Source organism: Brachyhypopomus gauderio, chromosome 10 (assembly GCF_052324685.1).
Source record: "Brachyhypopomus gauderio isolate BG-103 chromosome 10, BGAUD_0.2, whole genome shotgun sequence".
In the NCBI taxonomy this organism is placed as follows: domain Eukaryota; kingdom Metazoa; phylum Chordata; class Actinopteri; order Gymnotiformes; family Hypopomidae; genus Brachyhypopomus; species Brachyhypopomus gauderio.
In genome coordinates, this window is record NC_135220.1 from 11,015,386 (window position 1) to 11,087,238 (window position 71,853).

The 71,853-nt window shown below is 44.6% G+C and overlaps 3 protein-coding genes across 10 annotated transcripts; 2 read left to right on the forward strand and 1 right to left on the reverse strand.

Annotated features, from left to right (window-relative positions):
• Positions 1-10,767: 10,767 nt before the first annotated feature.
• On the forward strand, positions 10,768-24,396 carry LOC143525429 (uncharacterized). 5 transcript variants are annotated; one of them, XM_077019399.1, is made up of 6 exons: positions 10,768-10,903; positions 11,232-11,475; positions 11,632-12,327; positions 14,443-18,068; positions 18,402-18,476; positions 18,701-24,396. In XM_077019399.1, the coding sequence occupies exons 4-6, from the start codon at positions 14,509-14,511 to the stop codon at positions 18,948-18,950; spliced, it is 3,885 nt and encodes a 1,294-aa protein (XP_076875514.1). In that variant the 5' UTR covers positions 10,768-10,903; positions 11,232-11,475; positions 11,632-12,327; positions 14,443-14,508; the 3' UTR covers positions 18,951-24,396. The 5 variants fall into 5 exon arrangements, with proteins under 5 accessions (XP_076875514.1, XP_076875515.1, XP_076875516.1 ...); XM_077019400.1 differs by lacking the exon at positions 11,232-11,475; XM_077019401.1 differs by lacking the exon at positions 11,232-11,475 and having other exon boundaries at positions 11,695-12,327.
• Positions 24,397-32,854: 8,458 nt separating this feature from the next.
• hrh2b (histamine receptor H2b) lies at positions 32,855-42,967 on the forward strand. Its single transcript, XM_077020812.1, has 3 exons — positions 32,855-33,047; positions 41,257-41,953; positions 42,494-42,967. Exons 2-3 carry the CDS (start codon positions 41,342-41,344, stop codon positions 42,965-42,967), a joined length of 1,086 nt encoding a protein of 361 aa, XP_076876927.1. The 5' UTR covers positions 32,855-33,047; positions 41,257-41,341.
• A 1,622-nt stretch (positions 42,968-44,589) lies between these two features.
• On the reverse strand, positions 44,590-57,467 carry LOC143525430 (protein mono-ADP-ribosyltransferase PARP14). 4 transcript variants are annotated; one of them, XM_077019404.1, is made up of 20 exons: positions 57,360-57,467; positions 56,874-57,227; positions 56,583-56,695; positions 56,129-56,183; positions 55,732-55,902; positions 54,841-54,909; positions 54,507-54,737; positions 53,961-54,191; positions 51,182-53,652; positions 50,832-51,077; positions 50,337-50,558; positions 50,136-50,253; positions 49,703-49,852; positions 49,293-49,355; positions 49,000-49,185; positions 48,662-48,868; positions 47,882-48,505; positions 47,574-47,719; positions 46,894-47,068; positions 44,590-45,211 (listed from the first exon to the last, which is right to left on the reverse strand). In XM_077019404.1, exons 2-20 carry the CDS (start codon positions 57,052-57,054, stop codon positions 44,931-44,933), a joined length of 5,940 nt encoding a protein of 1,979 aa, XP_076875519.1. In that variant the 5' UTR covers positions 57,055-57,227; positions 57,360-57,467; the 3' UTR covers positions 44,590-44,930. The 4 variants fall into 4 exon arrangements, with proteins under 4 accessions (XP_076875519.1, XP_076875522.1, XP_076875520.1 ...); XM_077019407.1 differs by having other exon boundaries at positions 57,417-57,447; XM_077019405.1 differs by having other exon boundaries at positions 57,330-57,445.
• Between the last annotated feature and the right edge of the window lie 14,386 nt (positions 57,468-71,853).

Below are 71,853 nucleotides of genomic sequence, written 5' to 3' on the forward strand. Positions count from 1 at the left end.
ACAATAAAACAGGGGCATTGGAAAGCCGTTTGCCCCAAATCCCACACACATGCCTAACATTGTATTGTATCTTCTAGGAGGTCAGGCAGTGTTCTTCTTCTTCTTTCTGCTATTCCCGTTTAGGGGTCGCCACAGCGGATCAAACTCCTCCATCTGGCCCTGTCTTGAGTGTCCTCCACTGACACACCAGCCACTCTCATATCCTCTTCCACTGCATCCATAAACCTCCTCTTAGGTCTACCTCTCCTCCTCTTGCCTGGAAGTTCCATCCTCAAGACCCTCCTACCAATATACCTCTCCTCCCTCCTCTGTACATGTCCAAACCACCTCAATCTCGCTTCTCTAACTTTATCTCCAAAACATGCTACATGTGCTGATCCTCTAATAAACTCATTTCTAATCCTATCCTTCCTCGTCACTCCAAATGAGAATCTCAACATCTTCATCTCAGACACCTCCATCTCCCTCACCTGTCTCTTTGTCAGTGCCACTGTCTCCAGTCCATACAACATAGCAGGTCTCACTACTGTCCTATAGATCTTTCCTTTCATTCTTGCTGACACCCTTCTATCACAGATCACCCCAGACACTTTATGCCATCCACCCCAGCCTGCCTGCACTCTCTTCTTTACCTCTCTTTCACTTCCTCCATTACTCTGTACCCTTGACCCTAAGTAGGTAAACTCGTCAACCTTCACCAAATCAACTCCTTGTAACTGGACCTGTCCACCGTCTGCCCTCTCATTCACACACATGTACTCTGTTTTACTCCTGCTCACTTTCTCCAAAGCATATCTCCATCTTTCCAAGCTCACCTCCACCTGCTCCCTACTCTCACTACAGATCACAATGTCATCAGCAAACATCATAGTCCAAGGGGACTCCTGCCTAACGTGCCTAACCTCGTCGTCTGCCCATGACAATTGCAAACAGGTGTCATATTCTGCCCTGCTTCATTCTTGTCTTTCTGTCTTTGTTTTCATTGTCCTGTCTGCCCTGCTTCATTCTTGTCTTTCTGTCTTTGTTTTCATTGTCCTGTCAGTGCCATGTGCCTGTGTTTACATTTCTGCCATGTGCTCCTAGTGTCCGCCCACTGTCACCGCACCTCACACGCTCATGAATGAATGAATGAATGAATGTTCAATTTATATAGCGCCTTTCAGGATACCCAAGGCGCTTTACAATTTTAACACTGGCAAACTCCCTTATCCAGAGCGACTTACATTTTTAGCTCTTTTTTTTAACATACAAGTGAGCAATTGAGGGTTAAGGGCCTTGCTCAGGGGCACCTCAGTCATGGCCTCAGGTCTGGGAATCGAACCTACGACCCTCCGGTCACAAGACCAGTTCCCTAACCACCAGGCTTCAGAGGTTCCAAACTTCAGAGGTTCCTGCCCTTTGTTTCTAATTGGGATTATGTGGCTGAACACATTAAGCTACCGGGGATGACAAGTCTCACACAACCAATCACACACAACGGCAAGAAGCAGCAGCCAACTGCGCACTCTCTACCAGGATCCACAGCCCCCTGTGGGACTGAATGGGGTGCAGGAAGGGGAGAGAGGACAGACCCTAGTGACAGAGCACCATCCACCACTGGACATACAAGCATAGACACTCAGACAACAGACACAGATACACACTCAGGGAGAATTTGTCTGGGACTGCCAATTTACCTAACTTCCATGTCTTCGGACTGTGGGAGGGAACCGGAGACCCCGGAGGAAACCCATGCAAACACGGGGAGAACATGGAAACTCCACTCAGATAGGGACTTGAACCCAAGACCCCAGTGCAGAGAAGCAAACATGCTTTCAGTTGCTCTGGTTGTCTCCCTCTTGTTAGCCCCAGCTGTTTGTCATTTGTGCCTGTATATATCCCTGGTTGTTTGCCTTATATTTGCTTGGAGTTTTTTATTATTTTATTGATTTGCCAATAAGTCAGTATTTCTACTTTAATTTTGTCTTTGTTCTCTTGGTTTGTTTGTTTCTTGCACTTGCATCCTGCCTCCTCAGATCACCTGATGTGATAGAAGGTAACTCAGGATAACAGGTGGGCAATGATGTCATTAAATGAGATACATTTATTGATAATGATAGACAGACTGTGACGGGCAGGTGTGAGCAACGAAAAGGAAGCGATCACGCCAAGTCTCAGGGAAAAAGGATGGTTTAATAGAAAGTGTGCAAACCAAAACCCGTGCAATAGATCCAAATTAAGGATATAATGACCAGCGGTCAACTGGTACAAAGACAAGACCTATATAGACAGACAAACGACCATCAGGTGGGAACGGATCACGGGCTCCGCCCACCTGAGGGGCGTACACGACATCACAAAACAACAACAACACAGCCGCTGTGGACGGAGGCGACCGGTAGGGGGCCGCCTCACCGTGACACAGACTACTTAGAGTAGTCTCTCTATATATAAAGAGTCCATATGAAAGAAAGTCTGGAATACAATAAGGGATGTTATTGGTTCAGTAAATTGTTATTATTATTATTATTTAATATTATAAAATATTAAAAATATTTTACATATACACTTTATTTTGAAATGGCACATAACATCTGCTTGATCTTGACAGAGTGACACCATTAGGTGGTATTCTACCATTCTGTAGTGAAATTATTCTGTGCAATCAGTGGGATTCCTTTTAATAACAGTGTAAATGCAGAGTAAAATTGATCAAAATGATAATTTAGTGGGCCTTTATTTTGAAATGGCACATCACATCTGCTTGATCTTGACAGAGTGACACCTTTAGTTGGTATTCTATCATTCTGTAGTGAAATTATTCTGAGCAATCAGAAGGATTCTTTTTAATGACACTAAATGTAGAGTAAAATTGATCAAATCTGGTCATTTGATGGACCTTTATTTTGAATTGACACATCAGATCTTCTTGATCTTACATAAGTGACACCTGTAGGTGGTATTCTACCATGCTGTAGTGAAATTATTCTGTGCAATCAGGAGGATTCTTTTTAATGACACTGTAAATATAGAGTAAAATTGATCAAATCTGGTCATTTGATGGACCTTTATTTTGAAATAATGCATCAGATCTTTTTGATCTTGACTGAGAGACACATTTAGGTGGTATTCTACCATTCTGTAGTGAAATTATTCTGTGCAATCAGGAGGATTCCTTTTAATAACAATGTAAACAGAGTAAGATGTATCAAATCTGATAATGTGGAGTGCCTTATTTTGAAATGATACATCAGATCTTCTTGATCTTGACTGAGTGACATCTCTAGGTGGTGTTCTACCATACTGTAGTGAAATTATTGAGTGCAATCAGGAGGATTTTTTTTAATGACCCTGTAAACATAGAAAAAAAAAGATCAAATATGGAAATTTGAGGGACCTTTACTTTGAAATGCCACATCAGATCTTCTTGATCTTGACTGAGTGACATCTATAGGTGGTGTTCTACCATTCTGTAGTGAAATTATCCTGTGCAATCAGGAGGATTTTTATTTATGACACTGTAAACATAGAATAAAGTTGATCAAATATGGTAATTTGAGGGACCTTTACTTTGAAATGCCACATCAGATCTTCTTGATCTTGACTGAGTGACATCTCTAGGTGGTGTTCTACCATACTGTAGTGAAATTATTGAGTGCAATCAGGAGGATTTTTTTTTAATGACCCTGTAAACATAGAAAAAAAAGATCAAATATGGAAATTTGAGGGACCTTTACTTTGAAATGCCACATCAGATCTTCTTGATCTTGACTGAGTGACATCTCTAGGTGGTGTTCTACCATTCTGTAGTGAAATTATCCTGTGCAATCAGGAGGATTTTTATTTATGACACTGTAAACATAGAATAAAGTTTATCAAATATGGAAATTTGAGGGACCTTTACTTTGAAATGCCACATCAGATCTTCTTGATCTTGACTGCGTGACATCTCTAGGTGGTGTTCTACCATACTGTAGTGAAATTATTGAGTGCAATCAGGAGGATTTTTTTTAATGACCCTGTAAACATAGAATAAAGTTAATCAAATATGGTAATTTGAGGGACCTTTACTTTGAAATGCCACATCAGATCTTCTTGATCTTGACTGAGTGACATCTCTAGGTGGTGTTCTACCATACTGTAGTGAAATTATCCTGTGTAATCAGGAGGATTTTTTTTATGACCCTGTAAACATAGAATAAAGGTAATCAAATATGGTAATTTGAGGGACCTTTACTTTGAAATGCCACATCAGATCTTCTTGATCTTGACTGAGTGACATCTCTAGGTGGTGTTCTACCATACTGTAGTGAAATTATTGAGTGCAATCAGGAGGATTTTTTTTAATGACCCTGTAAACATAGAATAAAGTTAATCAAATATGGTAATTTGAGGGACCTTTACTTTGAAATGCCACATCAGATCTTCTTGATCTTGACTGAGTGACATCTGTAGGTGGTGTTCTACCATTCTGTAGTGAAATTATCCTGTGCAATCAGGAGGATTTTTATTTATGACACTGTAAACATAGAATAAAGTTTATCAAATATGGAAATTTGAGGGACCTTTACTTTGAAATGCCACATCAGATCTTCTTGATCTTGACTGCGTGACATCTCTAGGTGGTGTTCTACCATACTGTAGTGAAATTATTGAGTGCAATCAGGAGGATTTTTTTTAATGACCCTGTAAACATAGAATAAAGTTAATCAAATATGGTAATTTGAGGGACCTTTACTTTGAAATGCCACATCAGATCTTCTTGATCTTGACTGAGTGACATCTCTAGGTGGTGTTCTACCATACTGTAGTGAAATTATCCTGTGTAATCAGGAGGATTTTTTTTATGACCCTGTAAACATAGAATAAAGGTAATCAAATATGGTAATTTGAGGGACCTTTACTTTGAAATGCCACATCAGATCTTCTTGATCTTGACTGAGTGACATCTCTAGGTGGTGTTCTACCATACTGTAGTGAAATTATTGAGTGCAATCAGGAGGATTTTTTTTAATGACCCTGTAAACATAGAATAAAGTTAATCAAATATGGTAATTTGAGGGACCTTTACTTTGAAATGCCACATCAGATCTTCTTGATCTTGACTGAGTGACATCTGTAGGTGGTGTTCTACCATTCTGTAGTGAAATTATCCTGTGCAATCAGGAGGATTTTTATTTATGACACTGTAAACATAGAATAAAGTTTATCAAATATGGAAATTTGAGGGACCTTTACTTTGAAATGCCACATCAGATCTTCTTGATCTTGACTGAGTGACATCTGTAGGTGGTGTTCTACCATTCTGTAGTGAAATTATCCTGTGCAATCAGGAGGATTTTTATTTATGACACTGTAAACATAGAATAAAGTTTATCAAATATGGAAATTTGAGGGACCTTTACTTTGAAATGCCACATCAGATCTTCTTGATCTTGACTGCGTGACATCTCTAGGTGGTGTTCTACCATACTGTAGTGAAATTATTGAGTGCAATCAGGAGGATTTTTTTTAATGACCCTGTAAACATAGAATAAAGTTAATCAAATATGGAAATTTGAGGGACCTTTACTTTGAAATGCCACATCAGATCTTCTTGATCTTACATGAGTGACATCTGTAGGTGGTGTTCTACCATTCTATAGTGAAATTATTCAGTGCAATCAGGAGGATTTTTTTTAATGACACTGTAAATATAAAACGGTGTAAAAGTAACAAAATGTAATAATTTACTTTTTACTCATTCTGTTCACCATTTAGATTTAAATGTGGAATCACAGGCCACATCACCCTTTACCGTAATCTATGAAATACGCGCAACTTCGCAATTTTTTTGGGGGCTGGCTTGACCAAGATTTTTTAAGTGAGGGCTGGCTTGACCGCAGTCAGACACTGGGCATCATTGTTTTGCATGACATGTACCAGCTGCCTCTCTCTTATGGAGCTGGTGTAGAATTGCTTTAAATATCAACCACAGTGCGTAAAACAAATAAAGAAAAACTCCATAGCGCCCCGTACTGATCACTATGCAGAGAGCAGATACCCCTGCGAGAAAATAACGTTCACCCCACGCACGTGCCACCACAAAAGCTATGAAGGAATTCAGGAAAACCGTGTAAATCAGTGTAGCACACGTGCTGCCACAGAAAACCACACTAGACCATTAAAGTGGAAAGTGAGGATTATGTTTCTGCTTGAACCTGTTTACACACACTGTTTTAATCCAGCAGGAATGTTCATGTCGAGAAAGGTGCTTTTCATTTATCCAATGACAATCCTGTGTTTTCGAGACGTGGTTTTGGAGAATTAATGTTATTACTTTTTAAACACTCTACACGTTTTGCGTGTGGGCTTGCCTAGCAAATCCTTTTAAACTTTAAAACTCCAAACAAAAGTCCGTCATTTTAAACTTTAAAACCCCAAACAAAACTCTCTAGGGGCGAAGACACCACGTGCTCCTTTGGGCTATAATAAAGAGTCGTGTTGACCGGCCGCTGAGCTGCTGGTTGCCAATAGCGACAGCACAATGAGGAGGGGGTCAATGGGCTCCTTTCATCCTGTTTGCTGCAGAAAGGAAGAAAAAAAAACTGGGAAGGCAGCAGCTGGAAAGCAGGAAACGGCGCCTCAGTGGCAGATGGCCGGGTGGGGCCGCGGAAAGGGGGAGAAGAGAGGAGGAGTTTGGGCAGGAAGTGGGAGGACGAGAGCAGGGGGGAGGGCTAAGGGGAGGGGTTTAGTGGTGGCTCACTTGCGCACATCTGGTGTTTGAAAAGTGTAACTACAAGTAAAATCATTTATTATTTGCTTACTTTTTATTTGCTTGCTTAAATAGTTTAATTAGCATGCCAGTATGCGAAAAAAAGTGTTTTAATTTATTTTAGATGTGTTCCAACTTTTTTCCAACAAGAGAAAATCTAAAGAGTATGGTATATCAATAAACAGACATGTACAAGTCAGAAAATATATTTTTTTCAATTTGATGTGCAAATAATCCTTTTAAATAATATTAATATAATGAAGCTAAAAGAAATGCCCTGATGCTAAACTACTCAACTGAAGAATGGTATAATGGAGAGGATTATAAAAATATCTACAAGCTGTCCTTCAGGTAAAAAGTCAGCTGGCAACGTCTTTCAATATATAAAGACAAAAACAGAGCAAACTCATTAGATAAAGGGAGGTCATCATAGATATAATATTTACAGGTAATTTCCACATGTTGTAATCACATGCATGGTTTAATTACATCAGGAAATGTACTGAGTCACACATCTGAATCATTCCATTCAGGAACTACATATCCCAGGTCAGCAGTAACAGTGTCTTCCTCCCCTATCAGTATATTACAATGTTTCAACACAAGGGCACTTCTTGACAGAGAACACATAAATTGCATCTTCAGTTACTTTTTAATTATGTTTATTTATTTTCCGTGATGGGGGTATTATGGTGACACACTGCCTATTGGTCTCCTAGTGCAATATTATAGCATCACATCATTTAACCACAATGACCAGTGAGGTTAAAAACGTGGTGAAAATCATAAAATAATAATACAAGTCACATAGATGTCAATGCATTATTTTGTTTTCCTTTTTATAGAAAAATTAACATGGCTATTGATTATCTAAAGATATCAAAGACTACCTGCCAAACTCTCTAAATTAAGTTTAACAGTTGAATTTGTTCAGATCCGCGTGAAATTCATGAAGGTAAAGAAAACCTCCAGACTGCCATGATCACGGGGCTCTTCATCCAGTTCTCAGGAGTGTGAGCTGCAGGAACCACATATCTTCTACCACGGACAAACATGAACATTCATCCAGTGATGGCCAGAGCACTAGGACGTTTCACCACTGGTGTGACTTCACCATGCACACTGATGTGCGCAGGGCCCAAGATGTTATGCCTGAGCTACACACTGCACAAATGACATCACTGTTCACCGTTGTTTACTTTTCTGAGGAATCTCAAAGCAGTTTAATGTGCCAATATATGCTTTGGGGGGATCTTAATGTATAATTTCATAACTATTCCTGTTGGATTGAGAGCAGATCTCATCTTCCTGTTTCAGCAGCAGGCAGCTGTGGTGACATACTCACAAGCTCCATTTAGAAAGTCATACAACACAAAAAGTTTCTCTTAAAGAACTTCACACCAGTCCAGTTTGGTGTGCCCAGTCCAAACAAGCTGAGTGTAAATTGGTGGGCAGGCGCTTTGAAGCAACAGAAAACGTCACATTTTGTCTACCTGTGACAAGAAACTCAGTCCCTCAGTGTGTGTGGAAGTCAAGCCTGCTGTCAGCACATCATCTACTGCTGGGAGATTTTAAAATGCAGGTCTAAATAAAGTTCTGGTTTTTATCTGGTTCTGGTGTATATAGTATAACAAAACGTTTTGACAGCCTCATGTGTACAGAGGTACTGAGCAATTAAAAAACACTGCAGCATTATATTTTCTCAGACCAGTCTCTACTTAATATGTTCCAGAGTTAATATGTTAATGTTAATATGTGTATAATATTTTACATCATACCTAAGCCTACTAGTCAATTTTAGTGAAGATTGTGTATTATTGAATACTGGATATATTCAAATATGCACAATGACTTCCCGGGTTACACTAACATGGATATTAAGACTCTAAACGACATACACACACATTATTTAATTCATGTTAGCATTTGCAGTTTCTGCCAAGCATCTGATTATGCACATATGCACTATGGGATTCTGGTCACACTGCTGCAGGCTTGTCCTGGGAACAGAGCCAGAGAGCTTCTCTGCACCAGGAGGTGCACCTGCAGAGGAAGGACCACTGACGTCCACCAGCCCTACAGCCCTGCGCCTCTCCACAAGAACCACAATCACTTCTTAATGTGTATGTGTGCAAAATACGAGAAGTTGTCCCCCCTCCGGGGCCCAAAGCGGACTCGTGAATGTCATGAGTGGAGACGTGGAGATTAACATTCATGAACATGGATGACGATGACTGATGATAAAGGTCTTTTGCTGCAGGGCAGCCACCACTCAGGTTGTCAGGGCAACAGGCTGGCACATGCTGGTGGAGATGGCATGTGTGCAGTGGGCACACGTGAGACTGGTGGAGATGGCAGCCGTGTACAGTGGGGACATGTGAGACTGGTGGAGATGGCATCCGTGTGCAGTGGGCACACGTGAGACTGGTGGATATGGCATCCGTGGACAGTGGGCACATGTGAGACTGGTGGAGATGGCATCTGTGCACAGTGGGCACACGTGAGACTGGTGGAGATGGCATCCGTGTACAGTGGGCACACGTGAGACTGGCCAAACCGTCACACTGACCAGCAGTCTGCTCTTCCTAGTATTACATATTTGTACAGTGTTGGTAAAGGCTGAAAATATTTAAGCTTGGATGAGTGTGCACTAAAGTCTTGAAAACACCTGAATTCTTGATGCATATATACAGTATATATAAATGTATAGTTCCCACTGGGATGATTTGGTAGTCCAAATTCACCAATCAGAGCCATCCAGTGCTCACCTCACCTTTTGCCTGCACACCACATCCTTACAGCTTGACACCTAGTATTAGATCTTAGGGTTTATAATTGACAAATTAAAAAACGCGCAATAAAAGCTGCGTGAAAGAGCCCTGAGTGTCTTTGGTGTGTGACTGAATGCTGTGTGTGTCTGTTATGCGTGTCTGACGTGTGTGTGAACACTGAGTCTGATGTGTGTGTGTCATTGGTGTGCTTGTCTGATGTGTCTGTCCAAGAGTGAAAACAGAACACTTCACAGGCGGGAATGGTGGACTTGGGAACCAGTTCAGGCCCAGTTCAGACCCAGTTCAGGCCCAGTTCAGACCCAGTTCAGGCCCAGTTCAGGCCCAGTTGAGGACCAGTTCAGGCCCAGTTCAGGACCAGTTCAGGCCCAGTTCAGGATCAGTTCAGACCCAGTTCAGACCCAGTTCAGGCCTAGTTCATGAGAGTAAGGAGGGGGAGCAGACTACAGCAGTGTCACCTCCAGGTGGAGGAGCAAAAGAAAGTGATTGTGGGTAAATAAACAGGAATGAACATCCCAGTGCCAGTACCTCCACCCCAACAACCTCCACCCCAAAAACCTCCACCTCAACAACCTCCACCCCAACAATCACGTTCTGAATACAGATGAGAGGATTACCATCATCAGAAATATTACAGAATGTCAAATGCAAGGTCAAATATAAACGTTTACAAATGTAATTCTTCACAGTTTTACACTGTTTCACATTTCTTCATATCATTTCGTATTGTTTAATGTTGTTTTGTTTTCAATTTTGTATTGTTTCACATTCTCATGTTTTTAAGACACGAGTCTCAGACTGCAGGATGGATACAGCTAGAAACACTGGGAGAAATCAGAGCAGTGGATGATGACAGCTCATTTGCATATGCTGCTTTTCAGGAATGCAAATTAAGACTGGAATTAAACACACGGGCTCCGCTGCATTACAATGCAATTCACACATTCATATTCATTAGCAAGCAGTATTTATGAAATTGATTATTCTTTACTTCTACACTTTTTGTGCAGAGTGCAGCTCACATGAGATTAAGAATGCGATTGCTTTGCAGTCCCTGAAAAAAAGAGTGAAAGAGTGAGTGAGTGAGTGCCCCCCCCCCCCCCCCCCCCCCCTAAACGCGAGCATGTTTAATGTAGATTTAGCCCTAGTACGATATCTATCACACATCCAGGCCACTAGATGTCAGTATAATAACTGTTTCATAATTTGGAGAAGAATCACTGGACAAATGACGTATTGCTCCTTTACAGCCCCAACCAAGATCTAGCAGAAGTGTCCCTGATGTTCCAAAGACAGCAGGTTAAGGGACGAGGAGCAAAACCTCCATTCCACATTCTCAGGATTCATGATTACCAAGATACGGGAACAACGGCGAAACAAGGTGAACTATTTCCATTATTAACCCGAACTGCCTGAGACAAATGAGATTATTCAAAATGACACAAAGAAAGTGTCCATCAGGTGGCAGCAAAGAGTTAATGTACATGATTGGTGAAAGCTCATCTTACATATAAACTCTTATGTCATGGTAAACAGCACTAATTTGGAGTCAGTTATTTAGCCCTCACAGCCTGAAACATGCATCATGTTTACTAGGTTACTAACATACAGAATTTCACAAACCTCACAAATGCACAAATGTCTTCATAGTCATAGTAGACATACTATTCCATATAATTTTTTCTATCGCCATATTGTAAATGATATAGAAGATCTGGAAGATGGTCTGCGGTTTGGTACCCATTCCAGATGGATGCGGCGTGTGTCCAGAGATCTCACGTCCTGCTACCATCACTGCTGTCCATCACATCGATTAAAAAACCCCACACCACTGCCAAAACTGGGTTCAAGCTGTCACTGTGCCACTGAAAAACATCCACGTGACTGAGGACATGCAGAATGCAAGGAAACCGTTAGACTGAAAAATGGCAGTCTGATAAACGTGCACCTAAGGTAGCAAGGAGAGAAATGAACTGTTTGTATGTACAGTGAAGAGAAAATGTTGCTTGGTTTTGATGCTCCGTTTTTCTTTGCTGTTGGTTCTTTTCACATGGTCCCTTCTCTGCCTCTTGCTTTCTCTGTCTGTCTCTCTCTATATCTATCTCTCAGTTTCTCTCTCTCTTTCTCTCTCTTTCTCTCTCTCTCTTTCTCTGCCCTCTTTCAAACACCCAGTGCTGGGTCAGAGACATCCTAAATTCAGCTGAAATGAGGGAATAAAAGAGAGAGAGAGGAAGAGAGAGAAAGAGAGGGAGAGCGAGAGCAAGTGAGAGTGAGACAGAGAGGGAACGCGTGTGTGTGTGTGTGCGTGCGTGTGTGTGCGTGCGTGTGTGTGTGTGTGTGTGAGAGAGAGAGAGAGAGAGAGAGAGAGAGGGTGTAAGACAGAATAGACTGCTGGCCTTTGCTGCTTCAGCATGGGAAGGTGAGAGCGAATCAAATCATACGAGCAGCAGGCAGAGAACAAACGACAGGAGGAGAGAAGAGAGGAGGGGAGGGGAGAGGCGGAGAGAGGAGAGAGGAGAGGCGGAGAGAGGAGAGGGGACGACTGCTCAGAACCCTCTCCGCCTCCATCAGCATGGCTGCAGCCTGCCTCCCTGCCCGTCGCTGGAGGAGTGTGTGTGAGACAGGACAGGTAGCGCGCCTCTACACGCAGTCCACGTCTTCCTGTGACTCATCTCCCACGAGCGGCTGGCGCGCTCCCCACACCTAGAGCACCGCAGAGCCCCGGAGCTGCAGTGGGCCGGACGGGACGGCGTGGGGCGGGCGGCGGGATGCCCCTCTCCCTGCTCCCAGCCTCGGCACACGCGGGTAAGTTCTGGAACAGCGCCCCCCTTCTCCTGCACACGATTAAAGTCCGGCTTTTATTTTATTTTTTTGGTGCAAAGTTTCTTGCGTCTTAATCCGTGCGGGATCTGTAGAACGCTGGCGCTGCGCTTGGCAGGTACGCGCAGCTCAGCCACTGCACACAGAGAGTTGGGAGCTGGGGGCATTTCTGCCGACCGCAGCCCACCAGCGTCCAGAGGGGTCATCCTGACATCTACGCCTGGCGCAACTGTGCATGTTGACACCCAGCTGCAGGCTGTGTGTGTGTGTGTGTGTGTGTGTGTGTGTGTGTGTGTGTGTGTGTGTGTGTGTGTGTGTGTGTGTGTGTGTGTGGGGGGGGTCTGCAGGTGGGGGAAGGGCTGGGCACCTCAGTTATTGCTGAAACAGAATAAATGTGATGAGGCTTTTCCCACTGCAGCCATAGTGTTTAATATATTCCTTACAAATATCCCCCACCCCCATGGTACATAGCCTTAATGCATCTCTCTCTCTCTCTCTCTCTCTCCCCCCTCTTTCTCTCCTCCTTTCTCTTGCTTATTCTCACACTTTGTACTCTCTTGCTTTCTCTGTCTCTCTTCATTTCTCCCTCTCTGTTCTTTGATTAAAGTTTCTCTCTCCTCCATTTCTTTCCTCTCAAGAAACACTGACCACTGTCAGTTTATCAGTGGTCATTGATTCATCTGCTCTTTAAGATTTAATGAAGTCGTTTGTGTTAATGTATACATGATCTACATGCCTAAGGTGGCCTGCATTAAAGAGAGTGAGAGGAACCCTGGATTAGAGTGAGAGGGTGAGAGGGACCCTGTGTTAGAGTGAGAGAGTGAGAGGGACCCTGGGTTAGAGTGAGTGAGAGGGTGAGAGGGACCTTGTGTTAGAGTGAGAGGGTGAGAGGGACCCTGGTTTAGAGTGAGAGGGTGAGAGGGACCCTGTGTTAGAGTGAGAGGGTGAGAGGGACCCTGGATTAGAGTGAGAGGGTGAGAGAGACCCTGTGTTAGGGTGAGAGGGTGAGAGGGACCCTGGGTTAGAGTGAGAGGGTGAGAGGGACCCTGTGTTAGAGTAAGAGGGTGAGAGGGATCCTGGATTAGAGTGAGAGGGTGAGAGGGAGCCTGTGTTAGAGTGAGAGGGTGAGAGAGACCCTGTGTTAGGGTGAGAGGGTGAGAGGGACCCTGGATTAGAGTGAGAGGGTGAGAGAGACCCTGTGTTAGGGTGAGAGGGTGAGAGGGACCCTGTGTTAGGGTGAGAGGGTGAGAGGGACCCTGGTTTAGAGTGAGAGGGTGAGAGGGACCCTGTGTTAGAGTAAGAGGGTGAGAGAGACCCTGTGTTAGGGTGAGAGAGTGAGAGAGACCCTGTGTTAGGGTGAGAGGGTGAGAGGGACCCTGTGTTAGAGTGAGAGGGTGAGAGAGACCTTGTGTTAGGGTGAGAGGGTGAGAGGCAAGATTGTTTGGCCCAGTGGTGGCGGCAGATACAGATATCTGAACCCATGACATAAAGACACTTAGAGATGACCAAGAATCATCTTTTCTCTCCCCCTCCTGTCTCACATTCTCTCTCTCTCTCTCTCTCTCTCTCTCTCTCTCTCTCTCTCTCTCTCTCTCTCTCTCTCTCTCTCTCTCTCCCTCTCTCTCTCACTCTCTCTCTGCACTACCTTCTCTGCACACTTTCTCTTAGCTTATCCTTCTGAATCATCTATATTTGTGCAGAGTGCACAGTTTCAGTTACAACTGAATTTCTACCAATTCACTTTTTTGTACAATTGCCTGATTTCATATTTCACTATTCATATCAGGGTTTCCTCCCCCTAGGAAGTAGGAAGGTTTGACTCCATTGTAATTATCAATCCTATATTGGCATCTGTATCAGTCACCTCATTTATAATGGCACATTTACTTTGCCTGTTTCCACAAGGGAGGTCTGATAATAATTTATCTGATTATTATGCTACAATGATTTTTCATTCTGAAGGGAAACTTGCTCATCAGTATTCACACGTACAGCTAGGTGCAGCACAGACCGAGCTGTTGGCTCGCACTCCAAACGTGTGTGCCACGCCGGTGCCCTTCAGGTGTACCCATCAGACCTCACTTCTTCCTTTCTCCGCAGATGTAACAGTGTGGCCCATCAACCCGATGTCTCTCCTGTTGTCCTGCTGAGCCAGTTGCCCTGGAGATGGGAAGACGGGCAGCCGATCCGACCACTCCCGTGCCGGTGCTGGGTGTGCCGGCCCTGGGAGGTGTGCGCGGTTGGCGGAGTTCTGGTGGAGGGGCGGGCGGTGTGGCCGCTCTCACGTGGACTCACCAGTGTAACGTCGCCGTGCAGACGTCTCCGGCTATGCGCAGCTGTCAGTCATACGCGGAGACCTCACAGACAGACAGCTCAACCAGCCATTTAGAGAAGAGAGTGAGCACTACAGCCAATGGGCACGTCCCTGATGAACGGGGGACGGATGCAGAGGACAAGAAAGGACCAAAAAAGAGTGTTTTTGTTAAAGGAAGGAGGCTGGAGAGAAAGATTAAGAAGGGGGTGACGTTTCAGGGTCTTGATAAGGAGTTCAGTGAGGATGTGTGTGAAGATATCAAAGGTCACTGCTGCACTCGGACAATCAGAACCCACCCTCACCCGCACCAGGGAATGGCCAATGGCAAGCCGCAAGGGAGGAAGGACTTCCGCTTCACCAATGGGAGCGTGGTTGACTCTGAGGTTATGGGCGGGATCAGCAGTGACATCAGCGAGGGGGAGGAGTCAGCACAGGGGCGGGATAAATGCCGCCCCAAGCCTGCTGCGCACTCTGGGAAGAAGAGTATCTCTCCATGTTCACCGCTCCACAGACTTCCAGTGAGGATCTGCAGAACTTGTGGGGGCAGGCAGAACAGAGCGTCCGCAACTCCATACACGACCACCAGGGGCACAACTTCCCCCAACTCCACTTGTGCCAAGGGTCTTAAATCTCACCCAGCAGCCTCCGTCCTCCCAGGAAAGGACACGGGACCGCCGCTCTGTCCACTCGCCACCCCCACGGAGACATGCACCAGCCACAGAGCTACGGAAACACGCAGCAGGCCTGCAGACGTTCAGCCTCCTACCATCACCAACAACCACCAGCCCACGTCGTCTGCGCAGGAGATGGTAACGTTCTCTAGGCACCAGTCGGCCAGGACACGTGCTGACGTCACCTTTCCGCACGCAAACACACACGTGCGAGTCAGCCACGCCTCCGACACCTCGTGCCCACACATATACACGGCTGTTGTCAGTGGGTCCGAGGAGATGGGCGTGCACACACATTCGGACCTTTGTCCGGCTTCTTTTTCACACACACTCGACGCACCCAGACACCATTTGGTCACTGTCTCCACACACACAAACAGCACAGCTTTGACCCATACAACAACACTGCTTAACATACAGTCTAATCCATCTGGCATCCAACCCACGTACATACACCCAATGCCTAATTTAGCTGTTATCGAACACACGTACACACACTTAGAGTCTCATCTAACAGGGATTGAACCCACATACACACACTCAAAGCCAAATCTTACCAGCACTGAACCAACGTATACACACTTAAAGCCAAATCTAACCAGTATCAAACCAACATACACACATTCAAAGCCCAATCTAACTAATCTAACAACTGAACCCATATATACCCACTCAAAGTCAAATCTAACTAATCTAACTACTGAACCCATATATACCCACTCAAAGTTTAATCCAACTAATCTAACTACTGAACCCATATATACCCACTCAAAGTCAAATCTAACTAATCTAACTACTGAACCCATATATACCCACTCAAAGTCAAATCTGGCAGGTGTCGAACCCGCACACATACATTCAAAGTCTAATCTAGCATGCACTGAACCCACATACACACACATAAAGCCTGATCAAGTCAATATAAAACCTACAAACACACAGTCAAAGCCTGATCTTGACAGGACTGAACCCATATACACACACCCGAAACCTAATCTAACCTGTAATGAACCCTCAAACACACGCTCCAAACCTTTTATGCATCTTCACACCAATGTGGACTCACTTCAGTCTTCTAACCCAGTCCAGCAATACAGCCGCCATAAAACTGCTTGCAAATCCATGAACACGTCAGACCCAAATGAGCACTCTACACCAAAGACACGTAGCAGGGGACACCCCAGAAGCCCTGAGTCACGGCACACGGGCCCCGGGGCCAGGCAGGGAGGCCCTCGACATCCACCCGCGAGCGCTAAAGATCAAAGCTTTGTGTGCACTCATCTGAATTCAGGTGTCAAACATCTGAGCTCCTTACATCCCAACCCAGACGTCAAACTCTCAAGTGGTTTAGAAACCCGGCATAACGCTCATCGGAAATCTTCATTCTTCTCTCATGCAAATCCAAATGCTAAACTTCAAAGCAGATCGCAAATCCATTTTAACACGGATCCCAAATCCACCGGCAACTCAAACTCGCCACCTCGAAGCTCGTCCTCGCACACGCAAGCACCGTTCAAGACTTGCGGCGTGTTTTTGCACATAGACACACACGAAGACACACACACGTCCTCGCATCCTACATTTCCTAGCCTTCCTGCACAGACCAACATGCCAACAGAAACTCGTTGTGGTCTCCTGCACATTGACACACCAACAGAACCTCAACACAGCCTCCCACACGCCAACATGCGTTTGGAAACCCTCGGGACATTAGAAACCCAAAATGGTTCGCATTCCAACCATCAGCATGGTTCCTACACATCCGCCCATCCACCGGTCCATCCCAGCTCCGTGCCTGTTCCTCACCTGCACCCTGACACCACGGAACGCCATCCAACCCAGGCGGAAACTCCTCGAGCAGAGGTGGAGGTTTCTCCATCCAGACCACAGCCCTCTAAAGCAAGCCTTAACCACCCGGCAGACACGTCTGACCCTCCCGCTCATACACACTCTCCTCCCTTTGACACGGAGGCCAGCACTAATTTAGTAGCCGTTGCGGAGGTGCTGAGTAACAGACTTTGTGAGTTGTCAGCACTGTCTGCAGGCTCTGCCAGCGTCTGTAAGGCAGCGGCGCTGAAGCCTGTGACTGATGCAGACTGGGGCAGCAGAAATGCAGGAGGCCACAGGACGGAGGAACGCTCTGAACGCGAACACCACCCCGACGCCATGACCTCGCCCTGGCGGAGGGGCCACGTGACACACCAGCGGGCCACGCCTCCGCCTTTCGCCAGTCCCCTGGCTCCTGCGGCATGGAGCGCACCCTGTGCGTCTCACGTGCAGACGCCCTGCACGTCTCACGTGCCCACGCCGTGCCGACCTCCCATACCAGCCAGCTCCCCCCCGCCGCATCCAGCATTTCAGTCACTAATGGACGTGGCTGGAAAGAGAAGGCCGAACCCCGAGTGGACGCCCCGTCCCCACCTGTCTTCTTGTGAGGGGACTCCGTCCAGACGGCACGTGCCTGCGGAGCTGACGCAGGACCCCAGCAGTCTCGTTGAGCAGCACAGAGAGCTGGTGACTGTGTCCAAGGCCAGCCTCGTGTTAGCCAGCAGCAAGCCCGTCCCGAACGGACACTGTGCCCTTTTACACTACCACCCTCCTTCAGAAGAGCTGCTGGCACCCGCGTCTCCTGTCTGGAGCAGAGACCCTTACAGGAGACCCTCACACAACAACCAGGAGCGAATCACAACCTTACTCAATGTTATTCAGGACCTGGAGATGAACCACGCACTCAGCAAAGGGTGAGAGAGAGAGAGAGGGGGGGGGGTGGGAGGGAGAGAGAGAGAGAAAGAGAGGGAGAGAGAGAGGGAAAGAGAGAGAGAGATAGAGAGAGAGGGACTGGAAATGCAAAGATTATAAGGGAGTGTGAGCGGGAATCAAAGTGTAAGAGGAATACCGAATTCAGGGAAACACAGAGAAAAGCTTGTCAAGGTTTTTCTTCCCATCACGGCGTTGTTTCGTCAGCTCTATGAGACATTTCAGCACTTTTAACAGCCTCCTGAGAGCTTTTAGAAAGGTGAGTGAGAAGATGATGTCCTCATCTTCATTTCTTCCTGTTGCTTCCCTCTCTGTAGACGCAGATGTTTCAGGACAGGTCAGGACCTCAACGCCTGCTCCACCTGCCAGGAGACTGCATGCATCATTTACAGGTGAGTGGCACTTCACCAACTAACAGCATTTCCCAGCATGCTCCTGGTACAGCACATGTGCAGAGACCCTGACGCACACTTACTGTCTTTCTCTCTCTCTCTCCCTCTCCCTCTCTCTCTCTCCTGCTCTCCCTCTCACTCCCATTCTCCCCTCTCTCTCCCTCTCTCTCTCCCTCTCTCTCCCTCTCTCTCTCCCTCTCTCTCTCCCCCTCTCTCTCCCCCAGTGTGGAGTATGATTTCAGACAACAGGAGCGTGGCTTCAGCGAGGTCTTGCAGCCTCTGGACTCCCCAGTGAGGGAGACGCAGGAGGGAGGAAATATGGACTCACTCGCCTTCTTCATCTCCCTTCACCGGCACCGGACGTCCACGCAGCTCGACGTCAGTGAGGAGCCCAAGGTCAAGGGCGGGGGGCGGGGCAAGAGACTGTACAGGAAGCTCTTTGGTTGGCTGCCAAGAAGGATCCACAGGAAGTAGGTCCAGCTCTGCTATGTCTGACACCCCCTTCCCGAGACATTCCAAACGACTCCCCCCTCCTCGGTGAGGGTGGTTAACTACTGGAAGGGTAACTGGACCCCCCCGCATTGGTCAGACGGGGCCCGCTGGGTCTTTTTTTTTCTGGTTTGACTGCAGTAAGACGGAGGGACATCACACAGTGTTCAGTAACTGGAGGCACTGAAGTGAATTTGCACAAGGTGTTCCATCTCACAACCTCTCACTCTGACGCTTCTGTCTTTCCGCCTGAGTAGTGACATCATATACAGGTCATCTAGAGCTGGTGTAGCCATCATGACACTCACTCCCACCATGTCACACTCCAGAAGCAGGAGATAACCACAACAGCGGCTGATTTGAGGATTTGCCACTTGCGTTTGCTCTGAGCAGGCTGGGATTGTCTGTGGAGGTCCGGTTTGGACATACACATGGACCAGATGGACATGTTGTTCACTCTATGCTTTTAAACTCCATAACAATAAACCACAGATTTACGTGTATGCACTACAGTTGGTCATTTTGAGCCCTTGGGTCTTTGCCATAAGCTGTCCTAATACAAACACACAGACCCGACACCGAGCCACTAGCACGTCAGCATGTTAGCATGGTGCTTTGCTCTAAATGCATCAGCCCACGCGTTATCATGGCACCAGCCCAGTCTGAGGCAGTAGAAGGCAGTTGATCCAGCACTCTGCACTGCTCCTAGTGGCCCCTGAGGGAAATGCACTCATGTTGGAGGTCTCAAAAGCCCCAAACAATCTGAGGTCTTACAGCTAACAAAAGGATTCAGGCTAAAACGAAGTCATGCCGGAAGGGTTCACTGAGGCATGATAAAACCTCTATGAATTTATCATTGAGGCCATACATATTCATATTCTCTCTCTCTCTCTCTCTCTCTCTCTCTCTCTCTCTCTCTCTCTCTCTCTCTCTGAATCTCTTCTTCTTCTCATACACACACACACACACACACACACACACACACACACACACACACACATAAACAAGCATGTGCTGTGTTATAGAAAATCTCAGATAAATTTTTTCAGATTCTTGATTATTGCGGCAGTGCTATGAGACAGGATGCAGAGATCAAGCTGTCATCGTTATGGAACATCATAACTGTGTGTTGGTTGTGAGTCAGTCAGTAACATGAGACAGCAGTGTGTGTGTGTGTGTGTGTGTGTGTGTGCGTGTGTGTGTGTGTGTGTGTGTGTGTGTGTGTGTGTATATATACTCACACTCACAAACACGGTTCTGCGCTAATGTTTTAGAAAAGTGTGTGAAAAGTGTTACCAAATAAGAAAGCTTTAGAAAACAGGGTTAATAGTTTGTCGATTTAAAAAATGCAAACTGAATGAACAATAATGAATCTAATCAAATGAATATTTGGTTTCACCAGACTTTGCCTTCAAAACAGCATCAGTTCTGCTAGGTTCACTAACACACTTGTAGGAACTTGGCAGGAAGGTTGTACCAAACATCTATAAGAATTAACCACAGATCTTCTGTGGAAACAGGCTTTCTCAAACCCAGACTCTATGTAATGCCAGACAGACTCGTGATGTTGAGATCATGACTCTGTGGAGGCCATGTCATCACTTCTAGGACTCTTTGTTCTTCTTTATTCTGAATATACTATTTAATGACATTGGTGGTATGTTTGGTATAGTTCTCCTGCTGCAGAATAAATTTGGGGCCAATCAGATTTCTCCCTGAAGGTACTGCGTGATGGTTACAGCGTTGAGGACACCATGAGTCCTGACCAAATCTCCAGCTCCATTTGCTGCACTGCAGTCCCAAACTTGCAAGGAACCTTTACTATGCTGCACTGTTGACTACAGACACTCTTTATTGTACAAATGGCCAGACTTTTGACATACAAACTGCCATATTGAAAGACCTGGTGCCATTTTTCTGCACCCCAATGTTCTCAGTGTATAGTTGAGGTGCGTGGACTTGTTCCCACCTCAAAGGTACGCTCAAATGTTTCCTGGCCATAATTCTTCTATGAAGAATGCATCTGGCCAGACATCTCCAAACAGTCGATGGGTGTGCTGGATCCCTCTGGTTTCTGTCACGGCTGAGCTGATGACACAGCTGGACATCTTCTGAGAGAGAAGGCCACACTAGGTTTCTTTGTCCAACCGACGCGTCTACGGTCTTTAACGTTGTTCTTTGTGTTTCTTCAAAAGAGCTTGTACGGCACATCTCAAAACCCCAGTCTGCTTTGAGATCTTTACCTGTGAGAGACCTTACGGACTATAATTACCTTGTGTCTTATTGCTGTGCTCATTCTTGCTATGGTGTATGACCTGTGACATAAAACTGTCTTCCACAACCTCAGCTTTATAGCACTTTGTCTGTTCCTCACCCAGTTTAAGCCTCTTACACAACTGCTTCTGCTTCAGCTAATGACTATGTTTCAACCTGAACCTACATGTGAAAATGATGATGATCATAACCTGTTTGGTGTAATCATACACCTGAATATAATCCTACATAATCCCTGACTTAGTAGACATAGAATAACTGATGCTGGTTCGAAAGCCAAGGGTGGTCACACCAAATATTGATTTGATTTAGGTGTGAGTGTGTGTGTGTGTGTGTGTGTGTGTGTGTGTGTGTGTGTGTGTGAGAGAGAGAGAGAGAGAGAGAGACAGAGTTTTCAGTATATGTGAAATACACACACTATGCATTCAAGGGCCAGCTCTTTCAGTTCAACTCAATTCAGTTCAATTCAATGGTGCTGTTTTGCTTTCTCTCTCTGCCTCTCTCTCCATCCTCACACATGTATCTTGAAGTCTTTTCTCTGTCTGCCTCTGTTTCTTTCACCAGCAGTAGCTCTACCTCCCTGTCCATCTCTGTAAATGAACTTGGTTGAATGAGTCAGACACACCGGAGACAGAGCCAAGCAAAAGAGCAGGTTCTCCAACACATAAACTAGAGCAGGATTCTCCAACACATACACTACAGCAGGGTTCTCCAACACATACACCAGAGCAGGGTTCTCCTACACATAAACTAGAGCAGGGTTCTCCTACACGTAAACTAGAGCAGGATTCTCCAACACATACACTACAGCAGGGTTCTCCAACACATACACCAGAACAGGGTTCTCCTACACATAAACTAGAGCAGGGTTCTCCAACACATAAACTAGGGCAGAGATCTTCTTAAAAAAAAACTAGAGCAGGGGTCTCCAACACATACACTAGAGCAGGGTTCTCCAACACATACACCAGAGCAGGGTTCTCCTACACAGAAACTAGAGCAGGGTTCTCCAACACATAAACTAGGGCAGAGATCTTCTTTAAAAAAACTAGAGCAGGGGTCTCCAACACATACACTAGAGCAGGGTTCTCCAACACATACACCAGAGCAGGGTTCTCCTACACATAAACTAGAGCAGGGTTCTCCTACACATAAACTAGGGCAGAGATCTTCTTAAAAAAACTAGAGCAGGGGTCTCCAACACATACACTAGAGCAGGGTTCTCCTACACATAAACTAGAGCAAGGTTCTCCCACACATGCACCAGAGCAGGTTTCTTCAACACATACACCAAAGCAGTGTTCTCCTACACATAAACTAGAGCAAGGTTCTCCAACACATAAACTAGAGCAGGGTTCTCCTAGACATGCACTAGAGCAGGGTTCTCCAACACATAAACTAAAGCAGGGTTCTCCTTCACATAAACTAGAGCAGGGTTCTCCTTCACATAAACCAGAGTAGGGTTATTCAACACATACACCAGAGCAGGGTTCTCCTACACATAAACTAGAGCAGGGTTCTCCTAGACATGCACTAGAGCAGGGTTCTCCAACACATAAACTAAAGCAGGGTTCTCCCACACATAAACTAAAGCAGAGATCTTCTTCAAAAAAACTAGAGCAGGGGTCTCCAACACATACACTAGAGCAGGGTTCTCCCACACATGCACCAGAGCAGGTTTCTCTAACACATACACCAGAGCAGTGTTCTCCTACATATAAACTAGAGCAGGGTTCTCCAACACATAAACTAGAGCAGGGTTCTCCTAGACATGCACTAGAGCAGGTATAACCAAATGGCGGACCGCGGTCCGGATCCGGACCCGAACGCCGTCCTGTCCGGACCCAATCACATTCCTGATTAACTGGATACGGACCCAAATGCCAAAAAAATTTTAACGGGAGACTATATTTTAAACCGGAGAATTTATTTTCAGACGAGTGTTACGTTCACCACCCATTTGAGTGTTACGTTCGCCAACCCCCCCCCCGCGGGACCGCGGAAAGATTTAATTGATTACCCATGCACTAGAGCAAGGTTCTCCAACACATAAACTAAAGCAGGGTTCTCCTTCACATAAACCAGAGCAGGGTTCTCCTTCACATAAACCAGAGCAGAATTCTCCTTCACATAAACTAGAGCAGGGTTCTCCAACACATACACTAGAGCAGGGTTCTCCTACACATGCACCAGAGCAGGGTTCTCCTACCCATACACTATAACAGGGATCTCCTACACATGCACAGACACCCCGTATATCAACAGTTCAATGCAAACATACACACACTACCAATATACACACATTTCGCATCCCAAAATATCCACAAAACCATTTCAAAGTACCCTTACATACAAACACACTGCCTGAAATCACTGTGTTTGTCTTTTCTTTCCTCTAAACTCCTTCACAATACTGTAACTTGTTTAATTTCTCATTACATTCCCTCCAGTGATTCTATCTGACAGTAAAGTGAGATAAACTGTGATCATGTGTAGCAGGAGAACCTGAGTCAGGACGCCACGTGTGTGTTTGACTGTACTGATGCCATTGCCTTGGATGGAACCGTCTGAGCGGTTCAATGCAATAAACTTCACCAAAAGCATAAAGCCATAGGCTGCTGCCAAACAACACTGATGTGATGTGATGGGTGTTTATAGTGGCAATGTGAAGAACCAGCACGGAAAGATGGAGAGGTTGTACACCATGGGGGCTAGATACAGAATGAAAGTGTGCATATAAAAAAATCAACAAGGGTTATTCAATACATTCACAAGAAGGGGAAAGGGGGAAGAGTCTATAAATGTAATCAAAATGGCGCAGTTACAGAGGAGAAATTTAATTCACATGAAAACCCACGCAGACAGAAAGGAAGATGTTTGAACTAGTGAGTGAGATTATATGTAGGTGGATGGAGGAAAACTGTCAGAGTGTAAGCAGAGCTGGGGAGCTGAGGGGGCGGGGCCATTCCTCTTTTTGTGATGTCACTTTACCCTGACATCACACGGACAAATACATGGAGGAGCTGACTCACTGTTTAGAATCTGAAAGCCACATGGTGGGAATTTGCTAGTGTGTCTCGTGCCACTAAAGACTGAAGAAGGTTTAATGCACTGGTTGTAGGGCTCCACCTCAGCAAAGTCTCTTGATAGATTTAAATATGAAATTCTAAAAGTGGTAAAGAAGCCAGTTAGCAAACTGCTAAACAGAAAAGCAAACAGAAATTCAGCAGCAAATCAGAACAAGACAAAGAACAGGAGACCAGTGTGTGGAGCGGCCAGAAACAAAACCCAACTCGTGCGGGAGGGCGGATCGTAGCGCAAGAACCTGCCACACAAAGAAACAATGTTCTCACACCATGAAGGGCTACAAGCCCATGTTGACCCCGTGGAGTGGCGATGGACATCATGCCAGCATGCAAAGGAGTAAAAAAACATTGATTAATATTGATTAATATTGATTAATATTGACAGCCAGAGCAAAAAAGAGTCAGAGAAAGCAAAGGCTGCCACAATACTGATGACTGATGACAAGGGCGTGTTGAACTTGACAAGATGATGCTGTAATTTGGTCAGCACTGGTGTGCTCAGTGGTGACAGCTCAGGGTCTTCTAGATCAAGACCAGGAGGAAGACGCTTTAGTGCCCGGACACTTTCCACATCTTCAGACGGACCTTACATATCAGTGCCAACGTTGCTCCTTTGATTTGCAGATGCTTTCGGGTTGTAAGAGTCAGGTGGGGTTCTGCAGAGGTGGGGTTCTACACCTGTCTGTGAGGTCTGCCTCTCAACAGACATTGAGTGCCTTGGATGAAGGAGGAGACATTCTGATGTCTGCTGATTGGCTCTTAACCCAGGAAACCACTGCAAACTACCACACCCACAGTGAAGGTGTGGGGTGTGTGTGAGTGTGTTCATACTAATGACTAGTGGGCAATATCTGGTGTGCTCTGCCACTGGGCCACAGTTCATAATGGTTTTATCAGCCAGAAGGCCATCATCATCATCATCATCATCATCATCACGTCTGTGTGTGCATGTATATCATTGGAGGTATAAAGTCTGTGTGTGCATCGGGAGGCCGACACCATATGGATTTTTATGGCATTTTAGCTGTACAGTATAGTATTTCTTTTTTCGAATACAGACAGATCTGAGTTTGTCACTTATTTTTTATGTCATATAAAATCTCTCACTCATAAGTGTTCGCATCAGTGTTTTTTTGAATGAGTTCCATCATTTTACCATCATTGTTTGATATAACTTAGCAGCGACTTTACGCAGCATCTGGTAGCAGCTCACACTTCCTGGCATTGTTTCAGGACCACTCAGGAAAGCTGTAAACAGGCCTGCTGGGTGTCCTGATTAATGCCCGGTAGGTCCACTGGATTTGATGATAGCGTGAAGTGTTTTATAATGTTTCTTTCATCCAGTGGATGTGTAGCAGATCCAGACCCCAGCGGTTGTTGGCAGGTTGGCATGTGACGTGTATAAGTGAGTGTGTATAAGTGTATAAGTGAGTGTTTATAAGTGAGCATGTGATGTGTATAAGTGTATAAGGGAGCATTTATAAGTGTATAAGTGAATGTGTGACGTGTATATGTGAGCGTGTGACGTGTATAAGTGAGTGTGTATAAATGTATAAGTGAGCGTATGATGTGTATAAGTGAGCGTGTATAAGTGTATAAGTGAGTGTATGTGTATACGTGTGCGTGTATAAGTGTATAAATGTATAAGTGAGCGTGTATAAGTGTATAAGTGAGCATGTATAAGTGAGCATGTATAAGTGTATAAGTGAGCATGTATGAGCGTGTAAGTGAGCGTTTATAAGTGTATAACTGAATGTGTGACGTGTATAAGTGAGCGTTTATAAGTGTATAAGTGAGCGTGTGATGTGTATAAGTGTATAAGTGAGCATGTATAAGTGTATAAGTGAGCGTGTATTAGTGTATAAGTGAGCGTGTATAAGTGTATAAATGAGCGAGGATAAGTGTATAAGTGAGCGTGTGTGTATAAGTGAGCGTGTATAAGTGTATAAGTGAGCGTGTGACGTGTATAAGTGTATAAGTGAGTGTGTATAAGTGAGCGTGTATAAGTGAGCATGTATAAGTGTATAAGTGATCGTGTGACTTGTATAAGTGTATAAGTGAGCGTGTATAAGTGTATAATTGAGCGTGTGTCATGTGACGTGTATAAGTGAGCATGTATAAGTGTATATGTGAGCATGTGATGTGTATAAGTGTATAAGTGGGCGTGTATAAGTGTATATGTGAGCGTGTGATGTGTATAAGTGTATAAGTGGGCGTGTATAAGTGTATATGTGAGCGTGTGATGTGTATAAGTGTATAAGTGAGCGTGTATAAGTGTATATGTGAGCGTGTGACGTGTATAAGTGTATAAGTGAGCGTGTGATGTGTATAAGTGTATATGTAAGCGTGTGACGTGTATAAGTGTATAAGTGAGCGTGTGACGTGTATAAGTGAGTGTGTATAAGTGTATGTGAGCGTGTAATGTTTATAAGTGTATAAGTGAGCGTGTGACGTGTAGGCTATAAGTGAATGTGTATAAGTGAACATGTATAAGTGTATAAGTAAGCGTGTATAAGTATAAGTGAGCATGTATAAGTGTATAAGTGAGTGTGTATAAGTGTACAAGTGAGTGTATGACGTGTATAAGTGTATAATTGAGCGTGTGTCATGTGACGTGTATAAGTGAGCATGTATAAGTGTATATGTAAGCATGTGATTTGTATAAGTGTATAAGTGGGCGTGCATAAGTGTATATGTGAGCGTGTGATGTGTATAAGTGTATAAGTGAGCGTGTATAAGTGTATATGCACTTATAAGCACTAATCTACTGAAGCATTGGTATAAATCGTAATTGCACTTTATCTCTGGGAACACTTGCTAATGTAGTCGTGTAGGTATTTCAGTCTTGCTAGGTATTGCTCTGTGTCTAATCTTATATTTTGTTGTCTTCTTTCTAGGTATCAGCACTGGCAACTGTGTTTATGGCAGTGCTTGAGCTCAAGTAGTTTGGACTTAAACCTGTTTATACTAGATAGAGATGCATATTCTGACTAAACACTTAGCACTTTTGTAAGTCGCTCTGGATAAGAGCGTCTGCTAAATGCCGTAAATGTAAATGTAAATGTATATGTGAGCGTGTGACGTGTATAAGTGTATAAGTGAGCATGTGATGTGTATAAGTGAGCGTGTGACGTGTATAAGTGAGCGTGTAATGTGTGTAAGTGTATAAGTGAGCGTGTGATGTGTATAAGTGAGCGTGTGACGTGTAGGCTATAAGTGAATGTGTATAAGTGTATGTGTATAAGTGTATAAGTGAGCGTGTGATGTGTATAAGTGAGCGTGTGACGTGTATATGTGAGCGTGTAATGTGTATAAGTGTATAAGTGAGCGTGTGACGTGTAGGCTATAAGTGAATGTGTATAAGTGAATGTGTATAAGTGTATAAGTAAGCATGTATAAGTATAAGTGAGCATGTATAAGTGTATAAGTGAGTATGTATAAGTGTATAAGTGAGTATGTATAAGTGTATAAGTAAGCATGTATAAGTGTATAAGTGAGTGTGTATAAGTGTATAGGAGCTTTGTGTTGGGCTGACAAACAGTTTTGCTACAAATGCATTTAAAATGACAAAAAAGAGCTTTATGTTAGTATTGTGTTCGTTTTACAGTCTTTTGATTGAGAATTTGGCTCTAAAGTTTCAGAGTTTATATGTGTGCTTCTTCTCATAATTTTTTATTATGTTTCCTTCATATTAATAACAAGATACAAAAGCACAAACAGACACTGTGGGGGTAGTAGGGGACCGAGGCACTAGAACACAGCAGCCTGAGAAACAGAAACTCAACAAAGCCCAGCTGTATCCATGGAGTCAACACAGCCCAGCCGTATCCATGGAGTCAACACAGCCCAGCTGTATCCATGGAGTCAACACAGCCCAGCCGTATCCATGGAGCCCAGCCGTATCCATGGAGTCAACACAGCCCAGCCGTATCCATGGAGCCCAGCCGTATCCATGGAGTCAGCACTGCCCAGCCATACCCATGTTGAGGGGAGACCAGCAGCCAGAGAGAGACCAGAGGCTGAACTGGGAAGACCAGCTCTAGCCTGCTTACTAAAAACGCAGAGCATCCTGTTTAATGAGCCTTTTGTCAACTGCTCATCTCGTCATGCTCAAATCTTTTTGGAAAAATAAAATGTGAGCCGGATGTGTGGCTACGTTTGGCGCTCTGACTCCTGCATTGTGCTCTGGTCCTGCGGAGGTACAGGAAACACTCAAAACACAACAAACGCAATCGAGACATAAGATGAGAAAGGTGGGGACTTGTTTGAAAGCCTGCTGAAACCTGCTGAGACCTGCTGAGACCTGCTGAGATATGCCAGGCTGGTGAGAGAGGCCGAGATCCCGGGCCCCTCGCTGTTTGTGGGCACGCTCAGATGTGATGGGCAGAGACAGGACCCCAGCGACAGGAGCCCGTTTTAATCCCCGCTAATTAGCCCAGATGACCCAGTAAACGACAGTGACGCTGCTGACGTGCACGGATGCAGAATAGCGTTTAATGCGGTTGCTGATGAAGTACACGCGACCCTGTGGTTAATTAGCTTTTCTTTGTGTCTCGTTTAGAGTTTCTCCTATAAAAGCAGCAAAACCGTTTCAGCTGGAGGAGAAGCAGTAACCTTTGACCCTTCCCTCTAGTGATGCGTGGGCTCAGGGATAATGGCGTGGCAGACTGGGCAGACAGGGGCAGACGTGAGCGTGTAAGCAAATGTGCTTTATTTACACAACAGGCAGACAAACTAGACAAGCCAACAGATTAATAAAGAAATAAAACAAAGGCCAAAAGGACTTTTACACAGCGACATGCTGGAATGGAGACGGATAAACCGACTAAATGTGAGAAGCGAGTAGCCAAACAATAACAGCAAATGGAGGCTGACAGGAAGCACATAGAGTGATGAGGGGAAGACCAGAAGACACAAACTAGGAACTGATGACCACGATCAATACGTGACTAAAGCAGGAGGAGGAGTAAATAAACAAAACAAGGAAGCGTCACCGTGGGAACTGTGATGCTAGGCTAAACCATGACACCCTGATGATTGTATGGTGATTTCTGTAAACGTGCAGCATTGTCTAAGTGCCATATGTGGCAATTCACACTTCTATACATTTGAGGACACAAATTGTTGAAGAAATCACAATCATTTAAAAAATGATTAAATCTTGAAGAAATCCATATTGCGGGCTTGGACGACACAATCATCTGCAATGACTGCAGTGTGTAAGTGTGTAAGTGTGTAAGTGTGTGTGTGTGTGTGTGTGTGTGTGTGTGTGTGTGTGTGTGTGTGTGTGTGTGTGTGTGTGTGTGTGTATGTGTAAAAGAGAGAAAGGCAGAGAGATCACTGAAAGAAGGTTAGTATAAGTTAACATAAATGTGTTGTTTATTTCAAATGAATGAAATAAACAATGTGTACAATGTGTTTCAGAATTATTTATGTAGTACTGAAACTGTCCAGTAGAGGGCTTCATAAGAATCGACCAGAATGACTCTGATGATCCGCACACTGTTTGACTGTAGTGAGGCCACTGTGTTACGGTGTTGGGCTGTTACGGTGTTGGGGTGTCTAGGTTGGAAGCAACTGTTTCCATGACCAGCTAAATGTCTATGACACATACTGGGTCTTTATAGACGAGACAGAATTCAGCAGAGGCGGCAAATACATAAACATAAAATTGAGCTCTTCTAGAACTTTCCACATCTGCAGATATAGTCATGACTCTCCCTTTTGGTCTGTGCCCCAGGTATGAGCGTCCATTCTGCCCTTGGGGTAATTACAGTTTTTGACGACTGCTAACGTGCATTTCCCAAAACTTGTGATACATTGTCAAAACTCTAAACACAGCAACACATTGACCTCACACAAATAGCCAAATAGTTAATATCGTGTTCAAAAGTGCATTTTCTTAAATAAATAACAACTCTGCATTTCACAATGCAAACAAAGTTTTCTCTTTATACACCAACTTTGTTAAAACACAGCAAACCTAGTTCAGTATCCAATCATTCTTTCAAACACTAGCACAGATTCTCTATTCGAGATGAACATAGTCAATCACTGCACAACCACTGTAAAAAAAACATTTGATGGCAATACAGAAACAGTATTACATGTAATATTTTACCCTCTCCCAGCAAACAACAGACATTTTACAGTAACATCTGTTGTTTTCTTTTCAGTTCATTTTTACTGTAATCCGCTTCATTTGGACTTTTTTTTCAAATGTGTGCATTTTTGGCAACATACTGTCTACACAATGAGTGATATTTACTGTTAGGTACTATATGGAATGTAGATTAGACAAAAAAGGAGTCAGTAACAGTTTTGCAGTAAAGGGTATATTTTACTGTATTAGGGACATTACTGTAAATTGTGGCCTAACCCAAAAAATAATCACAATAATTGTAAACATAATTAGCCATGGTCCCATATGTGTAAAAATACACATATACAAATAAAGCCACATAAGGGGGAAAAAACAGAATACAAAACTGAACCATCTTGTTATGTGTAATGTAAGTGGTCTTCAGCAGTTGGCCACATGTTTTCATCCTCATTACATCTGATGTTGGCCCTAGCCATGCACCTGAGATAGAAAAGCTTGGTATGTCTTATTCACCCCTGGCAGTCTTCAGCTGAAATGTCTCTGCAGCCGGGATCCATTACATCCAGGAAGGACATTTGGTCATGGGGCCGATGATCATACACCTTCCACCTCCAGACTGAAAAAAGTTCCTTAGTGGGGTTGAGGAAAGGCGAGATGGGCGGGAGGAAAAGGGACATCACTCTTGGATGGTCTATAAACCAGTTTGTGATGACATGAGAATGACAAAATGCTACATTGTCCCATCACAAATGTCCTCGTGTTTCCTCCCACCTGTTCCATTTCTGCTTCAGGAACCAGTTGTTGGTAGAGTTCATTCAAAAACAAAAGAAGGAAGTATCTGTTATAGGGACCATTCTGGCATTTGTGAAGGACCAAACCAGCACTTGAGATTGCAGGACAAATTGTTATATTTGTTCCTCTCTGACCCGGTACATTACTGTACTTCATATTATTTCATTGATCTATATGTGCAAAAAATATGTATTAGAGTAATAGCTTTTCAGCTGCCTTTGTTTTTGCAGAACTTTGCATTTTATACAGTATTTAAGGTTTTGAACCTTAGGTTTTCATTTTTGACATGCTGTGTGCAAGCAATTGTAAATAAGGCAAAAATGATCCAGAATTTTGTTACTGGATAACCTTGTGTGTATAGAAAATTTATGCATTATAAAAACATGTAAAGTGACTGCATTTTGTGCCATAACAACATGAATTGAACTAATAGTATAGCCACTGAAGATTGATGTTGTGTTCAGTGTGTTTAGAGTTTTGAAAATGTGATTACAGATTGGACAAATGCACGTTAGCAGTCGTCAAAAACTGTAATAACCTGGAACACCGAACACTTTGGAAAAACGCACAGTCCTTAATAACATTTGCATTGAGGTCACATTTGGGTCACTGACGTCAGTCCCAACGAGTATTAATATCGTGAACAATAATCACACCCTTCCCACTGGTTGTCACACTGCATTATCTATGTGACATTATCTATATGTCACACATACAATAAATTTGACCTGTATCATCTCTGCATTTATGATTAGCTACACTCACGTGCGAGGAAGGGTTTATTTGTACCCAATCTGTCTAATTTACCTCCCATTCCACAAGCCAGCTATAAAACTGAGGTCAGCGTCTGCAGTCCCCTGCAACTTATTACCTAAGCACAAAACTCCAGGTTTCTGTTTTTTACATTTACCACTGCACATCTGGCACAGAAGGTTCCTGCGAATAGAGGTAGCAAAGATCTCACTGTCCTGAAGAGACCACAGTAGCCAGAGGCAGGAAACGTCCCTGGACACCTTTCAGTTCCAAGCAGGTTTATCTGAGTAAAAGTCCAGGAGACCACGAGAGGGAAGAAATGGATTCATGTCCTTTCATTATGAGAAGAGCGGCTATTTGATTAGCTAAGAACACACTGGGCTTCAACCCAAAGCTGGACAGCCAACGCGTTCACTCCAGCAGCCATCTTGACTGGATTGGTTTTCATTTGTGTTGTTGACTTTTTCCCTGGTGCGCAGGTAAATACGTCAACATGCCGCATTCGTCACGGCGACAGCTCGGTCAGGGCCCGGCGGGGAGCCAAGCAGAGCGTGAGCTGTTGTAATAGGCGATGGTGGGCAGGAGCAGTGAAGGAGGGAGAGAGGAGGGAAATACGACAGAGGGAGGGAGGGAGGGAGGGAGGGAGATGGAAGAGGAGGCAAGGGACAGGAAACAAAGAGAAGCAGAACTAATGAGGGGCAAGGGAGAGGGAGAGAGAGAGAGGGAGGGAGAAGGAGAAAAGAGGAAAGAGAGAGTGAGGGAGAGAAATAGGGAGGGAGAAAGAGGGAGAGAGAGAGAAAGAGAGGGAGAGAGCACGAGAGAGAGCAAAGGGGGAGAGAGAGAGAGCAAAGGGAGAGAGAGAGAGAGAGAGCAAAGGGGGGAGAGAGTGAGAGCAAAGGGAGAGAGACAGAGCAAAGGGAAAGAGAGAGAGAGCGAGCAAAGGGAGAGAGAGGGGTCATAAGCACAGACAGGCTGACAGAGGATCTCATCCTGGCCCCTGGAGACAGAAGCTCACGCTCTCTTTACACCCAGCAGGATGCATGGTACAGCAGCCGAAACACACTCCTGCACACAGTGAGTACCTCACACCTTCAGGAGACACACACCTGCACACAGTGAGTACCTCACACCTTCAGGAGACACACACCTGCACACAGTGAGTACCTCACACCCTCAGGAGACACACACCTGCACACAGTGAGTACATCACACCCTCAGTAGACACACACCTGCACACAGTGAGTACCTCACACCTTCAGGAGACACACACCTGCACACAGTGAGTACCTCACACCCTCAGGAGACACACACCTGCACACAGTGAGTACCTCACACCCTCAGGAGACACACACCTGCACACAGTGAGTACATCACACCCTCAGTAGACACACACCTGCACACAGTGAGTACCTCACACCTTCAGGAACACGGATGCTACTACTCTAGCTCATATATAAATTCACCTCTTCAACACTAGCTGGAAGTTTAGAACAATAGCTTAGATTTGTTTGTATTAATATACACTATGCCTAATTACTGACAATTTGACATAATTGCAACATACTGTCTTATTGTTACTGTACATTTAAACTACATTTGAAAAGTTTTCAAATTTCACACATTTGTTTGTGATGAGTGAAAGGAACAAACACAACGTGTCTCTGTGTTTGGGGGACAACAATCACAACCTGGTGATCTATTTATGTTCCCTGACTGGCTATGTGAGTGCTAGCAGGGGAGGAGAGGAGAAGAGAGGAGGAGGAGAGGAGAAGAGAGGAGGAGGAGAGGGGAGGAGAGGGGAGGAGAGGAGAGAAGAGGAGAGGAGAGGGGACTGGGCTGTGTTTGAGGAGATCTTTACATTCAGATGGTTCATGTGCTTCTCAGTCTCAACTGTCAGCCAGCACACAGTTTGATCCGTGACTGTGAAGACGTGTTTAATCAGCTGGCACCTCCCTGGTCTGCTGTGCTACTGCAGAACGACGTCTGTGAGGATCAGTTCAACGTCTGCAGCTACAGCAAGATCTGTTTGATCTGTTTGGTGCAGCATCCATGAGCACAACTTAATGTTCTTTGGCAAGGGGCAGCGTTTGAACTGCAGCACAAATGCACTCGCCTAATCTCACTCCATTTATCCTTCAGCTGCTTTCATTCTCTCTTGAATGCACTCGTACGGCAGTAAAACAGCAGAACAGACCTGAAATGTTCTCTGGGTGGAGCATCACTGACATCACAGCACTCCCCTATCTCTCTCTGTAAGATGTGACTTCTCTTTGGTGAAAATTAACCCTCTGATGGAGTATTACGGGAACGTGAGTGGCTCTTTGAGAAGGTCCGATGGGGCTGTATGGTTATGGTGGCTGGTAGAGACATGTACGGTGTTGATGTACCTCCTGAGGAACCCAGCGTGTGGTGCGCCTCGCTGACCGCTGATGTAATCACCAGTTCATGATGGAACCAAAATACACCACACAGCATTTTCAGAACTTCTATCTGAAATGATGCAGTAATTTGATTAAACTTTGCAAAATGATGTTAATCACTATCAGGATCGCGGGGATTATTCTGTGAGAATGTCCCCATGACAACTGATTTAGTAGAGGCTGCAAATTATCCACTTCCTTATCATCACTCCTCCTCCTCTCTCTCTCTCCCTCTCCCTCTGTACCTCTCTCCCTCTCCCCCTCTCCTTCTCCCTCTCTCTCTCTCCCTCTCCCTCTCTACGTCTCTCTCCCTCTCTCTACTTCTCTGTCTCCCTCTCCCTCTCTACTTCTCCCTCTCTCTCTCTCCCTCTCCCTCTGTACCTCTCTCCCTCTCTACTTCTCCCTCTCTCTCTCTCCCTCTCCCTCTGTACCTCTCTCCCTCTCTACTTCTCCCTCTCTCTCTCTCCCTCTCCCTCTCTACTTCTCCCTCTCTCTCTCCCTCTCTACTTCTCTCTCCCCCTCTCTACTTCTCTCTCTCCTTCTGCTTCTCTCTCTCTCTCTCTCTTGATCACTCTGTCTGACTCTCTCTCACCCTCCCTTCTCTGTTTTAGTATCTTCCCTTGCAAAGTTCAATATGTTTAAAATGTACAGAATGGTTGTCAAAACATCAACAAATCTACTAGCGTTCCTACACGTCTGGCTGATGTCTGGTGAAGTGGGTCATCTTTCTTACAGTCACGAATGGTTTCCTCCACGAGGACGCACGAGATGGACAACCGTGAGATGGACACCACATGTTACATTTTACGAGAGACTAGAAAATAACCTAAATGTTGAATTTAAGCTGTATGAAGATTAGACACTGCAACTTCTACATCTGTTTTTATGGCAAATGTAAACACCTGAGCTCTGTTTGCATTGCTGAGCTGGACTTGAATTCGACAGGCCGTAAAAATGAACTTTCATAGCAAGATAAACTACACCAGGAGTGGCTACAACTATATCACCCAGATGTGAGAGTTTAAGCTTGGAGAGTGTGATCTGCTTGTCTTAAATCTGTAGGGAGGAAGATGGAATAGGGATCATGTAATTTTCTAAATATTAAAAAATAATGCTATTATTACAGTTTTTGACAATTGCTAACGTGCGTTTGTCCAATCTGTAGTCACATTTTCAAAACTCCAAACACAGTGAACACAACATCAGTTTTCAGTGGCTATACTATTAGTTCAATTCATGTTGTTATGGCACAAAATGCAGTCATTTTACATGTTTTTATAATGCTTAAATTTTCTATACACACAAGGTTATCCAATAACAAAATTCTGGATTGTTTTTGTCTTATTTACAATTGCTTGTCCACAGCATGCCAAAAATGAAAACCTAAGGTTCAAAACCTTAAATATCGTATAATATGCCAAGTTCTGCAAAAAAACAAAGGCAGCTGAAAAGTTATTACTGTTGTACACATTTTTTACACATATAGATCAATGAAATAAAATGAAGTACAGTAATGTACCGGGTCAGAGAGGAGCAAATATAACAATTTGTCCTGCAATCTCAAGTGCTGGTTTGGTCATTCACAAATGCCAGATTGGTCCCTATAACAGTGACCTCCTTCTTTCGTTTTTGAATGAACTCTACCAACAACTGGTTCCAGAAGCAGAAATGGAACAGGTGGGAGGAAACACGAGGACATTTGTGATAGGACGATGTAGCATTTTGTCATTCTCATGTCATCACAGACTGGTTTATAGACCATCCAAGAGTGATGTCCCTTTTCCTCCTGCCCTACTCGCCTTTCCTCAAACCCACTGAGGAACTTTTTTCAGTCTGGAGGTGGAAGGTGTATGATCATCAGCCCCATGACCAAATGTCCCTCCTGGATGCAATGGATCCCGGCTGCAGAGACATTTCAGCTGAAGACTGTGAAGACATACCAAGCTTTTCTATCTCAGGTCCATGGCAAGGGCCAACATCAGATGTGATGTGGATGAAAACATGTGGCCAACTGCTGAAGGCCGTTTAGATTAGACCTAACAAGACTGTTCAGTTTTGTATTCTGTTTTTCCCACTTGTGTGGCTTTTTTTGTATATGTGTATTTTTACACATATGGGACCATGGCTAATTATGTTTACAATTACGATAATTATTTGGGTTAGGCCACAATTTACAGTAATGTCCCTAATACAGTAAAATATACCCTTTACTGCAAAACTGTTACTGACTCCTTTTTTGTCTAATCTACATTCCATATAGTTCCTAACAGTAAATATCACTCATTGTGTAGACAGTACGTTGCCAAAAATGCACACATTTGAAAAAAAAGTCCAAATGAAGCGGATTACAGTAAAAATGAACTGACTAAGAAAACAACAGATGTTACTTTAAAATGTCTGTTGTTTGCTGGGAGAGGGTAAAATATTACATGTAATACTGTTTCTGTATTGCCATCAAATGTTTTTTTTACAGTGGTTGTGCAGTGATTGACTATGTTCATCTCGAAAAGAGAATATGTGCTAGTGTTTGAAAGAATGATTGGATACTGAACCAGGTTTGCTGTGTTTTAACAAAGTTGTTTGCATTGTGAAATGCAGAGTTGTTATTTAGTTAAGAAAATGCGCTTTTGAACACGATATTAACTATTTGGCTATTTGTGTGAGGTCAATGTGTTGCTGTGTTTAGAGTTTTGACAATGTATCACAAGTATTGGGAAATGCACGTTAGCAGTCGTCAAAAACTGTAAAAGTCTTAAATAATACAGGCCCTTCCACCCTGTGGACCCACGTGTCCTGACTTAGATCAGGTCCAGATGTCCTGATTCAGTTCAGACCCACGTGTCCTGATTCAGTTCAGACCCAGATGTCCTGACTCAGTTCAGGTCCAGGTGTCCTGACTCAGTTCAGACCCATGTGTCCTGATTCAGTTCAGACCCACGTGTCCTGACTCAGTTCAGACCCAGATGTCCTGACTCAGTTCAGACCCACGTGTCCTGACTCAGTTCAGACCCACGTGTCCTGACTCAGTTCAGACCCACGTGCCCTGATTCAGTTCAGACCCACGTGTCCTGACTCAGTTCAGACCCAGATGTCCTGACTCGGTTCAGGTCCAGGTGTCCTGACTCAGTTCAGACCCATGTGTCCTGATTCAGTTCAGACCCATGTGTCCTGATTCAGTTCAAACCCACGTGTCCTGACTCAGTTCAGACCCAGATGTCCTGACTCGGTTCAGGTCCAGGTGTCCTGACTCAGTTCAGACCCATGTGTCCTGATTCAGTTCAGACCCATGTGTCCTGATTCAGTTCAGACCCACGTGTCCTGACTCAGTTCAGACCCAGATGTCCTGACTCGGTTCAGGTCCAGGTGTCCTGATTCTGCAGGCAGAGGTTTGAGAGATTTGAACCACAGTGAAGCTGATGGTTGCAGTTTTAAGCTTCTGCAGTTTCATCCTGTATGTCAGAAATGTTCAGGATTTTACAATCCACTAGTGCCCAGTGTGGAGAACTTCTGCTGCAGTTCCTGGGTGTGTGTGTGTGTGTGTGTGTGTGTGTGTGTGTGTGTGTGTGTGTGTGTGTGTGTTTTGTTTTGTTTTTGTTTTGTTTTGCTAGATACGACTATCATGACTCAGCATCTCTGGTCCACACTGCGCTGGTACAGTTGTCTTTATTCCAGGTCACTTGGATGAGGACCATCTGTTAGTATCTGATCAAACTCTTTTTGGCCAGTTCCAGACAATCTGGTTCACTATCTTTGTCCACCATCTGTCCTTCAAAACTGCCAGCCAGTACCTGTATGAAAACTGTTCTACCCAGAACACGAAGAAGTGAACAGAATCCTGCCCCCCGAAATGACAAAATGACCCTTTACCCATCACTACCAATATCACATTCTTAGAAATGAAGTTTTCCTCCAGGTTGTCAGACCTATTCCATATAAATCACACTATTATAAAATAAAATCTATCATTGGACAAACCCCCACATACTTTTGGCATTCTGAATACTTAGAACATCATCAACAAATCACTGTACTAGACAATAATCTCCAACCAGCCTCATTTATCGATAATGTAAACAAATATACGGACCAGAAGAAACTCTAAACTCTATAAACTCTTGCATCACAGTCACTATATCACTAAATCACTATATCACTTTATCACTTTTAGTCACCATAACCATCCAATGGTTCCTAACCCTCCTTATGTCTCCTAGGAGACGCCTTGACAACAGGGCCACCAATTCCAAAACACTGTGTTCACTTGAGTTATGTGTAGGGTGAAAATCTGGAGAGAGTAGATATTATATAAATATAAATACAATGAACAGGGTTATTTATACAGATAAATTTTAGATAAATACAATGAATTTTATTTACACTATTTACACATGCATATTATAATAAACATTCAAAATGAAAAAACAGAAAGTGGATTGGGGCCGGAAATGGAAGAAATCACATAATCTGATAGAGTATGAAAAGAGCACATGCAACTTACTTTTTTACAAATGAACACAGCTCTCTGCTTTTACAGTAAGTACATCTGTGACATCTGTTATGATTCATTTTAGAGAAATTAAATATATCATAAAATCAGCACCTTAAATCAGCTTTGCTATGGTGTGTGGCCTACAGAAATTCAGTGCAGTCATTTTCAATGTTATTTTCAGTCATTGGTTTTATATGCTAATGACCACTGTTCTCACTGGCCAGATGAGAGGGGGTGAGGGTGGCTATTGGGCAGTGGCGGGAGCACTGACTGCAGAGTGGGAGGGGTTTATTCAGATGAGTTCCTCTGTGTGACATCACATCAAGAAGCCAAAATCCAAATAGCATTTAAAATGACACTTTCAGCAAACAGAAATGCCAAAATGTACCGACCTGCTCTGGTAGGTACAGCCTCAACGTATACACATGTGAAGTGGCAAAAAAATAAAATTTTGTTAACCATGTCTCCTTTAAATCCTTTAAAATGTCTAAATCTTGAATAAATTCATATGCGGGCTTGGACGACACAATCATCTGCGCTGACAGCAGTGTGTGTGTGTGTGTGTGTGTGTGTGTGTGTGTGTGTGTGTGTATGTGTGTGTGTGTGTGTGTGTGTGTGTGTATGTGTGTGTGTGTGTGTGTGTGTGTATGTGTGTGTGTGTGTGTGTGTGTGTGTGTCTGTGTGTTTGTGTGTCTGTGTGTGTGTGTGTGTCTGTGTGTGTGTGTGTATGTGTGTGTGTATATGTGTGTGTGTGTGTGTGTGTGTGTGTGTGTGTGTGTATGTGTGTGTGTGTGTGTGTAAGTGTTTGTGTGTGTGTAAGTGTGTGTGTGTGTGTGTGTGTGTGTGTGTGTGTGTAAAACCTAATCCCATTACTGGCTCTGTCTCGGTCTCTGAGAGGCTCTTAGCATCATTCCGCTCTGATCCGTCTTAATAGCTGTCGTCTTGTATGGAGGCCTCATAGCTACAGGACATCCAAACAGGTTACGTACTGAGACAATTGTGTATACTGAAACCAGAAATCCTAATTGCGATTAGGAAATCTTCCCTCTGATCATATTGCACGTACAATTAAGCATTATTACATAGAAAATACTAAATTGATTGACAATTTAAGTTAAAAAAGAAGGAAACTGAAAACATTTAGATATAATAGATACAGTACAGCATCAAATATATAATATAATCTTTAAAAGCTTTACTAAAGTTCAGCCCAGCGGAGGAGCCAGCCGGGCTGTTTAGGCCGAGCCCCAGCACAGACGCTGGCCGTCTGCAGTGTGGCGTGGGCAGCAGGGTGCCCTGAACTCAACACGCCTGAACACTACTGCCCTGAACTCAACATGCCTGAACACTACTGCCCTGAACTCAACACGCCTGAACACTACTGCCGTGAACTCGACAAGCCTAAACACTACTGCCGTGAACTTGACAAGCCTGAACAGTACTGCCCTGAACTCAACATGCCTGAACACTACTGCCCTGAACTTGACAAGCCTGAACACTACTGCCCTGAACTCAACACGCCTGAACACTACTGCCGTGAACTCGACAAGCCTGAACTCTACTGCCGTGAACTTGACACGCCTGAACACTACTGCCCTGAACTCAACACGCCTGAACACTACTGCCGTGAACTTGACACGCCTGAACACTACTGCCGTGAACTTGACAAGCCTGAACACTACTGCTGTGAACTTGACACGCCTGAACACTACTGCCGTGAACTTGACACGCCTGAACACTACTGCTGTGAACTTGACACGCCTGAACACTACTGCCATGAACTTGACACGCCTGAACACTACTGCCCTAAACTCAACACGCCTGAACACTACTGCTGTGAACTTGACAAGCCTGAACACTACTGCCGTGAACTCACCAGCTCAGCTGCCAACCCAGGAATAATAATCACTAGAATAATAAGCGTTGATGACATTTGAACTGCGGAGACACCGTGGCTCTCTCCTTCCACTTCAGTCGTCTTTGTTTCTAAAGAGGATGAACTTCTGTCTCATGTGCCTGCCGCAGGAAACCTGACCTTGGCTTTCATCTGCATCATCGGTCGGCTGACGTTACTAGGACAACATACCCACGCATGTGTGGTTCAGAAGAAATGTTCTGTATTACGAGATGCAGAGATATTCAGAGTTGTGGTGAAGGACACCAAGTTTTCAGAGATACGGGACGTTAAAGACAGAGGTCCTTCATCTGCTGCGCAAGCAACGTTTGACCTCTGTCCGAAACGCTGATGAAGGGCCTCTATCCTGAAATGTCCTGCTTTTTAGGAAACCATGTGCACTTCGCTACAACTCAATGCCTCTATATGGTTTAGATTCCAATTATTCTCATCTGTAAAACCCACTGCTTTGTTATCCAGTGCTGAAGCTCAGATGTCCCGAGCAACGGAAACACAGGCTGGTCATCACCACATCTGAGCCGTGTGCCGGGAGACGGGGTGTGAGATGGTGTGGGCGGTGCTGCGCTGGGTGGTGCTGGTGGTGTTCATCGCGGTGACCATCGGCGGCAACGCGCTGGTGTGTCTGGCGGTGTGGAGCAGCCGTCGCCTACGTCGCCGCAGCAACTGTTTTGTGGTGTCGCTCGCCGTGACCGACCTGCTGCTGGCGTTGATCGTGCTGCCCCCGGCCGCCCTCCTGGAGCTGCATGACGGCCACTGGCCACTGGGGGGCGCCCTCTGCAACATCTACCTCTCCGTGGACGTGACGCTGTGCACCGCCTCCATTTTCACGCTGCTGGCCATCGGCGCCGACCGCTTCCTGGCCATTTCGGCGCCGCTGAGCTACGGTGTGAGAGTCACGCGTGGACGGGTGCTGGCTACTCTGGCCACCATCTGGGTCCTCTCCGTGACTTTGGCCTTCGCCCCCATCCACCTGGGCTGGAACACAGCCAATTTCAGCGTGCAGAACACGGACTGGGAGGTGGGCGGAGAGGGCGGGGCCTGTCGCTACGAGTGGAACAACGATTACGTGCTGCTGGACGTGCTGGGCACCTTCTTCCTCCCCCTGCTGGTCCTGTGTGGCATGTACCGCCGTATTTACTGCATGGCACGTGAACAGGTACCTCGCCACTTATGATAATACACATATACGCTTAAAGCAATAGTAGCGATAGTATTTGTGGCAACCAATATATATCAGTAGCGAACCGTGACCATTATACCTGGGCCCGCTCCCATACCTTTGAAACTGGTATTGTGCTGAATTATAACTGTAAATGAACAGCAGGCATCACAGTCCTGATAGAGGGAGACACAGGCTCACAGGCTTCCACTTAACCCTTCCTTCCAACACAGATTGAATAGGCACGGGTGAATAATTTATTTGCTTATATTTTTGTAATTGTTTAGATGTCGATTGTCAAACTGTAATTAGATAGAATAAAATTGGATAAATTATATTATATATATATATTTATGTTTTAAGAATATATTAGCCCCTCTGAGAGGACACACACACACACACACACACACACACACACATATATATATATATATGTGTGTGTGTGTGTCATATCTCTCCTCCCTCTCTACTGTATATATAATCCCTAGCCCCACCCAGTATGTTGTTTTCATTAGGCTCCGCCTCCCTATCCTTCAGGTGCGGCGTATCCGTGTAGCCACGCCCTCCTTCGCCCGGTGGGCCACGGCGAGGGAGCACAAGGCCACGTTGACGCTGGGCGCCGTGCTGGGCGCTTTCCTGGTGTGCTGGCTGCCGTATTTCATCTACTTCACCTGTATGGGCCTGCGGCGTGAAGCCCAGCCTCCCCGCCTCACGCACTCCGTGGTGCTCTGGCTCGGGTACCTCAACTCCGCCATCAACCCCGTCCTCTACCCGGCACTCAACCGGGACTTCCGCCACGCCTACGGCCGGCTGCTCCGCTGCGGACGTGCCCGCGAGGCCCCGAGGGTCTGGCTGCGGGAGGGAGGTGCCGTTTCAAACGGGTTTGGGCGGGAGCGCGGCAGGACAAGGCCCATGGTGGAGACGCACGCCAACACACCAGACACTGTGGACAAATCCAGCCCAGAAATACGCAGCCCGTGTCTGGCTGGGAAGTCTGAGACGCAGGCTTAGTGCATGCTGTTGACCTCTGACCTAAAGCCCGAAGACTTGCGGAGGACCAGTCCGAGATGCTGCATCCATCACGGCTTTAAGGGCGTTATATCACAAATCGGCTGAATGTTCATGTGTGATCTGTAGTGTCACACATGTGAAGAGGACGTACTGCTAGGTGTTTAGTTATCAGATCGTTTTATGTGGTTGATCAGAGTATTTACTATAAAGTTCTTTCATGTGATCATTATTTATGATCCAAAATCAGACAGGCATTTGATGTGGCCATGCCTCATAACAGCTGCCTAGGTTACAAGGCGGGGCCTGAATAGTATGTGCAGCCATTCAGAAAGAGGAGGCGGAGCTTAATGATCAAACATAAAGATGTGAAATATCACTGCAGTTACACCAAAGAGCTTCAGTGTCTGAAGAGTAATCAGACGCAGCTGCCAGTGCTGTTTGGGAGTCAACTAGAATAATTCAGGTAGGGCTTAAAGTGGATCAGCGGCTTGTTGTAAAATAACCCTCACGTGTCCTGCAGGCGATATGAGGAAGGTTGATGAAGTGTATTGGTAATGGTCTCATCCGGTATAGAATTCTGTTCTGTTCACAAGGACACACGTGACCTGCATGTCCCACAAAGACACACGTGACCTGCGTGTCCTACAAGGACACACCTGACCTGCATGTTCCACAAGGACACACGTGACCTGCGCGTCCCACAAGGACACACGTGACCTGCGCGTCCCACAAGGACACACGTGACCTGCGTGTCTCAGGACACACGTGACCTGCGCGTCCCACAAGGACACACGTGACCTGCGCCTCCCACAAGGACACACGTGACCTGCGCGTCTCACAAGGACACACGTGACCTGCATGTTCCACAAGGACACACTTAACCTCTGCATTTGGATAATCACAAATCAGCTGATGTAAGTGGTTGGCCAGCCACTCATGCCTCGTCATTAAGCCCATTGTTACGGGCGTTATTGAGGTTAGGTTTGGTTAGGTAGGTTAGTGGTCTTATTTTTGTTTCTTTCCTTTGGCACGGTCCTCTGTCCACTTATGAGAAGTTTATTTGTTTGTCTATTGTTTAACGTCAAGTAAACGTGGCAATTGAAACCTTTGTGTCTGTGTCCTAGTTCTGACAGTTCACCTCCACCCCTCCGTGTCTTTCTTTGTTCGTTCGCCCCTACCTAGACAGGGGCGGGTCGTAACACCCATCTTAGGTACTCGAAACACGGCAATCTCTTAGTCTTCAGTATATTTTCTTGCCTAAGATGGTGTCAATATGTCAATGAAAGTAATTAACATTATTATGACGGGAACAAGCTCGTCCTCAGCTCAACACTCACAATCTGTGTTCACCTGTTCTGTGGTTCATACTGTTCATGTTTCTGTATTTCGTCAATACATAATATTGAAACAATGCATTTAATATTACAGTGTTATGCACAAGGAAAAGGCAACATTGAAAAACTGGGAAAACCTAAAGTATGAGCTACATCGCACCCTCTTGTGGACATGTGTAGTACTTCATGGTTACATGAACGGAACATTTAGAGAATATTAATTACCATATTCAACTGTCTCATAAAACATAAGGAGAGATATATAACGAGACTTATAACATAATGAGATAAGATTTCCTTCATATTTCAGATGAAGGTGGATTATTTATTTTCTGAATTAATTGCATATGCATTACAGTTGATAATAACAGCAGTCTTGCACTTCAAAATAACCAAAAAGAATAACTTCACTAGATTTTCCCTCACCAAATAATTTTGAACAATTTTAAACTGCAAGTGATCTGTAATGACTTAATTACCTAACAGCAATAACATATTTCAATGTTTCATCAATCTACAGTCCACTAATGTTTAATCCACAATCTTCGCTAATCTACACAGTCCACCAGGGTTTATGCGACAATGTTCTTTATGTCACATGATGAAAATAAACCACATCTGTGGCAGGTCTACTGGAAGGTGATGAGATACTCCGGGTATGCGTGCACGTCATGAAAGATCACAAACATGGACGGGTTGGCCTCGTTGTCAGTGACGCTGTCGTACAGGTCTGTAGTTGACCCACTCTTGGTGGGAGGAGAGAGGAGGCCCTTCTTCCCTCTGGTGAACTCGCCCACCAGCACCCGGGCCAGGAACATGCGCATCAGTCCCTGTGCGTCCGGTTTGGAGTAACCTTGGGCGGAGTAGGTCGGGTCCACAGCGAAATACACGCCGTTCCCATACAGGGCCCCTTGAGACAAGACAAAAAAAATCAGAAGTTAATAAAACTACAGTTGCTGACCTCATTCCTCATTTCACTACGGACACACGCAACACGTTACACACCATGTAGACAAGCAAAACCTGTGTTAAAATTGTAAAGCGCCTTGGGTATCCTGAAAGGCGCTATATAAATTGAACATTCATTCATTCATTCAAAACGCCTACGAGTCCGGGAAGTTTACTTCACAGTTGCTGTAACCACCTGGTCATCCTCACTGAGGTAAAGGGGGAACATCTGTTGAACATCTGTGGTCTGTAGGCCTGTCGTGATAATTACATTATCGACTTATCGTACAATAATTTTTTTAACCGCGATCATTTTTGCTGATTTCGATAATTGTCCATTGGGTTTCCACGCAAATTTGTTTACATGAGAATAAACCGCAACTACGTTAGATTTCAGAAAGGCACGCAGTGCTGCTCTCTCGCACCCCCTCCCCCCTTAAGGGAAGACGAATCTGTAATCAGAGAGCGACATCTACCGGTTAGGAAATGAGTGCAGTACACGGAGAGCGTATGCGTCAATAACAGTGCCTGCACACACACAAGTGGAGATGTGTTAGCTCGCGAACGTATTCGAGACTAATAGGACTGATTAGAAATCATTCGCTTTTTATCACATTATTTAATGGTTGTTTATTATAGTGACCGTAGCGCAACTCCGCCCACCTCGTGCGAACCTACTTGCCGCATCACATCCTTTGCAGTGTTGTTCGAAACGATATATTGTAGTATAAAGAAATACCCCTCAAAAACAGGGGAATGAACATTTACCTGATGAATTTTAATGTTGCTTTTTGTTTCAGGTTTGAAAAGTGCTGGAATTTGTTCGTTTCACAACAAATATCTGTCTGACTGAACAGTTGTCTTGTATGACGTTAACAAATACGAGCCTCTTGTAATTCCAGGACGAAACATGAGAGAACATGAAGACGTTAAGATTGGACATTTTGAAAATAAACAACCATTAAATAATGTGATAAAAAGCAAATTATTTCGAATCATTTCGAGCATATGTATAAATATTAAACTTAATTAAGTTTAACGTGCTGGGAAATATTAAAATGGACCTCATGCACGGGCGGAGCCACCGCGATTATGTCATTTTCGCCGTGCGGACCCTCGCGCCGCTCGCAACTCGTCAAGTATAAACCAGGCTTAACTCGCTATATAGCCAAAGAGATGCTGCCGTTAAGAAAAGAAAACATTTATAAACATGCTGCAAAGAATTGCTAAGCAGTATGAACTGCCAAAGAAAACCTGTATCTCCCAAACTGCCATTCCAACCTTATACAATGAAGTGAAAGATGGCATTCTGAAAGAGATTAGACATCTCATTTTACTCTGCCACTACAGATATGTGGTCAAGCTCAAATATGACCCCATACATTAGCTTTACAATACATTACATTACTGCACACTGGTGTAATTGTATTATTATGCTACTATATTATTATTGTGACACATTGTCTTAAAGCTCCTTTGGGGAGCCCAGAAGCAAGAAAAAATTCTATAATGGCACTTTAAAATGACAATATTATCGTTTATCGCAATAATTTCTAGGACAGGCCTAGTGGTCTGTGACTGATTTATGCACCTTTGGTCTAGATTTTAAAAAACGATTACTGTTGTTGTCGCTGCGCTCCTTACCATTCGTCCCTGCGTAGCTGCGGTTGAAGCCCCTCGTGTTGATCTTGTCTATGTTGTCGGTGGCGGTGCCGTGGAACAGCAGCTTCTCGTTGTTCGTGTTCTGGTTCTTGGCATCCAGGTGGTTCTTCTGGATGGTGTAGTTGCTCCACAGAGTGCTGTTCTGTATCCTCTTGATCTGCGGACATCGCACAGTACGCAGGACAGGACACACACAGGACAGGACACACGCAGGTCAGGACACACGCAGGACAGGACACACGCAGGACAGGACACACGCAGGTCAGGACACACGCAGGTCAGGACACACGCAGGTCAGGACACACGCAGGACAGGACACACGCAGGTCAGGACACACGCAGGTCAGGACACACGCAGGACAGGACACACGCAGGTCAGGACACATGCAGGACAGCATGCACACTGAATAAATTAATTAAACTTACACTTATATAATGCCTTTCAACACACTCAAGGTCACTTTACAATTAACAACCTGCTCTTCCAAACATACACACACACACACACACACACACACACACACACACACACACACACACACACACACACACACACACACACACACACACACACACACACACACAGAGGAAGAGGGCATGCTTGGTGTTTCACAGCGGTAACACCTCTGTGTGACAAGTAAAATGCTTCTCTGGTGTTCTTACATCGAGGATTTTGTAAGTCAGTCCAGTTTTTCTGAATTCCTTCTCCACGTGCGTGAACTCCTGGGTGCCTTCCTGAAGCTGGACCTCCAAAAGGAAGCTCCCCTTCATGTCATCCCAGTGCTTGGGCAGGGACACCGACGGCGTCTCTAGAACAAGGACACAAAACAGAACACGTGCCATCACAAACTAGTCAGTGTAGACACACCCACATCTAGAAAATGATAATAAAAAGAAATCGAATGGAAGTCTGGAAGGACTGGGGCGGTTCTGTTTCTGCTCTGCGGTGGCCAGCTGGAGTGCCGTCTCACCTCGGTGGTCGGTCCTCTTCAGCTTGAACTGCCTGCCCCTCCCAACAGCCTTTTTGAGAATGAGGTCAGCATCGTACTGCTCGTCACCGATCCTGATTTTGATGTGAGGGATTTTGCGTTTGAAGGCATCTTCCAGCTCGTAGTTAGTCAGAAGGTCAAAACTTTGCATGTTGTTCTTGCTGTCCCGATACTGCCACTCCACTATGTTGATGAGCAGAAAGGCTTCACGTCTGCGTATTTCGTTTTTCTCCGCCTTGCGGATCATGTCCCGGATCTGACCTTCCGCCGTCACCACGTCCCGCGTTAGGCCCTCCACGCTGACGGCTGGCTCCGCCTCGCTCTTAACCAGACGGATGCTGACTGTGAGCTCCCTCTGCAGGCTCCTGAGAGCATCCGCATCCTCTTGGGTGAAATAGCCGATGGCAGAGTCCCGGATGGTTGAACTCGTCTGCTCTTTCACTATGAATCTGGTGATGAGGTCCCGCGCCTCGCTGACGTCCTGTGGGGTCTCCCCGCAGAGCTGAAACACCGCTGGCTCAAACTCCTCACCCACCATCACAAAGTCTTCCACAGGACGTTCCACGCTGTCTCCCAAAAAGAAGCTTGCAACGGTGTCAAATTTATCTTTGAAGCATGGGACAAATAAGATAATTAGCAATAACTTCAGTTTTTATTGTTCAATTGTCTGAGCTTGAATTTTTTTAATTCCACTTGTATTTTACATATCCCCTGATCCCCTGATCCCCTGGATCGCTCGATCTCCTGGATCCCCTGGCCTACCTTTAATCCACTCCATCACGGTGTTGTCCTCCCGGGCTCCTCCCTGCTGTTTCCTCAGCATGCTCTGGTGGAACTCCGGCAGCATGGACGTCTGGAAGACCATGAACTTCACACTTCGCACATGCTCCACTTTTTTCTTCTTCACAAAGTCCACCACGGCGTCGATCATGGCATCAGCCACTGCAGAAGCACTCACCCCCCCCTGACCTGCCCGTCACACAGAGGAAGACACCCGCGAATGGACACGTGCGCACCACATGCCACCCTGACGTTTCTGAGGAAAGGTCACAGGGAAGTTTAGAAACGGTGAGACGACAAAAGCAGCATCTGTGCGTTACCTGTGCCGAGCGCTGGGAAGCTGACCGAGGAGAACCTCTTCTCCTCACACAACTTCAGAACCCTGTAAACAGCCTCCTTAATGTCCGCGGGGAGGTTTCGCCCCGTCACGTGTATGATGTTTCTACAAGGCAGCTGACCCCCTGAGGTCACTATCATGTCCTGTGGCTGACGACGACCAGAATTCACTGTCAAATATATATACATATATACAGTCATCAGAATGTAAAATGATTATTTAACAACTTATGGAAAAGCATTTTCTGAGTACTGAAACTAAAAAGGGTGAACAGACCGATTTGTGCACACTCTAGCTCCACTGTCATTCCAGCCCCCTCTAAAATGGCCTTGGAGACTCCTGTATCAATACACATCACAAAGATTCACTATTGTGTCACAACCCTACAAAATGAAACAGATTTAAACTAACTATTGCTTTGAATAAACATTGTTTTTTGGTCAGTGGCAATTTCTACTACTATATTCTCTCTACGTTACAATGTTTGTACAAATATTATTAAGAAGCTATTTATTATTATTATTCAAGCCTTTTAGAACTACCTATGCACACATCTTAGTTTTACAAGATATAACATTTTCAGAATACATTTGGAATTTACACTAATAAGCCGTCAACCTGCTAAAGACCTACTGGTATTCTATTATCATGTCAGAAACAATCATTCAGTATAACACGATTTTTACCTGATTTCAAAGAAAACGTCTGATTGGATGAATTAACGATGGCATCACTTTTCTCTCTTGTGATGTCACCAGATGACACCTCCAGAGTGAGGTTCCCCACCTGTACCGAGTGCACCCCCAGTGTTGGAGTGGACACGGCCCCAAAGACACCTGGGGTAACACAACGATAATCTGTCATATCATCATCAATCATCATACTAATATTTCACAGGTCACTTGCTGTTTTCCTTCTGCCACTGTGTATGAAAACTGTTAAACAAATACAAATACATTTGACTTGTCTTGCCATCATTAAAAAGGAAAGTAGAAATAGATAAATGGAATAAATAGATTAATGGATAGTTGGATAACTGAATAGAGAAGAGCATTGCTCCCAAACCCCAAAGCAAGCTTATACTTGGAAAAATCATTGAAGTGGATTGAAGTGGATCACCAGAAGACTGCGAGGATCTAGCAGGATCTGTTGGTGATCTGCCTGGCGACTGCCGTATGGCATGTGCTCCTCTTGGGACTGGATCCTGATATCCTCCTCTGAAAGTCCTTATGAAGCACTAACAAGTAAAAACAAACCTCATGAAGAACCAGAAGCATCCACACCACAGAAAGCTTAGGAGAGGAGTCAGCTTCACTGTACCTGTACGGTCTCGTCGTCTGAAGGGTGGACGACCACAGTCACCTCCTGAAGGTACTGAGGTGTGACTTGGGCACTAAAGCTATAGATCTGACTCCGAAGGACACCTGACACCAGACCTCTGGGAAAACCAAGGTTTCCAGTGCCAATGGCTGGGAAGGAAATTGAAGCCATTTTCTGGTTGTCTGCTTTTTTAAGGCAATTTGCAATTATTTCCTTCAGCACCTATTAGGAATCAAATACTTATTTTATATCACATAGAAAAGCGTGTGTATGTATGTATGATAGATATATATATATATATGTATATGTGTGTGTGTGTGTGTGTGTGTGTGTGTGTGTGTGTGTATATATATATATATATATATATATATATATATAGAGAGAGAGAGAGAGAGAGAGAGAGAGAGAGAGAGAGAGAGAGAGAGATAGAGAGAGAGAGAGCACTGATCTGTATTTATTTTTATATGGAATACATTGTTCATTAAGCTCAATTACCTCATCTTCTGAATTAGACCCCCCTTTCCAAAATGGACAAACTGTATGGAAAACTCTTTGACATTTTAAATTATAGCCATCAGTGTCGACAATGTCTCCATAATTTAGATGGGAAAATCCTGATTTGGACACGTGGGTTTTAACTTCCGCCTGGAGCTGAGGCCCAGCAGCCTGGACAAGAGCTTTGGAGACGGCCCCTTTACTGAGATCCAAGTCCTCTGAGATGGTGTTGACAATCACATCAGACTGGAGGGGTAACATTAAAGACAACAGTTGTGTTTCCTCAAAATATATTCTAGATATGAAATAGAAACCAGTTATATATAGCAGTGTAAACCAGGTTCACTTACAAGTGCATCCTGGATATTCCCTTTCCTCAGAATGATTCTGACTCCCTCTGGTGTGGACTGAGTTTCAAGCAAAGCTGACCTATTAAAATCTCCAGACTGTGGACTTGAGTACTGTCTGCTGGACTGCTCTTGATGTTCAAACCCCATGGACTCGTTACCCCTATAAAAGCGTGGCTCCTCAACCCTGGACCCAAATTCTCTGCGTCCATGTCCACGAGCATGCGGACCGTGATAGCTCTTCTCTTGATTACCTTGAGCACCACGATAAATTTGACCTCGGTGACCTCGGCTATTATTGCCACGCCTATGAGATCCCGCTTGCTGTGAAAAGGTCATTTTGGGGTTGAAACTCGCAAACTCCTTCCTGACAGCCTGAGCCATGGCTCTGACAGTGCTGACATTATTGTCCACCATGTGAATCTCCCTCAGCGTCATCAAGCCGCCTTGATGTGTCTGACCTTTAACGTAGGCCCCCAGTTCCTTGGCGATCGTCTCGGTGCAGAGTTCGAGAGGAAAGCCGAACACCCCCGAGCTGATGACCGGGATTGCGATAGAGGAGCAGCGATTAAACACAGCCTGATCCAGACTCTCCCTCACAGCCTGTTGCAGACGTCTCACAGCCGTGATCTTCTCCGCGGGAGAGTAGCGGGGTCCTACGGCGTGCACTACATACTTGCACGGCAGGCGCCCTGCGTCAGTGGTGATGGCACGTCCAGGCTGCACAGGTCCATTTGCAGCCACATACCGGTCGCAGTCGTCTTGCAAACACGGACCAGCAGCTGTCAGTAGTGCCAATGCTACACCCCCTATGTGCTTCAGGTCCTCATTGGCAGCGTTGACCACTGCATCCACTTTAAACTGACAAATGTCAGCCTTCCTGACCGTGATGACGACCTCGCCAGGCATCTGAACCTCACAGAACACCTGACCAAGGTCTTTTGTTCCATTATCATCATAATCGTCTTTGTTCTCATCCATCATGTAGCCTTCCTCCAACACAATCACCAACCTACGATCTTTCAACATCATTAAGAACATTTTGCCCTGCTCCTGGAAGTATTTTTTGGCACCTGCTTTACAAATTATTATTTTATCACTATAAAGAGATTCTGCAATTTTCTGAAAAGATTCCATGGCCAGAGAGACATGCCCACGCTCCCCTGACACCTTGATCAAGGGTCTTTTTGGATCAAAATCTATTTTCACATTTACCAAATTCTGCCAGGATTGTGACTTCTCTTTAATAAATTGCACCACAGCATGTGACCTCACACGAATGGCTTCTTCAGTCCTTGAGTGAGTATCAATGAATTCTTCCAAAGTCTTGATGACCTCTGTGACTGGTTCCTTAAAGCCAGACACAAGAAGACTGTTCCTTTGTTTTGAGGGTTTTATAAGCACAGTTTTCTTCCTGGACAAGTTGTATGTATCACACAGCTGAGCAATGAGAGTGGACAATTGTAGATTATCCATCAGACTGTGGTCCTGTAGGTGGAGATTATGAAATGCAAGAGTTGTCTCAAGTCTCTTCTCAGCCTCAGTTAGCATTTTGTCTGAGCTCCCGGTCAACTCAACGCCCTCCTGTTTAACTGTGTAGAAAGCGCCAAGTCCCTTGGACGTGAACAGATCTCGTGACATCTCCTCACAGTCAACTGATCTCAAGAACTCTACTAATGAAGGGTCGATTTGCAGAACCTTCTGTGTGACCGTTAGTCGCCACTGAAGTATCCAATTCTTGACCTCAACTATTTCCACATGAAGACCCAGTAATGTTAGCTGATTATCATCCTTCTTATAGATGAGCTTCAGGTCTGGAAATTTGGTGGCAGCTCTGGTTTGCAGCCCATCATGCAGAAGCAACGAGAAGATGGCCTGGGACATCTCCATGGTGTCTGAGCTGCTGTTTTGGTCCCTCTCCATCTGACTCGATGCTTTCCTTAAGAAATCCTCCAAAATTGGCTTGAGTATCTTAATGTCCTGTTGCATCCCTGCCAGAGTTAAGACTCCTGTGGAGGCATCCATGTTGAGGACTGCTTTATCCTTCACTACTGAGCGGATGTCTTTCTCCACCGTGCCCCTCAAAGAGGGAATCACTGCATGCTCAAAAACATCATAGTTGGAGAGTATGTCTCTGAAGCGGTCCCTGGTGTTTGACCTCCAGCTGTCTATGTCTTTCCTAGTTAGGTTCTTCTGTCGGAGGAGCCCAGGAAGAGGGCTGAGGAGGACATCATCACTGTCCATGTTCACCAGGCAGAAGTGAGAGGCCATCTGGTCACAGACAGCGGACGTTAGCCCCATCTTATGGAGGAACAGCCTGATGGAAGGGTGGAGCTTCTCAGTGAAAGGCTTCGGTAGCATCCACGATGGTCTGTCTTTTCCATACAAGGCCACGCCCAAAGATTTGAAATATGGGTACACATTGATTGAAGTGTTGCCAATATTGTGTTCTTTCCTCAGAACTGTTTCTACAGCTGAAAGATTACAGACCTTTATGTCACTGTCTATATGAATATCATACAAACATTTCAGGAATTTCATAACAGCAACATCAAATTAAAATATATACAGTGTCAACTGTCATTCATTGTAGGTCTAGGACCAAGCAACATAAGAATTTATTAATTTACTTTGCAAAGTCTACCAAACCAAACATTACACATCCAGATGGTTATCTGACACTCAGTCAAAAATGCAACTTAATAATACTTAATTTTAAAAATCTAATTCAATTGGGATAAAATGTAAAATTATTGTGAAGTTAAGAAAACAAAATATTTACCTTCTGAATTGTCAAAGGTGATAATAGCGGCCTTCTCCTTGGGCAGAGTATCCACCCTTAACACTTTTCCAACCCATTTTTCAAAGTAAAGTTCTAGCAGGTCTGTGTTGTTGGACTGCGCGTTTAGGTTTTCCACCCTAACGCTTCTACTGTTCTCTAGGACCTGAGCCCTAAGACCGTATCCCTGGAACTTCTTATTGGTTCTGCTCTCCTTGAGGAACCTCTCTGCAACTGGAGAAAGGAAACATTTCACTTACCTACCAAAATTCCAGTAGTAGTATTTTAATATTATGTCTTCATATTAAAAATACTGAAATTATTCAGTAACTACAATGATATATACAGTCATTTGACATGTATGGTGTTATAAGAATATAAAATGTATATTTGGAACAACCAGCATGGACTTTATGAGATTTAAACACACGCAGACTAGTTTTTGTCATGGCTACATAAATCTAACATCAGTGTGAGCAGATTTTGGAGGAGGTAATGAACAAATTTAAGCGCAAAACAATATTCCCCAATGCAAACGTGAAGACATACCAGCAATGCCACTGAAAGTCACAACGGCAATGTTGGACTCAAAAATTAACTCCAGTAAGAATTCCTCTTCACCAAGGCCAGATATATTCTCCACTAAAAGCATTAGCACATCTCTGGTGAGGTGGCGTGGAATGTTCTCCAACAGGACAGCAGTGGACCGTGGAGCGTCCTGTGATCTGCCCTTGAGCGGTGCATCAGCTTTGGTGGTGTTCTGATTCACTTCAACATCAGCTGGAAGGTACAGACAGAAGACCATTGCTTCACTGCCACACAAGACACAGCACAGATGATCATAACTGATTAGCGTAGGTGTCAAAATGCACAAAAGACTTACGGAATTGCTGTACTTTGACCGGTGAACCACATATAGTGTAAATGGTCCTGTCCAAAATTTTCTGAAGAGCTTAAATGTTGAGATAATTTCAGAGATAAATCTTTTAAAATTGAGATCAATTCTTTTTAGCATCAGACATAACAGAGATTAATACAAAGACTATGGACTAGTTCTACAAATTAGATAACTGCAAAATCCATTCTACACCCATCCATGTTATAACCCCCACCAAATGTACTGGGACAGTCAAAATATTAGCCTCTTGTCTTAAAAAGAAACAATGTGAGTGAAAAAAATTATGTATTGAAATTAAAGACAAGCACTGGTATCCATCATAGCCATCTTTCTAATAATATTATAATAATCCATCCATCCATCCATCCATCCATTATCTGAACTGCTTAATCCCACTAGTCGGGGTCACGGGGGGGCTGGAGCCAATCCCAGCATCTCCGGGCGAAGGCAGGGTACACCATGGGCAGGTCGCCAGGCCACCGCATGGCCAACACACACCTACGGGCAATTTAGAGTGATCAATCAACCTAACACGCATGTCTTTGGACTGTGGGAGGAAACCGGAGTACCCGGAGGAAACCCACGCAGGCACAGGGAGAACATGCAAACTCCACACAGAGCAGCCCAGACCGAGAATCGAATCCAGACCGCCTTGCTGTGAGGCGACAGTGCTAACCACCACACCACCATGACACCCTATTATAATAATAATAAATACTGTTTAATATTTTGTATTTGCCCAGTTTTACCTACATACCTTCCATAAGAAAAGAATTTAACCCAATATAAAAATCCAAATAGTTTTTCAGCAGATATTTTGTCCACTACCCAAGAACTTCAGGAGGACACTGTGTGTCTTTGGCAGAGTGATCCTACCATCTTGTGTGTGGAAGGTGATTATGGCTGCATGCTCCTCTGGGATTGTACTGATGGTCTTCACTGGTCCACCCCACTTCTGGAAGAACAGCTCCAGAAGATCCCTGTTTGTGATCGCATCAGGTGGTAAATGACAGACCTTCACACTGGAGCTGGTCTGTGCACCCGGGACTAGAAAGAGGAAAATTACACATGCAGGTACTTATATAACCTGGTGTTACTGCATGATAATTTCTATAAATAAACCTGACAATCAGCTTATTTTGACAAATAAGACCTTGGAGTCGACTTTGCCTTCGAAGTTAACTGTGACTCTAAAGGAAGGAATGTTGGTTATGACTACTGCCACACACTCAACCTCGCAGAGGAGGAAACGCAGGCTCACCTGTCTGCTCACCTGTCAGCTCACCTGTCTGCTGAAAGTCACGTGCCACTTCAGTTCCAGCTTCAGACTGTAAAAATGCAAGTGCAGCATGTGATCAAAAGGGCAGGTGGTGTCACGGTGCAAGAATGCACGTCTGATAGCACTCGCACCCTGATGATGGGAGGAGCACTGATACCTGTCTCATGAATCAACACATTTATCATACCACGGTACACCTGTTAGTTAAACTAGGGGGAGCTGCAGGTGAACTGACAGCTATTCGCTTCCCTCATATTAAGGAAGAAGAATAAACTTACAGGTTATGTTAGGCTTATACATTTTGCAGACATAATGAAGTCATCATCACATATAAAACTCATGACTTGTGTCAGAAATATTGTTATCATCCTTACTGAAATGCTTGGTTACTTTGACCAGTTTATTGGTCAATAAAATAGACTATTTTTAAATAATCTTTCCTACTTACCGACTTAAGCGCCTTTTCCGTTCGACCATCTGTGGGCTCGCGGACCGTCAGCACGAGCGCGCGCTCGTTAATGGTGAGCGCGTGAGCTCCCTTTGCAAGAACATTATTTCGGGCTGGAACAAACGATCAGACGATCATGGGTCAAAACTACTTACAGCTGTTAAAAGTCCACTTGAAACCGTGTCGATGTGTTCCTGCTGAGTTAACTCGGCGGTGGGAAAACTTTCAGTATTGGCCCGTATCGTGTGTTTTCCACTCGGTACCGAATATAGAACTGCGTGCGGTACTCACTCTCCGGTGACCTGAAGTGGACAGTCGCGCTGCCGCTCTGGTCGGGATAGTGCACCACGCAGTCTCCGCCCTGGGATTTCTTCTTACTTTGGAAGTAAATCTGAAGTTTGGCCGCTATAGTTTTGGCGGATGTAGAGGGCCAGTCCGCCTCCACGGTGAGCAGGAACGGGTATTCCGCCATGCTGCTCCCCGCTCGCCCAAACCCGTCTGCGGCTTGAGGCGTCAACTAGTCGTGGAGTCCAGTCTTAATTTCGCTTTCGTTTCTCTCCTTAGTCGTCGTGTTTCTGGAAGCCGAGAGTGAGGCCTGGCGTGGCATCCGTCTGATCCCTCTCAGGAATTATGGAGCGAAGCTTCCTGGTGTAAAACATGACATATTTTATAGTTCACCAGCCTACATGAAAATGCGAGATATGACTGTAAAATATATTTGTTTTTCAGAATGCATTGTACAGTTACAGTTGGACAGATTATTCCCAGACAGCCTACAGTATTCGTGTACTTGAATATCTTCTTCAAAAAATCGTATCGTTTTGTTGATTTTACCATGCTTGAGGTTTGTTTATTTAACCCAGACGCTGTAATGCGGGAAAAGAGCCAGCAGATGGCGACAAAACTTTAACTACTGGTTATTCTAGAACAGGGATGTCAAAGTCAAATACACCGAGGGCCAAAAAAACTAATTTGCTACAAGCCGAGGGCCGGACTGGTTCAATGTTTATTAAAACATATTTAAATGATTGCACATAGCCTATTGAACCAAGACCTAACACAGTGTATATTATTTAATGCTTAAATGAATAAAGCAATATTTTCTTATTTTCAAGTGAAAATATTTTTCAACAAGCAAACATGAATAAAGTAAAGGTTTGAAAAGTGCTGGAATTTAAGCTAAAGTACTTGAAAATGCTTGTTGAAAGTGACTGAACAGTTCTCTTGTATCTTGTAATTCCAGGACGAAACATGAGAGAACGTGAAGACGTTAATATTGGGCGTTTTGAAAATAAACAACCATTAAATAATGTGAATAAAAAGCGAATTATTTCGAATCATTTCGAATATATGTATAAATATTTAACTTAATTAAGTTTAACGTGCTGGGAAATATTGAAATGAACCTTGAAAGTGACGTACAAGTGCTTTAATTCCACCTTATAAAGATGTATGAACTGACTGTTCATTGCGCTGAGGCGCGGCGCGCGCAAAGTACAAAATTCGGGAGATGCACGACCTCGCGAATCGACAGCGCGCGAGACGCTCGCGCACGAGCTGAGCCACTGCGATTACGTTATTTTCGCCGCGCTGACCGCTTGTGCGCGCTGCAGTGACTTCGCGGGCTACCGTTGCATTGTGGGGAATGTAGTGTTTGTGCGTGCAAAACACCAGCGGGTGGCTGTGGCCTGCGGGCCGGTTCTAATAGTAATTAAATATCATCCAGGGGGCCATAGATAATCAATTCGCGGGCCGGATCTGGCCCGCGGGCCTTGACTTTGACATATGTGTTCTAGAACGTTAACTCGGTGGTGCGTATTATCAATAGAAAAATGTGTGTAATATTTTTGGAATTGTTTTTTATAATCGATATTTGAAATATTTTTGTAATTTTTTATAATCGATATTTGTAATATTTTATTACTTAAAACAAAATCAATATACTTTTTCGGTATTTTAAAATGTTTTTTAAGGTTGTTGCCACAAAATTATACCATAACACACAAAATTACATTTCATGTTTTCATGTTAAGCATTTTTTTTCAAAACATATATTTCTTTAAATAAAATACTTAAATAAATTTCTTTGCATTTTCATTGGTCAGTACTGGGACATCCAGCCCGTGAGGGGACATGAGATGTGAAGTGATGTCCTCTTTTCTTTCAACCAGGTAAAGTCTGCCTGGTTGCCTGGAGACCACATTCAGCAATAAATTAACATTCAGCAATAAATTAATTTATTATAAATATAATTTATTATAAATTATATTATAATTTAATATATTAATTATATTAAATTATATATAATTTAATATAAATAATATTAAATTATTTAAATTTAATAAATTTGCAAATAATTAATTTATTAAAATAAATTAACAAATTAATAAATTAATGCACAAACAAACAAGAAACCTGGATGACTGGGAAACTGGAGCTCATAGGATGGTTGGCTTAGTCACATTGGTTGCACATTGGTCTATAAATGTAACTAATGCTCATGGTACGTTGTTATATGCTTATTATATGTTATTGTATCGAGTTATTGAAAGTGAAGAAATTGGCATTCAGTTTCATTCTTGTCTAGAACTCAAGGCTTTCTGTCTGACCCAATTAGCTTGTTTTGAACAGGTGTAGTGTAGTAGATGTTGGAGAATCAGTTAACTTTGCATGTGTGGCCCAATCTAAAAAAAAAGCACATGCAAAGTTAACATATTCTCCAATATCTTCAATATCCAGTCTCAGACAAAAGATAAAATCAGCTTTACCTTTACTGAATATAAACAATAACATGATCACAGGGCAATGATGATCAGTCACTTCAGGTGTAATCATGATCAGTCACTGCAGGTGTAATGATGATCAGTCACTGCAGGGATAATGATGATCAGTTACTGCAGGGGTAATGATGATCAGTCACTGCAGGGATAATAATGATCAGTCACTGCAGGGATAATGATGATCAGTCACTGCAGGGGTAATGATGATCAGTCATTGCAGGGACAATAATGATCAGTCACTGCAGGGATAATGATGATCAGTCACTGCAGGGATAATGATGATCAGTCATTGCAGGGATAATGATGATCAGTCACTGCAGGGGAAATGATGATCAGTCACTGCAGGTGTAATGATGATCCCCTCCCTGGGTGAGTGTCCAACAAAGGCCTCAGAATAAACTGGTTCTGAGCTGTTATGTAAATAATACTAAACTTCATCTTACATGTTAAGATCTGCTCATTGGTTCTTGTCTCCTATACCCCTGATTTCAGTGGCAACTGGTAAAAAATATTCAGTGGGCTGTTTGTGTTTCTAGAGCAACCATACCAACATAACACAAAATACTAGTTCTCTGTTAAATAGAAAACAGAATTAGATTACGGACAGATTACAGACTGTCTGTTATCTGTCGGTATCTTTGTTATTCAGAAACATATACCAATATTAGAAACACACCAACACACAAATGGAATTCCCAAAGATCTAAATATTGAAGGAACATGTCTTATGCTGCATACCATGAAGACGTATTATTTGCAATGTGATTTTATGCATGATTCATAGATTAGTTTACACATCTAGTCCTAGATTTGTTGTTAAAGATATTTATTAAAAAAATAGAAGGCTTGCATTTTAAATAAAAATGCAGTGGCCTTTTATACTCTAGATATAAATTAGATTTCAAAAGTAAAGTACCTACTCAAACATTACAACTGCTTAAACATTGCAATTGAAACATTGTCTCATCTTAGCACTATTCACCAGAACCACCACTAAAACACTCGCTTAAGCTTGCTAGCACTAGTGCAAACTCCACTAGCTTAGCTAGTTAATGGGTAATACAAATGAAAAACTACCACAAAATTCACAATACACAACTTGACTAGCTAGCCCACCAAGAAGCTATTCAGCATTGTGTTTTCAGAATTTCTCAACCAAATTTCTGAAGCAAAGGTTATCTGAAATGGATTTTGGAAAAAATATCTTGAATTGAATTTAGGGGCCTCTGAAATGCCATGTTTGTTTCTGTATGAATGATACTCTTCTTGTCTTATTTTAATAGGTATAGATGCCACAAATGATTTAATATGCATGTACATCAATGCACCATTCATTAAATAAAACTTTTTTCAATGCAAATATATGTTTTTCTTCATCAAGAGAAAAAAAAGGATGGATAATCCTGTTTAATATACCATTTTTCAGGAGAAGAAAAATGAGTCCCTTTCTCATTTCACAGGAGAGAAAGAGATGAGAGAGAAAAGCACTTCAGGGAAACAGCAAAGCAATATCAACAAAGAGATTATTCGTATTCCTTTTTTTGCTGAGCTGGCTGGTGTTGAAATTGCTCTCATGTCCTGACTCTGCTTGTCCTCAGCTCTCCTTCTCCTGCTTATTGGTTGTTTATTGTGGCACTTCACAATACTGAGTGTTTGGGTCATTTGGGTTTTCTTTATGGAGTGAGATTACTGTCTTTTATGTGAGAGTGCAAATGTAATGTTAAATTGAGCAGGTCAGGATAACGCAGAAACAAGAAAACCAAGCATAAAACAGCAGGAGCACAGGAACAAGACTACAGCACAGGACTTAATCACTGCAATAAGCTCAATACACCTTCTGTATACCAGGAAATAGCTAGGCCATCATAATAGATCTTGATACTTCTATAGGTTTGGCCAGACGCTGTAAACGTGAATACTTTTCAGGCCATGAGCAGACTTCTAATAAAGGTTACAAGGGACATGGCAAGGTTTTCAGAGGAAAACACCTTGGGCAACTTCAGTGTCCTCTTACATTGTGCCCCAAAACACAACAAAAACACCACCAGAGCAAAAACGTGACTAGGACTGCTGTGATCAGGGATCCTGATGTCCCTGGTTTACTGTGTGGCGTCTGCAGAGAACTGCTTACTGCAGTGATTAAGTTCTGTGTTGTACTTGCTGAATCGCTCTTATTGACCTAGCAAAGTAACAAACGTAGTGTTAGCTAACAACACAGTTATCTTATACTTAAGAATTGACACACACTGTAACTTTCAACAATTATAAAACACCTTCTAAGTTGTTTGCATCATAATGTAATATGAATATTGTTCAGCACTTCCCATCGCAGAACAACAAGCGTAGTCTTGCAATCGATGGTTCAGGTTATCGTCTACCCAGCCTTAATCTTAATAAAGTGTGTAGTGCGTAGTATGTGCTGTGTTTGAAACGTAATATTCTTGTTTCTCTGCTCTTTCTTTTGTTGTTTTTCTTCAGTTATCTTGCTTTTGCTCTTTGTGTCTGACCTGCTCGATTCATCTCTGTGATCTCATGTAAAAAACATAAGCGCTTCCCCCATGTCCCAGCCCCCTCAGCGAGTCCCAGCTCTTTCAGCTAGTCCCAGCTCTCTCAGCTAGTCCCAGCCCTCTCAGCTAGTCCCAGCCCTCTCAGCTAGTCCCAGCCCTCTCAGCTAGTCCCAGCCTCCTCAGCTAGTCTCAGCTCTCTCAGCTAGCCCCAGCTCTCTCAGCTAGTCCCAGCTCTCTCAGCTAGTCCCAGCCCCCTCAGCTATTCCCAGCTCTCTCAGCTAGTCCCAGCCCTCTCAGCTAGTCCCAGCTCTCTCAGCTAGTCCCAGCCCCCTCAGCTATTCCCAGCTCCCTCAGCTAGTCTCAGATCTCTCAGCTAGTCCCAGCCCCCTCAGCTAGTCCCAGCTCTCTCAGCTAGTCCCAGCTCTCTCAGCTAGTCCCAGCCCCCTCAGCTATTCCCAGCCTCCTCAGCTAGTCTCAGCTCTCTCAGCTAGCCCCAGCCCCTTCAGCTAGCCCCAACCCCCTCAGCTAGTCCCAGCTCCCTCAGCTAGTCCCAGCTCCTTAAGCTAGTCCCAGCTCTCTCAGCTAGTCCCAGCCCTCTCAACTAGTCCCAGCCTCCTCAGCTAGTCTCAGCTCTCTCAGCTAGTCCCAGCCCCTTCAGCTAGCCCCAACCCCCTCAGCTAGTCCCAGCTCCCTCAGCTAGTCCCAGCTCCTTAAGCTAGTCCCAGCTCTCTCAGCTAGTCCCAGCCCTCTCAACTAGTCCCAGCCTCCTCAGCTAGTCTCAGCTCCCTCAGCTAGTCCCAGCGCCTGCAGGAGGTGAAGGGGAAGAGAAGGAAATGAGCAATAATCAGCAGTAATTAGCATCTCCCTCTCTCTCTACCTCTTCCCTCTCTCTCTTTCCCTCCCTCCTTCTCTCTCTCACCCCCCACATACACTTTCATTTGTTCTAAGTATAATGGCATAACAGGAACTACATGATTATTTCTGCTTTTTATGACTGTTCAGACTTCATGCAACAGCTTCAGCAATTACATGCTAATATAAAAACACACACAGACACACACACGTTATCAAAGTGTGCTTCCTCACAACAAAGTTAGTTCATAACAACAAAGCTGGTGTCAGTGATACGGTAATGGTAAACACCGGATATGGTAAACACAATGGAGTAAGGTAAAAAGAGGTGTTACTTTAGAACAGCGGACCTGCTGGGAAGACGAGGAGATACAACAAAACACATCCGAGGGATGACAGAAGGAGAAACACCTCTTTTTAGTAATGGTTAATTAGGCAACATAAATGTGCTCTGTGTTTGACACACATGACTCTTCATTTGTCCTCACAGGACTCACCCAGCCTCTGACCCCTGGGGTCATATCCCATCTTGTGTGAGGGAAATTTGCTAATGTCATTTAAGATCACATAGAACATTATGATTTAGTATATTAGCAGAAAAACTGAATAAGGTTGATCAGTGATTCGGTTCAGTGATTCATTTGTAATCATGTCCTTGTATGTGTGTAACCGGCGTCAGGAGAATGTGTAGAGACAGAAAGAACTATGATATGTCTGTCATCCCTCTGAAAGACAACACTCTTTCTGTGTTCTGCTAAAAACAGGAAAGATCTATATTAGGAGGAATACACATGTGAGACGAAAGCTGTCTACTGTGCATTCTCCCTCCTCAGTTTCTCAGTGTGCCCAAATGTACTGTAAACATGTGATAAAGGAATAAAGGAGATTGGACTGCCCTCTCTCCTCAGAGTTCTTCTTCTAGATGAGACTCTCATGCTTTTTTACTTTTATAATAAAACTCTTTTAACCACATCTGAGTCCTCATCTATTTTCAGGAAATTGTCACACCCCTTATTTAGTCCTGGGCTCTTATCCCATCTTGCCAGACCCCTTATTTAGTCCTGGGCTCTTATCCCATCTTGCCAGACCCCTTATTTAGTCCTGGGGTCAAACCCCATCTGGCCACACTCCTTATTTAGTCCTGGGGTCATACCTTCTTGCCACACCCCTAATTTAGTCCTGAGGTCATACCCTCTCCCATCTTCTCACACCCACCATTCAGTCCCATTTACAATCAGACACAGATTCAGAAAGTGAGGCACTAAGTATAGCTGCCCTCTCTCTGTCTCTTCCTCTGCGTTCCTCTCTTTTTCTGTCTCTCTGCGTCTCTGTTTCCCCTGTATATCGCTCTCCTTCCCACTACTTCTCATTCTCTGTTTCTCTCTTTCAGACTCTCTGGCCCTCACCTCACACTTGTAACAGTCTGTTATCGCACCTGCCCCTCCTTCATGAATTATTAAATGAAGTCATTTCCACCCCCGTCTGCTTGTGTTTCCCAGGATGCACCTCATTGGCGGCAGGGGGAGGGGAAGAGGCAGACAGATCACTTTCCACATTCATATCATCTGTTTACATGTAACCTTTGACCCTTTACAGGCCCCCCTCTAACTTTGCAAAAGGATTTAAGATACACTATTGTTACATTTTGCATCTATACTATACTGAGGGAAATAGGAAGAGAAACAATGACATTTACTGTGATGTGAAAGCTAGTCTCCATATAGCTTACATAACTATGTTTTCGTGAGTGTGTGCTTGTGTGTTGTGTTTGTGTGTATTGTAACAGGGAGCAATAAGTAGGTGGTTGCATATGCTGAGAAGAGCAAGGTTTTTTGAGGGCAAATTCATGATTGTAATGGAGATACCAGTATGTAATCAAAACCAGAAAAAAGTGAAATCAATAACAGGCAAGGGAAACCAAACAAGGGGCGGAGCTAACAAAACCAAAACAAGGAAACACATGAAATCAAAACCCATGAAGAGAACAGAACAAAGGCAAGCAGGCATCGCCATGGGAACCATGACGCCCTGGGGGAGGGGGGTGGGGGGGGTGTTGGTGAAGCTGAAGCCAAGGACACAATAGCAGGACGAGACCAAGGAGCAATAGGAGCAGACGCAGGAGTAGAAGGACCACAAAAGGGCCGAGGATGAACAGCGGACCTGCTGGGAGGACGAGGAGATACAACAAAACACATCCAAGCGATGACAGAAGGAGAAACGGACAACAAAGAGACCAACAGACAATGGCACAGAAACAAAACAGGCATGGCAACATGGACACGAATTGGCACAGGCATAAAAACAGAGGCAGAGACTGACACGGAAACCACAACTGACACAGGAACAGCAGGGACTGACACAATAACCAAACAAAACAGTAGGCAGTTAGGTAAAAACAAAGGGGCAGGCAATCAGAACACAGGGGGACAACAGGACTACAGGTGGACTACAGGCGGACTACAGTAGGACTACAGGGGGACAACAGACGGACTACAGTGGGACAATAGGGGGACTACAGGCAGACCACAGGGGGACAGGACAGGCCACTCTGGAGGTACAGCCACTGTAGTCACAGGAGTACAGCAGGACACCGCCACAGAAACAGACTCTGTGCAGGCGCGTCCACGGGAATTGCCTCAACGGGGGGCACACCCATGAGATCATGAGAGGCAATAGGGGAAGAGACAGGAAGTGCTGTGAAGGAGGAGAGGAGGGCTGTGGGTAAACTGCAGAACAGGGGGGTATTCCAGAAAGCGGGGTTAACAAACTCTAAACTTAACCCTGAACTCTGAGTTGTCTTACCCCGAGCTGACATACTCAGAGTTTTCGGTTCCAAATCGGCTGATCGGAGTTAAAGTAATCAGGGTCGCTCAACTCTGAGTAGGTTGACCCAGACAGAAGCGCGTTCACGCGTAACTATGAAAGGCATTCTTAATGGAACGCAGAAAAATAGGATTTATCATGGACTTAAACGCAAAAATCAGCTGAGCATCGTATGTCACACCACTGTAGCTTAAAGTATTAATGACTGCGTATGCAGAATATTTAGATATTATTAAATTTTTTATTAGTAAAAAATTACTAATACTGCGGTAGCTGCTAGAGAAAGGCAGTCAGCATGTCAAAAAATTGCCAACAGAGTTAATGTGTGAGTGTCACGGTGAGGCGGCCCCCTACCGGCCGCCTCTGTCCACAGCGGCTGTTGTTGTCGTTGTTTGGTGACGTCATGTGCGTCCCTCAGGTGGGCGGAGCCCGTGATCCGTCTCACCTGAGGGTCGTTTGTTTGCCTATATATGTCTTGTCTTTGTACCAGTTGACCGCTGGTCATTATATCCTTAATTTGGATCTATTGCACGGGTTTTAGGTTTGTACACTTTATATTAAACCATCCTTTTTCCCTGAGACTTGGCGTGATCGCTTCCTGTTTGTTGATCACACCTGCCCGTCACAGAATGACCAGCCACCCTTCGGAAGCCGCCGAGTCTCTTTTACTTTCTCCTTCGTTCGTGGTCACGTCTCGTGGTAAGTGTTTGTCTGCATGGAGTTTTGTTTGAAGAGCTCCGCCGTGCTTTGGTGTTTTGTGTGTGTGTGTGTGTAGCACGGCGAGGACCAGGGCAGTCTGCCCTGAGACAGCTCTTCGTGTCCGTTGTATGTTGCGGGAGTTCCGCCGTGCGCTTGTGTATATGTGGCACGGCGATGACCAGGGTGTCTGCCTGGTAGACTCTCGTGTGTTTTGAATGTGTGTACGTATCGACGGACGTGTGGACCAGTGTGCGTGCTCGTTATGTTTAATGTTGCGTGTTTTGTGTGTGATGCGGTCGCTGCTCGTCACCGTCGCCTCGCTCCCTGTGTGTCTTGTGTTAAATGTGGGGAGCGACTGCGACTCTGAGCGGCGCGCGTCACTGTGTGTTTATGTCGAGCGCGCATGTGTAGGTTCCGTCTGTCTGTCTGTGCACCGTTTTTGTTTGCTTGTCTAGTCTTTGCGTGTGTGTTGTGTCCCCGCGTGTTGTCAACTGTTTGCGTGTAATTCTATGCATGCTCCTCCCCCTGAATGTGTGTTTGGGGGGGGACCGGCTGTGGTCCCGTGCCATGGGGTGTGGCACGGAGGGCGTCTCTCCCGAGGGAGGCCCTGAATAGGGTAAGGCGCGTTTGTGTTTCGTGTTTGTATATATATGTGTGTGTGTGAGAGGTTGTGTTCTTTGTGCAGGTGCTTCTCCTTGGCAGTGTTCCTGGACCTTGTGGGGGTCTCCACCTGGTAGGAGCCCCCTTGTGTTGTGGGGTGACCGGAGCCCGGTCGTGAAGAGCCCCTCCCTAGAGGGCTGGGGCCCCCGGATGTTTGGAGACCATGGGGCTCCGGTCTGAAAAGCTCCTGCTGGGGATGGAGATCCTCCCTCCTGCCCGGGGTGACCAGGAGGCCCTTGGGGCTGCTCCCTAGCCCGCGTCGGGGGTGCTCTGGGCCTCGGTCTCTGGCGCTCCTGGGTTGGGTGGAGGAGTCCACCTTGAGATGAAAGGCCCCGGGAGGGGTTGGCTCCCCAGGAGGCTGGGGTGACCCCTAGCAGAAGGCAGGGGTCAGCTCTGGGAGGAGGTAGGTCCAGGAGGTGAAGTAGCTACGCCTTGGAGAGGTAGCCTGCACACCCACACACACGAGGGATGAGAGAGGAGCCGTAGCCCCTCGTCCTCACACCCATGGGGCTTGCCGGCTGAATGCCGCTTAGGGCGTGAAGGCCCTGTGACCGACTGGGGCGTGGTTTTGTGGTGTTAACGGCCCGGTCGGTCCAGGGTCCCGCCCGGGGAGGTGAGCTGTTTTAATGTTGTGTGTTTTATGTTCCAGCTCCCGGACGGCAGGAGGTGTGTTCCTGCCTGTCTCTGCCTTCCTGCCCCTTCGTGTTTTGTGTGCAGCCGCTGTGTGCCACACACCCAGTGGAGGGGAGTGCGGCTTGGTGGGGGGGTCTGTCACGGTATGGCGGCCCCCTACCGGCCGCCTCTGTCCACAGCGGCTGTTGTTGTCGTTGTTTGGTGACGTCATGTGCGTCCCTCAGGTGGGCGGAGCCCGTGATCCGTCTCACCTGAGGGTCGTTTGTTTGCCTATATATGTCTTGTCTTTGTACCAGTTGACCGCTGGTCATTATATCCTTAATTTGGATCTTTTGCACGGGTTTTGGTTTGCACACTTTCTATTAAACCATCCTTTTCCCCTGAGACTTGGTGTGATCGCTTCCTTTTAGTTGCTCACCCCTGCCCGTCACAAAATGCCTCTGAGCTCTTCAGGAAGAGAGTTCCAGAGCTTTGGGCCATAGTGGCTAAAAGCACCCTCGCCAATCTTTAATCGGCTTTTAGGAATCACCAGTAGATCACTGTTTGAAGACCTGAGAGACCTGACTGGAACATATCTAATCATCATTTCACTGAGGTAAAGAGTATCAAGACCATGAAGACATTTAAAAAACATCACTAGAACCTTAAAATTTATTCCAAAGCTGACAGGTAACCAGTGCAGTGAGTGGAGTGCAGGTGTAATATGATCTCTCTTTCTCCTGTGGGTCAGAACCCTTGCAGCAGCAATCTGAACAATCTGAAATAGAGCTCTTTGGAAGAGCAGATAGAACAGCATTACAATAATCTAGCCTTGATGTAGTCATGATGTGTTGAAGCTGAGCTCATTATCAAAGGTGACACCCGAGTTCTTAACACATAGTTGGCATTCAGATTAATTTGATTTAAATAAGTCTGGACATCAGTCCTTTGTGAATCACTACCAAGAACGAGAACCCCTGTCTTCTCTTTATTTAACTGCAGAAAATTGTCAGACATCCATGTCTGTATATCATCTATGCAGTCAAACAGTGAGCAAATTGATTTTAGGGCTTTAGGTTCTAGAGAAATGTAAAGTTGAGTGTCATCTGCATATTGATGATAACTAATACCATGTGTCACGTAGGTCCCACCTGCCCCCTGTCAGTCATGTCTTTTGTTTTGTTCTCTGTGTGAGTGTCTTTGAGTGTCTTTTATTTTGAAATCCCTAGTTGAAATCCATGGTCTCTGTCTTCACACCCCTGCTGTCACGTCCAGCCCCTCCCCCCTCCCTGGTCCCGCCTAACTCCCCGCTCCCATTCGTTCCTCCCTCTGTCTGTCTCGCCCTCCTCGTTAACACACACACACCTGAGTCTTGTTTCACCGTCCAGTTCTGTGTATAAAAACCCCCTTGTGTTTCACTCCCGTGTCGGTTGTTGTGTTTGGTTGTTGTGTTCGCCACGTTTCTTCCCATGCTCAGTTGCCTGTGGTTTTCCGTCGTTTTTCCCGTGTGCTTGTATGGTTTGTTCTGTTTTGTCTTCCATGTCTTTGTTCCCCTATCTCCTTGCTTAGTCAGTTGGTTGTTCCTTGTTAGTTAAGTCTTCCCTTGTAATGTGTACCCTCTCCCTGTTTCTCTGTGTTAGTTCGTAGTTCGTGGCTTTGTCCCTGTCTTCAGTTTTCCCCTTTGTAGTTAGACCTTGTTGTAACCTTCGTCGTTTGCCCCTTAGTTTATATAGTTATATACTGTGCGGTCTAGTCTTGGTTTTCTGGTTCTATCAGTCCTGTTTATATTTGTTGTGTCATACCTTAGTGTTTGTTAGTACATTCTTTGTCACATGTAAAGCAGTCCTTCTATAGTGTGTCTATGTTTCTTAGTATTTAGTATTGTGTCTGTATAGTGGTTCGTTTGAGTTGTTGCTTGATTACCGTGTTGTATGTGTTATGTTCGATCTTGTATATCTACTCCTACCCTTGGTTATTCTCGTTGGTTCCCTCTGGTTTCTGTTTTGTTTAATAAACCATTCCTGTTCTTGCACTTGCGTCATACCCGCCCCCCTTGATTCGTTACACCTGCTTTGTTCTCCGCCCCTCGTTATTGCTTTCAGGTGTGTCTTGTTTAGTTAGTGTATTCATTCCCTGAACCAATGATGTGTTCCCTGGTGGGGAGAGGGGTGGCCCGGGTAAAAATATAAATGTGCCATATTTTTGTCAATAATGATTTTTCACCACAATTGAAATTTGTCCTCCACTTTTTACCCATCTGTAACACACACTAATGATTAAACTAGGGGGCTATGGTGCACATGTGCACAGAGCGATGGGCAGCCCTAGCCCAGGGAGCAGTTGGGGTTAGGTGCCTTGCTCAAGAGCACCCCAGTCATGGCCTCAGGTCTGGGAATCGAACCCCCGACCCTCCGATCACAAGATCAGTTCCCTACCACCAGACCATGACTGCCCATGGGTGGTGGTGTGTGTGGTATCCGTGACAATAAGAGAATGTTCTGGTCTATGTGGTGATGATCTATGGGATCAAAAGTGGCACAGAGACTGCACAGTGGAACTGATACTCCGGCGGTCCACCCATAACCATCTGTCTCAAATAAGTGATGCTACACGTGGCTTTTGTTTGTTTTGATTTCTTTGACACGTATCTAAAATACCTTCCTGGAGTTAGAATTAGGGTTTAATCTGTCTCAAAAGTCGTCTCTATAGCCACTTGAAGATAGAAAATCAATACGTTGCTTGAAAGCTTATAAAAATTTTCATAATTGATTTTCCCAATGAAGGGTAGATTTAAAATCAGTCTGTAATAAACTTTACAGATAAAAAAATTAACAGATTTTTCTTTTTCAGCAAAGCAAACTTCACCATTGTAGTTTTTAGTGAGTTAGGAGAAGAGTGAGGTGTTTACTACCTCAAGAATGTCCGCTGCTACTGAGTTAAACACATTCTTTAAGAAGCTAGTTGGTAAAATGTCAAGGTTGCAAGTAGTAACACTAAACTGGGACAGTTTCATGATAACTTGTCCCAGTGCAGCCTCTGGTTCCTTCCCTCGGGCGTGTGTGTGTGTGCGTGTGTGTGTTTTCTTCTGTGTTATTTGCATCACCTGGCTCGTTATAGTTCTGTCCTGCACCTTGTCTCATTATCCTGTTTCCTCACCACATTACACAACTTTACACGGCAATGGAGAGATCGAAGGCTCATTGGTGGATGAAGATACACTAAAAGTCTGACCTGGAGACTTTTTGTGCTAAAAAGGGACCAAACTTACATTATTCAGTTCAAACTAATTTTGAGGCCATCTGTGATCGAAAATTTGTTCATTTGTCAATGATTGCAAAGAATATTTTGCTATTGCTAATCAGCATGTTTGCATGCAATAATCCGATAACTGCAGAAAATCTGATTTTGTCAGTAATACGATCAACGGATTTACACGCACTTCCAATAATGAATGAATAATGAACTCTGAATTTAAATGAGTCTGGCAATAACTGAATTTCTACATTGTTTTCAGCTAATAATCTCACTTAATGATGTAAAGGAAATTTCCTACCACAACTTTTTGTAAACATGAAACAACTTTATCAGCAAACATGGATCTTGCTTTTTATGATTATTAGTAATGCATAATAGTGGCCTTTTTACAGCTTTCTCTATACTAATGCAAAGAAAAAAACAAACTTTTTCCAGTGAACAAGTGCTGCATTTAATTCTGCTAGACACTTCTGGCACAACTACACAATGATCTAGTTACATTATGTGTCTCAGACCATCATTAGAATATATCGGTCATCTTGTCCCCTTCTCTGTCATCCTGAACTCTGTAAAGATGAGCTTTTCACAATGTAGTTCACTACACTTCTTCTACAGTTACCCAGCAGCAAAGCTCCCCGGTGGTTTTACAGCGTGTCCCTTTGTTTGAGTTTTATGGTTCTTATGGAGGGTCTGGATCATGGAGATGGAGATGAAGCAGTGGATGAGAGTGGATGGGCTGGTTTTACCTGAGGGTGGGATAACTGAGAAAGGGGCGGGATTACAGAGAAAGGGGCGGGATGACAGAGAAAAGTGAGCAACACCATTAGCAATCCAGCTTACAATTACAATCGGCTACATCATTAGTCTGCATTAGACCCCTGCTCAGAACACACTCAGCACTGCAGCACTGAGATGGCCCAACACTGAAGCATCAAGCACATATAAGATATGAGATCAGACACAGCCAGTTTCCGCTCAACTCTGTCATCTCTTTAAATGTCGATTAAAACACAGGATGCAGGTAACACAGACCCTGCATGCAAAGTTTCCATTAAAGTAGAAGTGCATGATGGGTCGTCAACC

Coding starts and splice junctions, on each gene's coding strand:
- LOC143525429 (XM_077019399.1), top strand. CDS start 14,509: ATGGGAAGACGGGCAGCCGATCCGACCACTCCCGTGCCGGTGCTGGGT. Junction 18,069..18,401: donor AACCACGCACTCAGCAAAGG/GTGAGAGAGAGA, acceptor CCCTCTCTGTAG/ACGCAGATGTTTCAGGACAG. Junction 18,477..18,700: donor ACTGCATGCATCATTTACAG/GTGAGTGGCACT, acceptor TCTCTCCCCCAG/TGTGGAGTATGATTTCAGAC.
- hrh2b (XM_077020812.1), top strand. CDS start 41,342: ATGGTGTGGGCGGTGCTGCGCTGGGTGGTGCTGGTGGTGTTCATCGCG. Junction 41,954..42,493: donor ACTGCATGGCACGTGAACAG/GTACCTCGCCAC, acceptor CCTATCCTTCAG/GTGCGGCGTATCCGTGTAGC.
- LOC143525430 (XM_077019404.1), bottom strand. CDS start 57,054: ATGGCGGAATACCCGTTCCTGCTCACCGTGGAGGCGGACTGGCCCTCT. Junction 54,910..55,731: donor CACCTTCCACACACAAGATG/GTAGGATCACTC, acceptor TCAACATTTAAG/CTCTTCAGAAAATTTTGGAC. Junction 54,192..54,506: donor GACTTTCAGTGGCATTGCTG/GTATGTCTTCAC, acceptor TCCTTTCTCCAG/TTGCAGAGAGGTTCCTCAAG.